The sequence below is a fragment of the Acomys russatus genome, chromosome 3 (assembly GCF_903995435.1).
Source record: "Acomys russatus chromosome 3, mAcoRus1.1, whole genome shotgun sequence".
Classification (NCBI taxonomy): domain Eukaryota; kingdom Metazoa; phylum Chordata; class Mammalia; order Rodentia; family Muridae; genus Acomys; species Acomys russatus.
In genome coordinates this window covers 33040488-33112152 of record NC_067139.1, presented here as the reverse complement: position 1 = coordinate 33112152, position 71665 = coordinate 33040488, and the positions used below count along the sequence as shown (strand labels likewise).

At 45.5% G+C, this 71665-nt stretch overlaps 2 protein-coding genes across 2 annotated transcripts; both read right to left on the bottom strand.

Moving 5' to 3' along the window:
- Positions 1 to 15783: 15783 nt before the first annotated feature.
- On the bottom strand, positions 15784 to 22809 carry LOC127187018 (NUT family member 2-like). The gene is made up of 7 exons (XM_051143277.1): positions 22752 to 22809; positions 20210 to 20918; positions 19160 to 19288; positions 18037 to 18176; positions 17407 to 17699; positions 16998 to 17114; positions 15784 to 16554 (listed from the first exon to the last, which is right to left on the bottom strand). The coding sequence occupies exons 1-7, from the start codon at positions 22807 to 22809 to the stop codon at positions 15784 to 15786; spliced, it is 2217 nt and encodes a 738-aa protein (XP_050999234.1).
- A 32626-nt stretch (positions 22810 to 55435) lies between these two features.
- On the bottom strand, positions 55436 to 70663 carry LOC127211329 (F-box/WD repeat-containing protein 12-like). Its single transcript, XM_051171153.1, has 10 exons — positions 70448 to 70663; positions 67174 to 67211; positions 62546 to 62706; positions 62022 to 62140; positions 59584 to 59793; positions 57936 to 58130; positions 57212 to 57425; positions 56668 to 56846; positions 56459 to 56586; positions 55436 to 55623 (listed from the first exon to the last, which is right to left on the bottom strand). The coding sequence occupies exons 1-10, from the start codon at positions 70535 to 70537 to the stop codon at positions 55515 to 55517; spliced, it is 1443 nt and encodes a 480-aa protein (XP_051027110.1). The 5' UTR covers positions 70538 to 70663; the 3' UTR covers positions 55436 to 55514.
- Positions 70664 to 71665: the final 1002 nt, after the last annotated feature.

Below are 71665 nucleotides of genomic sequence, written 5' to 3'. Positions count from 1 at the left end.
AAGGGCATTAGCAATGGGGGAAAATGAATTAGAGCAGATGAATATGATCTGAAAGCAACATATCCATGCATAGGAATGTTTTAATGTATAAACTACATTTTCAAAAAAGGAAAAGGAAACCAAATTAAGTAATGACATTTTTTAAAAAGATAAATGGAAGATATTGGTGAATAAGGATGAAAACATGAACACAAATCAAACCCAAAACAAAAACTAATAAATAAAATTTTAAAACCACTAATCCCAGTGTGCAAGAATGAGCCATTACCACAATTTTGAGCCAAATTTGAATCAAGCTTTAATTAAGTTCTGGCTAGGATTATAGACACTGGTCAGGTCCATTCCCGGGTTCCCAGACAATGGCCACGAGCTACGCTGGCCAGGTGCTTATAACGGCAAACCCACGAGGCTACATTCTTCCCACCTTCACCCAGTTGGAGACAAGCAAATGTCCTGATGTACTTCCTGCCTATGTACCTCCCCCTACGTGTGACCAAGCACAGCAGCCAGTGCGGTTGGGTCAACTAAACTTGCTTAGGAAAGTGAAAATATGTGGTTTGTTAATGCTATATGAATGACAGCCTCCAGCATCTCAGGAAGTATCCATCCTTGGGCAAGGAGCTTACAGGCTAGAGGCATTTTGTTTTGTGGATCTCTAAGGCACAGTAATTAAAGCATAAGGCATAACTTTGGCTCTCACATTCTCCCCTTGGGTTGTATCCCAAGTCAAATCCTTGACTCTGTGATGGGTACCTGCTTATATTGGGATTTATTCTTCATCAGATTAACGTACCCAGACAAGAATTATCATCTAGTTAAGGTGTCAATGATGCAAGTATCAACAGTAATTAGCAGAAACAGAAGGGTCAAAGGCCCTGCAGTGGCTGACATAAAGTTACTGCCTAGAAGGAGCCTAAAATGAAAATGAGACTGGACTCTTATTTCATCTCAGGTCCTCCCCCACATTTTATAGTATAGTTAAATTATTTCTAATGATTCCCAAATGGTTCATATAGAAATAGCAATTTTCTCTTAAAAGTGTACAATAACTGGGCTGACAAGATGGCTCAGTGGTGATGGGTGTCTGCTGCCAAGCCTGATGGTCCTCCTCCAGTTCCCAGAACCCACAAGGTAGAAGGAAACAACTGATCTTTTCAAGATACCTTCTGATATCAACCTATCTGCCATGGCATGCGTCCCACCCCACAGTAAATAATAAATGTAAAAAATAAAATGTAAAGCTTCAATACAAATAATATTAACATAGAAATGTATTTTTTAAAGTGTACAATAACCTCTCTGTTTTACATAGAGCAGATTGGGTGCCCTATCATATTATAGAACTATTTCAGCTAATGTTAGGGTCCAGAATGTGCTGAAGGAAAGACCCCAGACTCAAATAATATGCAAGCAGCAAAGAACATTTACTCTGCAAAAATCCAGCATGCTGGGGTCTTAGATACAATGTCAACCCCAAGGTGAGCTTGCAGGCTCTTTTTAAAGGCATTCAGGGGAACTCCAAGGGGGGTCAGGTAATCTTTAACATGATTGGAGCATTCAAACTAAAAAACACAGGCAAACTGAAAAAGTGCTGGCAAACTTAGTCAATGGTCATGAGTCAATCATAAGATTTCCAGACCTGCAGTAAATCATCCTTAAGCAATTAGACCAGCAGCAAGTCAACCTTAAGCAAACTTTTCTTCCTCTGGCCGGGTGGCTAGGCCATCTCTGATTGGCTGCCTATCTCTGCAGTATTCCCAGTAACAGCTGAGCTCATTTCTGAGGAATGAGGCCTTAGGCCTGTTCCAAACTAACAAGAAACTGAAGCCTGTCATGGAGTTGGCTAGACTTATTTAACCAGGCCTCCTCACTAATGAATCTTATCTTTTGATAAATCTGGGTCTATTTAGTTTTTAAGAAGTACATTTCCTGGTATCCTAATAGGTACTATATGTAGTCATTTTGTTCCCTATGCCAAGGAGTTTCCTTTTAACCAAACATTCTAGCTTATCAAGGACAAAGGGTGATATATTCTACTCAGAAACTACTTCCTGCTGAAACCAGGACATCATTTTCAGGGTCCAGGAAGGCTGGAACGTTAGTCAAAGGCTGGAAGGGAATCCAGGCAGTAGGACATTTTATCAGAAGCATCTGGTCAGCTGACCCAGCTGAGGAGCGGGGGCACAATCACAATGGCTAAACTGGCTCACATCAGCTTTCAGGAACTCCAGGAATCGCAGTCATTTGGAGCAGTTGTCATCAGCTGTTTCTTGGATGGTGCCAGTCAGCCAAATAGAAATCTGTTGAGGCAGATAAACTATGGACAGAAGTTAAAGTTTAGGAACTTAAAAGAAAATGTTGCGTTCAGAACTCTCAGGCCCATTACCTGGGTAGTGGGGGAGGGGAGGAGTCTCATGACGAGGGGAGATAGATCCTGAGGATGAAGGCGAAACGGTACATGAGATGCCGAGGAGAAGGCACAGCATAGGGGGAAAGAAGGCCAGGCTGTAAAGCCCTCTTAGGCTGCATAACCAATGACAGCTCTGGGGTCCTGACATTTTCTTAATATCAAAAATAGTATTACAGGGGGACTGGTACTGAGCTCAACTTGTCCAGTGAAAGCTGCTCCTCAACCACATAGCAGCTGGTAGTGCCTCCAGTAGAGGTGGCCACTGACGCATCCAGACTGGTGGGTCTGTAAGCCTTCTTTCCCAGGGTTGAGGGAAGGCATGTTGGTAGAAATTATCTCTTGCCCTTCTCTATCTAACCCCCCTCAGGGTTTATAACCTTGTTGAAAAATTTTACGGGCCACAGTAGGCGTGGGGGACACACACCATTGCTCTCTTCATAGATGGCACATCCTTCCCCATAAATCAATGGGCAAGGTAAGAATACCACATTGGTTAAAATTGCCCTCAGTGACTCTCATCTGTTTCCCAGGTGAGGGCTCTGTGCTTGTCCAGCCCTCGCAGCCCTGTGATGGCCTCCTGAGGGGCCAGGCCTTAGGCCAGGCACTGAAGCCTATCCCAGATACGTCAGCCCAGTACCCACTAGGCCCTGAAGCACTTTGCCCTCACTCTTTAGCTGCAACTCAGGCTGTTGTAGCCCCAACAATTATACTGAAAGGCAGCATTGGATGAACCCCAGAGTGAACCTCAGGCCCCCAAGGGAGCCCACACCCATGTGCACATACCCACAAGAGAGCCCACACCCATGTGCACATACCCACACAGGCACATACAAATAATCAAAAGCAGGAGACTTTCCAGATTGGCAGAACTTGGGGAAATTTGTCACTGGGAGACTCACCGTAAAAGAAAGGTTAGACAAGAAAATTTGCTCAACCATGTTCATAGCAGCCTTATTCATAATAGTCAGATCATGGAAACAGCCTAAGTGTCCCTCAGTAGAAGAATGGATAAAGAAACTGTGGTACATATACACTATGGAATACTACTCAGCTATCAAAAACAAGGAATTCCCGAAATTTGTGGATAAATGGATTGAGCTAGAAATTATCATAATGAGTGAGTTAACCCAGAAGCAGAAAGACTTAAATGGTATATACTCACATCTGCATACTAGCCCAAGGGGCATGTCCCACGAAAGCCTTCACTTACCAGGAAACTGGGACAGAGGGGAGGGCATCCTATTGGGACTCTAGATGAGAGAAGCATGGGAGAATGGCAAAGTAGAAGGATCCAGAGGGTCCTAGAAACCTACAAGCAGAACATTATGATAGGCAGATTTGGGCCCAGGAGTCCCGCTCAAACTAAGGCACCAGCCAAGGACAATACAGGCGGTAAACTTTAAACCCCTACCCAGATCTAGCCAATGGTCAGAACAGTCTCCACACTTGAGTGGAGAGTGGGATATGACTTTCTCACGCACTCTGGTGCCTCACATTTGATCATGTCCCCTGTAGGGGGAGACTTGGTGGCACTCAGAGGAAGGACAGCAGGTTACCGAGAAGAGACTTGATACCCTATGAGCATATACAGGGGGAGGTAATCCCCCTCAGGAACAGTCATAGGGGAGGGGAATAAGGGGAAAGGGGGAGGGAGGGAAGAATGGGAGGACACAAGGAATGGGGTAACCATTGAGATGTAACAAGAATAAATAATAAAAAATTTTTTAAAAAAAGAAAGAAATGTTAGATACAATTCTTGGAGAAGGAAAAAAAGGATAGAAGTCAGATACCCGAATCTCCATAAGAAAGGGAGGAACTTTCTCAAAGAAGAAAACAAAGAAATAGTCATTTAATTTTTTTCTGGCTCATAAGTCATCTAACAGATGGGGAGATTGCTCAGTCAGTACAGTGTTTGTTGTGCAAGCCTGATCGTCTGGGTTTGGTCCTCAGCACCATGTAAAAGCCTGGCATATGATGTGATCCCAGAGCAAATTCTGGGTCCCAGTGAGAGACTGACCGGACCTCAAAAATTAAGGCAAATGGCATTTATTTGGTACCTGGTGCTGTCTTCTAGCTTCTTCCTACATTTACACAGATGTGAACATGTACACAAAAAGAAAAGACATGAAGGAAATAAGGAAATCTAGCAGAGGTTGGGCACAGTGATAATTAACTGTGTACACGTGTGTACTGACACAAGGCCGCATGGCTGTTGGTGTAAGTGAGATGACAGAAAGAGGAACACTAGGAATGAGAAGGCGGGAGAAAGAAACTAGGGCACTTGCCACCAAGTGTAATGACCTCAGTTCTAACACCGTAACCCACACGGTGGAAGGAGGTTCCCACATGCATCCCTGACCCACACGTGGACAGTGCACATGTACACACAAAAACAGCACTAAAGCCGAGTACGGTGGTGCACGCCTTTAATCCCAGCACTCAGGAGGCAGAGGCAGGTGGATTGCTGGTGAGTTCGAGGCCAGCCTGGTCTACAAAGTGAGTCCAGGACATCCAGGGGGACACAAAGAGACTCTGTCTCAAAAAACCAAAAACCAAAAAAACAAACAACAAAAACCAAAACAAAAGAAAAAAAAACCAAACAAACAAACAAAAAAAAAAACAACACTAAATAAACACCAGTCCTATATGTTATTACTGGTAAATGCCAGCAACTGCTTGGAGGAGAAATTATACAAGTTCCCTTTTGCCCAGTAGTACTGTTGACTGAGCCTAGGGGAGGCAAGAGCTCTACCACCAAGATGTATCTCCCTCACCCCTTCCAGTTCCCCACACACTTTCCAGAGGACAGAAGCAGATATCTATCCTAACTCTATGAGGCCAGCATTACCCAAATACCAATACCAGACATTACAGGAACAGAAAATGACAGACTAGTGTCTCCTATGAACACAAATTCTACTCAACAAAAATATTAGTATACTGTCCAGATGTACTTGGGGCAAGCCTGTCACGGCAGGACCCAGGAGACAGGGCCAGGAGGACTCAAGATGAGTATGAGCTACATAGTGAATTCTGAGCCAGCCTGGGCTACACAGCAAGACGCAGACTTCCTGCATCTGCAGGCACTCGCCCTGCTTCCGGTGGCCTGGCTTCTGAGTCCTTGGCAGGGGTGTGTCCCAACCTCTGCCTGCCACAGAGCCCGTGGGCAGCTAGGCCCCCAGTGATGCCTGGAGAACCACCAAGTGCCAGGCAGGGCCAAGTAGGAGGGGAAGGGAGGGGAAGGAGGAAGAGAAGGAGGGAGAAGGGGAGGAGAAAGACATATATACAAATCAAAGATTATATACAATGTATTTACAAGGGGGTCTTAAAATCCAAATGGAATCTTGGATCAAGTAAGTGAAAAAGAAGTATCCCATATTCATGTATTAAAAAAAAAAAAAAAAAAAAAAAAAAAAAAAGCAGCCAGGTATGGTGGCGCACGCCTTTAATCTCAGCACTCTGGAGGCAGAGGCAGGCGGATCGCTATGAATTCGAGGCCAGCAAGTCTGCAAAATGAGTCCAGGACAGCCAAGCCTACACAGAGAATCCCTGTCTCAAAAACCCCTCCAAAACAAACAAACAAAAAACAAAAATAAACACACAAAAAACTTGTCAGCCAGGTGCGGTGGCACATACCTATAATCGCAGCACTCAGGAAGGTAGAGGAAGGCAGATCTCTGTGATTTTTGAGGCCAGGCTAGTCTACAAAGTGAGTCCCAGACACCAAAGGCTACACAGAAGACCCATCTCAAAGAAAAAAAAAAAAAGCAAAAAACCTTCTCAATATGTCAGTTTTTTCGAACTGGTCTATAGATTCAATGCCATGGAACAGCCTAGAAACACATTGAACAGCCTAGAAATACACTCATCTGAATCTAATGGATTAGCATTGGACAAGCAGTAAATACAACAAAGTTGCTTTTCAACACATCCTCACAGGAGAGTTAAAATTCAAATGTAACAAACAAAATAAAACCCCATAGAACCAAAACAAAATGAAACAAAAAATGAATATAGACAGTCATAAACCATCACAAAATATAAGTCAAAGTGGGTCACAGACGCTGAGTGCAGTGGCACACACCTTTAATCCCAGCACTCTGGAGGCAGAGGCAGGTCCATCTCTGTGAGTTCAAAGCCAGTCTGGTCTACAGGGAGAATTTAGGACAGCCATGGGTACACAGAGAAACCCTGTCTTTAAAAACCAAAAATAAAAAATAAAAAGTGGGTCACAGATTAAAATGTGAAATGAAAAACTAGAAATGTGTAGAGCATAGCATAGGAAAACACCTACATGACTTACAATAAGATATTTTTATTTAATATTTTTTATATTTCTCATCTATATCGGTGTTTTGCCTGCATGTATGTCTATGCGCTGCTTGCCTGGTGCCCACAAAGGCCAGAAGAGGATGTCACACAGCCTAGAACTGGATGTTATAGATAGTTGTGAGCCATCATGTGGGTGTTGGAAAAAACCCAAGTCCTCTGCAAGAACAGAAAGTGCTCTTAGCTGCTGAGTCAAGTCTTCAGCGAAATCACATACAAGATTTTAAAAGGAACAAAATTTTGACAAGGCACACTTCACTGAAATGCGAACCTTCTGGACTCCAGGTGCAGCTCAATGGTAGCCGGACACTGGAGTGGACTCAAGAGGCCTTGGGTTCAGTCTCTGCCACTGCTCTGTAAGGGACGGTGTCAGTAAGATGAGCCGCAGACTAGGGACCATGCTCTGTAAGGGATGGTGTCAGTAAGATGAGCCGCAGACTAGGGACCATGCTCTGTAAGGGACGGTGTCAGTAAGATGAGCCGCAGACTAGGGACCATCTGTGGGAGACAGACTTGATAAAGGAGCTGTATGTGAGATGTGCGAAGGATCCTGACAAAGGACAATTAGAAGACAGACCGTTTGATCTCAACCAACACCTGGCCAAACACAGAGATGGAATGTTGTTTTAGATGATACAGTATCAGGAAAGCATTAAAGTCACAGTCAGAGATGGCAGCAGCACACTGTGTGTGTGTGTGCCCGTGTGTGCCCGTGTGTGTGTGTGTGTGCCCGTGTGTGCCCGTGTGTGTGTGTGCCCGTATGTGCCCATGTGTGTGTGTGTGCCCGTGTGTGCGCGCGTGTGTGTGCCCGTGTGTGCCCATGTGTGCCCGTGTGTGCCCGTGTGTGTGTGTGTGTGTGTGTGTGTGTGCCCGTATGTGCCCATGTGTGTGTGTGCCCGTGTGTGCGCCTGTGTGTGCCCATGTGTGCCCGTGTGTGCCCGTGTGTGTGTGCCTGTGTGTGCCAGTGTGTGCCCGTGTGTGCCCGTGTGTGTGTGTGTGTGTGTGTGCGTGCGCGCACACACACACACAGGCCCAAATCACAGCAGTGACAAGACATGCCAAAACACGAAGCAACAGGACCTCTTGTGGGCTACTTGTGGGACCAAGAAGTAGCACAGGGACTGTGGGAACATTTTGGTGGTTTAAAACTGAACCTCACTCTTGCCCCCTAATGTTGCTCATTGGTTATTTTACACATACATTACACACCCCTCTCAGCCTAAGAACCTCACAACAAACAGTAAGGTTCCTGTCCTAGTGGAAGCAGGTGCAGGGTGTGGGGCTTGAGCTGGGTGGGGCTTCCTTGGCAGCACCTGGGATAGTGGGCCAGGGCAGGGCCTGTGAGGGGGTAGGGCCTTAGCCTGAGACAGGGTCTGTGTCTGGATGGACACGGATGGAGTGGCTGGTAGAATAAAGCTAGGGCTCTAGACATCTGACCGACCATCACCTTGTGTACATAGGCCCCGGGTCACAAGCTGGAGGTGCCTGTAGAGGGGCACAGTGAGTGACACAAATATGTATGGACACATGGCTTAGTGTAAGTCTGGATCTTAGGAGTTTGTTTCTATGCTTGATCAGAAACTAACAATCCTACGACCTCAGTGGCTTACCCTCTGCATTAAAAGTATGCACGACGCTGTGTTTTTATATTCAGTCAGCACTTCAGTCACATGTGTCCGCATTCTAGTGGCCAGAAAGCAGGGTTTGGGACTAGGAAGACCATGGCTTCAGGAGCAGCTGGGTGGGAGAGCTGTGCCCTGAAGGCTCCGGCAGTGAGCGTTTGAGGAGCCTTTTCCTCTTCTGCTCCTGATAAGTTAAATGCGGGGTGCAGGAGTGATGGTTGCTGCACTGGTTGACATTCGTCTACCGTTGGGAATCAGTCCCTCTGTAAGGTGTTTCAGGAACCCATGGGTGTTTTCAACCAAATGGAAAATGGAAGATGTGCTTCCATAGTTAAGAATTCTCCAGTGCTGTCTAGCCAGAATTTAAGGTGTATGCATGTGTAGTATGGGGTTTGCAACCCAGTGTTCTGTACTTCTTGTCATCTGTAACAATCTAGTGATTTTTTTTACAAAATTTTATTTATAAAAATGTGAGAGCAAACACTTCTGCTGGTCCCTGTGGGAGTTAACAGTTGACATTTAAGCCTGGATATTAATAAACTGTCTGCTTCCCAGTTCACAGATCTGTGTGTTTCACCAGGGCCAGGGCCACATGCCTGCATTTAGTGGCAGCGATTTTATTGACATGTATTAAAGTGTTACTGAGTATAAATTTTCATTTCCTGAGATAAATACACTTGCTTTTGTGCATATAGATGTGATTCTTTTTTGGACCCATTTGAGCTTGGAAACAGCAAGTGCAGAAAGCACATGTTAACTCAGACATGGTCCTGGGTGGGGCAGGTGGATGGGGCATTTTTAATTGCTGTTCTAGCTCATTGGTTGTTATGTCTGCTCCAAGTGTTTACTTCAGCCTTGTTTAACTTTGGTTAGGAGCTGTACATTTAGAAATCCATCCATTCTTTTCAGGTTTTCCAGTTAGAGAGAGGAGCAGAATGTTAGTTCACTCTCTGGCTGTGTCTACGTTATTTGCTATCTGTACACTACATGCACATAACTTAGAAATAGTTTTTTGAAGTTCAAGTGAGCAATTCAAAACAGCATTTTCTTAAATCAAACATTATGATTCTTAATCTAAAGACTTGGCATTTACATGCTGGCAGGGAAAAGTTAAAAGGTTGTTGTTGTTGAGAAAAACTTACAGTACCGCAGCTCATCTCAGAGCCCACACATGATAAGAGGCTGTGCCATGGAGAGCCACTGATCTCCTTCGTATCTTTTTAAATTTGCATTTTCTTTCACCTGTAATATTTTTAAGTTCATCTTTGCTCTGACACCTATCATTTGTTTCTTTCCCTTTCCTCCCTTCCCTCCATCCAACCATCGTTCCTATCTTTTTCTCTCCCCATACACCCCCCGTCTTAAAGTTTCTGGGGTTTTGGTTTTGTTAGCTTGCTTTTTTGTTGTTTTGTCTTGTTTCAACACAGGGTTTCCCTGTATAAATAGCCCTGCCTGTCTTGGAACTCACTCTGTAGACCAGGCTGGCCTTGAACTCACAAAGATCCTTCTGCCTCTTCTTCCCAAGCACTGGGATTAAGGTGTTCACCACTGCTGCCCAGCTCAGTTGTTTTACAAAGCTGTTTTGTTTTGTTTTGTGAGACAGGGTTACTCTGTGTAGCCTTGGTTGTCCTGACTCACTTTGTAGACCATGCTGGCCTCAAACTCACAAAGCTCACCCTGTCTCTGCCTCCCAGAGTGCTGGGATTACAGGTGTGCGCCACCATGCCCGAGAAGGAAAGCAAATGCACAGGAGGAGGGAGAGACAGAGAGTCTGAGAGTATGGACATGGGCGTCTCTGGAAAGAGCCCTGTGCTTCCTGTTGTTTTATGGCTGTAGCGCACTTGATTATGCCTACTTATCAAGTATGGGCATTTGTATTGTGTGCAGTTGGGGATATTATAAATTTCTTTGTCCTTCTGTATTTGAGATTTTATTATTTGTTTCAAAGATAAGACATTTAAATTTTTACACAGTCACACCCACTGAGAATCTGCAAAGCCCTGTGTGGCACTTCTTTTGTAAGGGTCACTCCAGCACCATCCAACTTTAAAGTCATGTGCTGTCTTTCCCAGAAGAGGATACAATGGGCCACTATTCTCAAAGACCTGTGATCATCTGTGTAAGTCCCACAGATTCATAGTTTTGTATCATGTGCACGTGTGCTCAGACCTTTCCCAGGACATTAACAGAACTAGAAAAGCTAGCATGGCAAAAGATGTTGGCATACACACAGTTCCTATAGGGCAGTTGTCAAGTAGGGGACTTTAGAGTGCACACAATTCTTAAAAAATATAGTGTGTGGGCCAGGGAGTTACCTGCACAGGTAAAGGGCCTGTTAAGCATGTTTGAGGACCTCAGTTTCACCCCCAGCCTTCATATAAAAGCTAAGTATGATCACTGTAGCCCTTGTGAGGGGAGTGGAGACAGGCAGATCCCCAGAGCACCCTGGGCAGGCAATCTAATCAACTGGTGAACACCAGGGCCAGTGAGAAATTTTGTATCAAGAGATAAAATAGATGACAATTGAGGAAGACATCTGTCACCAATCTCCAGTTTACACACACACACACACACACACACACACACACACACACACACACACACACACCAAAAGTGGAATGAAAAGTAGTTTAAAATATGTAAGACCTATTGAATGTGCTCCTGAGACTCCAAAGTGTATCATGGGGTATAGTGAGAAGTTCCCAGCCATGTGGATTCTACTATTTGGGGTCTGTGTTGAATCAGATCATGATGGGAGGGTGAGTGAAAACCAGCAATCCTGATCACTCCATGACAGCTCAGAATCAACCACAGCAGAGAGCTGCTGTCCCAAATCCCCCTTAAAGGCCACACCCCCAGTGACCTGACTTCTCTCACTAGGTCCACATAAAGTTTCCAGCCCTATTGAATATTGTCACAGGTACACAGACCTTTGGGGGACATTAGGGATCCAACTATAACCATCTATTATGGTTTCCTATTTCCTGGTGGTGTCTGATTCTTAAACCTTTATTTCATCCCAGTTCTGTCTCTGTGTCTTACTGTGTGCTTGAGAAAATTGATACTTATAATTCCTGACTGGTGTGTGAGGAGTAACCGGATACTGTGGAACTCTTTCCAAAAAGGTGGAAACTACCAAGGTGGTTTCCAAAGTGATTCCATAATGCGTTTGTAGCAGCAATGGGTGGAAGTTCACAGTTGGTGCCAGAATTTGGTATTGTCCCTGCTCTGGTCTGTGACCATTCTTATGTAGCCGTACCAGACATCTCACCTTGATATGGGTGTGAGAGGATATATCTATCCTACCAGGAAGGTTTCACACTTTTAGCCATTAAAAATTATGTTATCTCGGGCTGGAGAGATGGCTCAGAGGTTAAGAGCACTGCCTGCTCCTCCAGAGGTTCTGAGTTCACTTCCCAGCAACCACATGGTGGCTCACAACGATCTATAGTGAGATCAGATGCCCTCACTGTATACATAATAATAAGTAAATATTTTTTAAATTATGTTATCTCAAAGTTTCTTATTAAGCTGAGGATTTTTTAAAAATCCATCTATGTTGTAAGTCTCTGGGAAGCACTGATTCTGTTGCATAATTTTCATGAGCATATATGGTTACAGTGCCTGACTCATAGTTAATAAACTTAGACCACCTACGTTAAAGTGGTCACACTGTAACAGCTCGATTATTATCTACTATATTCACGTTCATTTTCTCTTGTTCTTTGTTCTTATTTTTGTTCTTTATATGGTTTTTATTTTGATAGTTTAAATTGAACATTTTATATTATCTATTTTCTCTCCTTCCTTGGCACGCCATGTTATAGTTCTTTTAGTGATTACCTTAAAATTTGGCAGTTTATATGTGCAATAATCCATGTCCACTTTCAAGCAGCACAATAGATATTGTTCAGATGTCTTATAAGACAAAGTATCTCCCAAGTCATTTCTGTTCTTCTCAGTAATGCATATACATATACACATATACACAAGCATATATACATACACACATGTACACATACATACACACACATACATACACACGCACTTATATACACATGTGTGTTGGCATAATGTTCTTGTGAACTGTGTGCAGTTTACCCTTGTTCATTCGAATGCTGATTTCTCTACCCCACTATCTGTTTTCAATCAGGACATTGCATTGTGGTGTTTATTCTAAATATTTCCTTTCTCTCATTTATGTACATGTCACCATTTGTTCTCTGTGTCACCAATAAAAGCCAACTAGCTAATGTTGAGCAATAGCAGAGAATAGGGTGGGACATTCTGGTCCAGTGAGGGGAGGAGAAAGAGCAGGAAGGAGGAGAGGGATACACGTGAAGAGGACCAGAAAGTGCCGGCATTTCCAGTGACATTCTCCATTATTGTTCCAGGCTTACAAACAGATCATTTATTTTACTGACCTTCTCAAAACCAACTTTAATTTGATTGATTTAATCTTTTAACTTTAAAGTTTTTGCTTCTACTCTATTGCCTTCTTCTCCATTTACTGGATTATCTTGTAGCATTTTTCTAATTTCACTACACGAACACCTTAATTTTGTTTTTAATTCTAAGACAGACAATAACCACCACTTATTTCCCTCTTACCAATGATTTACCTGAGTTATATTTTCACCCAGTTCTAATCTTTAATTTTCCTTGGATTTATCTTTTAACTCATGAACTATTTAGAAGCATGCACTTGAATTTCCATGTGTTTGCATAAACAGTCTTAGAATGTTCTTCTCCACAATGACCTTATATACTGAAGCTCACATGTTGACTATGCAGCAGAATGTGAAGGCTTATTGGTGCTCGGTATGTTCTCTGAGTACCAGTGGGGTAATGGGTAACAAGTCTTCTACACGTACGGAATGTCCTGAACCCATGACCCCAGATGCCAAAGGCTTGTTTTCTGGAAGCGCTCACAGAGGCTAAAGTACGGCATTTGCAGATACCCAATGTACAGTAAATTCTGAGACAGCACCCAGTGATTCCAGAAAACTAGCATCAGTACCCAGACAAAACAGTAGGATGGAAGGAAACGGGATGTTCTGGCATAGTCCTGTAATGACAGCACTGCACCCAGTGTCATGTGCTGTACTGCTTAGTGTTTTGTCAAATTGATGCAAGCCAGGGTCATCTGGGAAGACAAACCTCAACTGAGAAAATGCCTCCATCAGATTGGTCTGTAGGTAAGACTGTGGGGCATTTTCTTGATTAATGACAGACATGGGAGGGCTCAGAGCACTGTGGGCTGTGGCATCTCTGGACAGGTGGGTTATATGAAAGGCAGACTGAACTAGCAATGAGGAGCAAAGCAGTAAGCAGGATTCCTCTGTAGCCCGTGCCTCAGTTCCTGCCTCCAGTTTCCTGCCTTGGGTTCCTGCCCTGACTTCTGTGCATGATGAACCGTAGGCTGTAAGATGAAACAGACCCTTTCCGTATGAGTTGCTTTTGGTCATGGTGTTCACCGCAGGAATAAAGGAGACTAAACCACTTGGCTCATGTGCTTTCTGCTTTTAAAGTTCTCCTTCGGCACATCATGAAGAACCCAAATTCAGTGTCGTGCCAATGGCATGACTTTATCCTTCCACTTATACTTACTAGGAATTTTATTCCTGTTCTCATGTGGGAGACTCAGCTGTTGTTTAGTGACAGAGGTTTCATCCTCAGATACTTTACAAACACATTCAGTACATGTGCAAGGATATGATTGTCGAGGTAAATCAGACAACAGACACACATAGCATGGAAGGTGGAAAGGACCAAGATTGGGATCAGAAATGAACCACTGGTGCGCTGTCTTGAGCGTTGTTAAGTCATTAAATGTAATGATTAAATGAGGTCAAAGGACACAGGTTTTCACAGAAAGCACCTGCTGTGATGTCAGACCCAAGAATTCCGGAAATGGCTGAGAGTCTCAGGACAGATCCTGCATAGGTTGAAAGGGCTTAGGCAAACCCCATGAACTAGCCCAACAGCCAGGCCTAAGCCAAGTCCTCTCCTGCCATGAGCCTCCTCTGAGACCCAAGTCTAGCAATAGCCGAGGACTGACTTATGTGTGGACACAGTTGGTTAGCTGGTGTTGCAGCCAATTGACCATGATGGGGCAACCTGGCCAACAGCCCATGGACAAGGGCCTCTCACCAGTCCTCCCAGTACATGCAGGTCTGAGAAGCTTCCATCAACTATGAGTTAGAACGCATATGAAGCTACAGTATGGGCCTAGGGGAACAGGCATTTAAACTAGGCTACAAGGTGGTGATGGCATCTCAGGAGCAGTGCTTGGCTTCAGGGTGAATTCAAGGCCAATTTAGGAACAGCTTAGGAAGACTATCTCAAAAAAGGAGAAAAGGAGCCAGGCAAGGCAGCACACGCCTTTAATCTCAGCACTCTGGGAAGCAGAGTCAGGCAGATCTCTGTGAGTTTGAGACCAGCCTGGTCTACAAAGTGAGGGCAGCCAAGGCTACACAGAGAAACCCTGTCTTGAAAAACAAACAAACAGACAAACAAAGAGTAAAAGAGGCTAGGGAGATGGTTTGGTAGCGGGATGCTTGCCTAGCATAGAGGCCTTGTGTCCAGTCCCCAGTAAAAAAAAATTAAGAGAAGAACAAAAGAGAGTCCATTAGAACATGCCCCTCCTGTCACTGTTAGGGCGCATGGCATTTGCTGACATGTAAGATGGGAGTTGCTAACGGTGTCAACTGAACATTCCTCAGCTAGCTATTGGCCTTTTCTCAACCTAAATGGCAGGCCTTTTCCTCAAACCACCCACTCAGGAAGTCCTTAGCTGGATTAGCCTTGCCACCCATGTCTTTAGGGGAGCAGAAAAAGCTCCCTAAGAAAAATCCAATCTCTAGGCTAATCTTAGAAACTGGGTAATGGTCCATAAGGCCGAAGGCTGGTAATCAGCTCTCTAGCCAAAGGTTTTTTGAGGACACAGGTAATAACACCATGTTCTCAGTTGTTCCTGTGACCACTCAGGTGTTGTGAGAGGGCGAGGACTAGGATTCCAGGAGCCATCAGTCTGTGTTCTCCCGAGGTCAGTGAGTAAATCCAGAACACCCTAAAGAACGGCATGTCTAGGTCCCTGTTCCCCCAGTATCTCCTCATTCCATGGAATAGCACAGGTGTCAGAATGAAAGCAGTAGTCCTAACACCGTTTTCAATAAAACTACCTTTATTCACAGTAACTCACAAATTCCTAAAGTGCTTACACCCTCTCACTTCTTGCCCTTACCCTCATCCTATCTTTGTTTCCCAGCGCCTCTAACCTTCTAGATCCACCCTGAGCACCACCTGGATCAGTCCTGAGTGAGAAGGAGCTGTTTCTTTTCTTCTCTCATTGTTGGGGGAGTATGGGATAGAGGCAGGGTGAGATCTCTGCCCACTTTGAGGAAACAGCACGCAGGCAGCTCAGTGCCTCTTCTTCCTCTTCCTCTTCCGAATACCTAGTGGCTCATGCTTCCTCTTCTGAGGCTGCGAGAGGTGAGCCAGCTCCAGAGCTGTGAGTGGCCCTTCCAGCATCCCGTGATCAGGCCCCAAATTAGGCCTCTTAGCTAGAGGAACTAAGCTTCCAATGAAAGCTCGCTTCTTTGACTTGGCAATTGGAGATGGATCAGGACTGAGGCCCCTTATCTTTGGAGATAGTCTGGGGATACTGTCAGAGTCAGAGAGATCTGCATAGGGGCACAGTTGGTCGGATAGTTTCCATGGCATCAGTCTGTACTGGGAAGACAGGAGGAAGGACAGGCTAGGGAGCTCCTCCTTGTCCTCGATGCTTCTGCCCAGTGGCTCATGGGGCTCCTCAGTAGTAGAAGCACTTCTGAGGCTCTCTGCCCATCTGGACCCCAGGCCTTGGAGATGGGCTCCTCTGCTGTAGGGAATGACACTGTATCCGATGTCTACCAGTGAGGCTGAACCTTGGTGACCTAGGAGGACAGTGGCAGGCTTAGGTCCCCGTATTTCTTCTACATTGGTGGCTCCAGGATACTGCTGGCCTAAGGAAGCCATTTGTGAGGAACCAGTCAGTGCACTGGATCCTCTTTGAGAATTATGGTCATTGCTCTCTGCACCCTGGCAGACAGTCGGTACAGAAGCTCTGGCGGGTGTCTGAAGGGCACTGGGTTTTAGAAGTGTCCTCTCACCTCCTTTCTTCTTCAGTACCAGGAAGTGCTTCTCCAGCAGCTGCAGGAGGAAACAGGCACATCAGACACAACACAGGCTGGAGGGGCAGAGGGGGCAAAGCATTTGGGCAGAGGTAGCCAAGGAAATAGTCAACTGTCGAGTGTCAGAGACAGGCTCTTCTGGCTAACAATACTTGGTTCCTTGCAGCTATGCACTTCACCCCACCCACTTTGTAATTATGCCTGCATCCCCTTCTGCAGGAAGCCCAAGGCAGGATGCCTTGATTTCCTATAGGTCTTGGTGAGTCAAGGTCACGTGGATCTTATGAGCAGGGTTTTCTGTTTTCCTTATCCACTTGGTGTCCCTCAGTGCCCCCATTCCATCCGGGGCTTCTCCCTCCCCGGCCACGGTACCCAGTGTCTCTCTATAGCCTGCCTATCTGGTGGCTGGCTGCCTCTTGTCTATCTATTCCTCCTTCCCCACTGTTCACCTTCCCAGTCTACCTGGTCAACAGTGAGTTTTTCCTCATACTCCAGCTCCTTGGTTAGAGACAGTATGTCCATCTCTGGTTTGGATGATAGGATTTCTGCCACAAACTGGGGATTTATTATGGCCTCCACCTATAAACAGATGGTAAGGGACTTGAGTGCCAGGGGCAGGGAACCCTCCAAGCCAAGGGGACTCCATCTTGTCCTATATTGTTGACAAGTCATGGTGACAACCAACACACACACACACACACACACACACACACACACACACACACACACACACTAGAGAGGGAGAGGGGAGGAAAAAGAGGGGGAAGGAGAGGAACAGAGAGCTCTGCAAGTAGGGAAGCAGGCTTAGTTACAAGGATCAGGGTGCCAAACTCAGAATCTGGGCCACACCAGGATTGCAGATGCAGCTCACTTGCTCAACAAAGTGTTTCTGGGAGCACAGCTGGTCAATGTAGCTTAGGAGTCCTTCGTCTGAGTACATGTCATCTTCCTGCTCTGGCCCAATGTCCTCATCGTCCTCCTTCTCCTTGGGCTCGCCTATGAACGACCTCGAAAGGCCCTCCAACCAGTCCATGATATCAATGTACTCCTGCACAGCTTCGGATGGAATTTCAATGGGTTTCTCTGTCTTTTTAAAGTGCTGCTGTCTGAGTGCTGGGAGGTGGGCAGAGTCAAACTTGGTGATAGTCTTCCTGGACCTATACACTAGGAGACAGGAAATCACAGTGATACATGGGTGGGGTCTAGCTGCACCCCAGCCATGCTGTGCAGGGCATAGTTCAGGGCAACTGCAGTGGCCTAGCGTGAACCCAAACAATTTCTCTAAAGACCTATGAGAGAAGACCTTGTGCGAGGTGACATGTCTAGAATAGTCATGTGGGAGAACATTTGGAGCCACCGATATTTCAGGTCCTGATTACACGGTATTTGGATCATTGGAGAAATGATCATGGCTGCCCCATCCTGAAGGAAGAAGCCTACACATGGGACAAAAGTCTATTCTAACCTCTGCATACGAGACCTAAAGCTATGCGAGCCCTACCTTGTTTCTCAACCACCTCAGAGACCGGGGGCCTTGGATGATCTTGCCTTGGCGTGGTTGTAAGAACTTGGCGCTGGGCACTTCTCACCATCTCTGGCCTCGAATTTTCCATCTCTTCTGCACTCTCAAATTCTGTGAACCTACGGATTAGGGAGGCCAGGGACCAGCACAAGAGATTACTGAAGGGAATTGTGTTCACAGGGTCTTGGAATGACCTGGTACAGTCCCACGAAGTTGCTCTGGGGTTATCCTGTATCCTTTGATATTTGCAAGGAATCAAGCCAGTTTGAAATGTCCCAAGCAGGACTTTCATGTGACTCCTCCTTCAGGCCTATCTGGACCTTATCTAAAGGCACATAGAATACCTAATTGCCAAGACGGCCACAGATATGACTGATGGAGTACATCAGTGATCTTGGACCAGATTCAGAGATGCCGAAGCTGAGCCTGGGAGATCTGAAATGACCTGGGAGAAAAGGGCCCAGGAGATAGCAGGAGAAAGCAGAAGGGAGGATGAGAGGTGTAGCTACCTCCCTCTGAGAGCTGTTTGTTGGCTTGTGTGCATGAGGGGATCACATGGAGCAAAGACACAAAGACTGGGGACATGTTCTCAGAGTGTCTAAGGGGCTTCTTTCTCCCGCGCACCCTCTCTTGACTCTCACCCAATACATGAGAATCGCCTGAAGCAACTTTCTTGAGATACAGTGCTCTCCACTGTCAAAAGCAGTGGCTCACTGTCGGGCAGCTGGTATTAAGACTTGTGGAGCATGTTCCCTTTGCACAATCCACAGTGCTGGAGAAGACCCCATGGGGCTGGAATGGGCCACTTCTCCCACACTCAACAGAAAGGCAGGCATAGACTTATAACCAATGAGGTCAGAGCTGCTGGCACCATAATAACCCAGCACTCCAGGAAGTGAGAACAGCCTCCTGGACAGCAAAGATTACCACGGAGGGGCCTGGCTGTTGGGCAATCCTCCGGTGTGAGTAACAAACTAACGAGACCCAGTCTAGCTGTGCAGAACCCGCAACACATATACCCTTGCCAAGCCTCCTGGCTCACCAGACCCACCCATGTCTAAACAGCTCCCCACACACCCTCCTTTAAGACTCCCTCACTCACTTTTCTGCCATCTCAAAGAAGATCATCCGGTCATAGTTGCTTGTGCACTGCCATTCTTGCAGACCTCTCCACAGGCCCTCCTCCACATTCATGCTGGGCTTCCTCCGGGCCAGGGACCGAAGCACTGGGCTGTGATTCATTAGGGCCACTCAATCTAGAGATCAGCTTGCACTCTCATCCCAGCAGGCCTAGCCCAACCACAGCTATGGCCTGTACCAGTATAGCAGAGCCTTAGCCTCCAGGAAGCCCTAAGCCTGCAGCTATCAGGAGCACACAGATTTAGGTCTGTTTCCCTGCTGCTACTCGAGTTCTCCATAGATCACCGCGTGTGGATGAACAAATGGGGTTTAGGATCCCAACGTGAAAGTATGGGTGACAAAATAAAAGTAAAAGTCATAAGAAATGGGACCTTGCGTGGTAGCCAGGCTCAGGTCATGATGCAAGCCTCCCAAGATGGGCTATAGTGCTTTTCTGGGAAAAGGGGAAGAAACTCCCAAGTTCTCTTTTGGTCCAGTGAGACAGCCACGGAGATTTCATCCAAACTGGTTCCTCCAGGCCCTGTCTAGCTCTCTAGAACCATGGGAATATATTCTGTGTAGCTGGGCTGGCTGGCAAAATGCACAAAAAGAACTGGAATCTAGGTTAATGACTGGGGCAATAGTGCAAATGCCTGCTGAGGGTCAAAATGGAACAGAGACCAAAATTTTTTGTTTGTTTTTTTTTTTCCCAGTGCAAATCTAGTGCCTTTCTGGCCTAAGGGGAATTCCCCAGAACAGCAGGGTGAGAATACATGCACAGGTGTCTCTGAGGCCTGGCATTCTTCCCCTAAATGCTCAGGTTCATGCTAGAAGATAAACAGTTAAGGAGAGGAAATACCAAACGAAACCAAAGGCCCAGACCCAAACCCTAGCTCCTGGGACTTCAGGATCCCTGGTGTGGCGTTGCTGTTCTTTAGAATGTGGACCTGTAACTTCAGCATCTTCCTTGTCTACCCTCCCAGTCATGGCGCAAGAGCCCCAGGAGGACTTTCTAGCCACAGGTGGCACTCACATGAGGAAGCAGGAGAAAGCTGCCACATCGGGAGTCTGGGGCAGGTGCCTCTGGACCAGCGTCTTGATATGCTGCCAGCGCCGGAAGTTCCCATAGACGCTGTCTGGTTTGGACAAGTAGTTTTCTGAAGAGTTGGTCTGGACGCTGGCTGGGCCACTCTCTCCATATGCTGCTTTTGGAGGTGGTACTGAGTTCACTGGGGACCTGACAGAAACCAGCTGGACAGCTGGCTGGGTGGTGGGAGGGCGAGGCCCCAGAACCCATGTGCCTTCTTGGGGTTGGACAGCTGAAGCACTTCTGGCATTTATCAAGGTGTTTGCAGCAGATGTTGTCATGAAGAATGAAGCAGGGTGCCCCGTGCCCCCACCTTGGGTCCCAGGGACATTACAATTGAGAGGCACCTGAGTGAGGACAATGTTGGCATTCTGCACAGGCTGGACAGGCCTGCCTGGTGTCCCAACTTGTACAATGTTAAGAGGAACAGCTGCACCTAGGCCAGTGTTTCCATCTCCTGCCACCAAAGACATCCCAGGCAAGGCAGATAGCACTAAAGGATTCCTGGGAGAGATGCCTGCAGTCACAAGGGGTGCTGGGGGCTCCCAAAATAACTGAGGTGCTCGTTGAGGGGCAGGTGGGAGAACAGGCAGGGTTGCAAATGTAGGCACGGAGGCGCCAGGGATGACAGTCATGTTCTGTCCCAGTGAAGATGCTGCGAAGATAAAGAGGAGAGTGAATGGAAGAGGGAAAGGGCACAGGAAGGCGGCTCTCTGATCTTGGTGGTCAGTGGAAATTGGGGAGTCACAGGGAAGAGAAGAGTGTACAGTTCGCAGACATCCCTCAGTGAATTTCCTGCTGGGTTCATCCGGCTGAGCATTGTTCCAGCCAGAATCTTCCTCAGCATTGACCGGGGTTCCTGATTGCTATCTGTGGAGAGGAGCCCTCAGCTTCACCCACATCTGAGAGGCTCTCTCAGGAATCCCTGTCAGAAAACTCATCGGTATTCTAGCTCTCTCTCTAAAAATAGATCAGTTTGACTCTCCCTGGACCACTGTCCCAGGACTGATGCTCACAGTAGGCAAGGCACCATTGATGAGGACCAGTTTCTACACTTCATCTTAGCTAAAAAGCCAAGAAGCAATGAGGGCCAGTTTCTAGAAGGGCTCCTGTGAAGGTGGCAGGTTTCAGATAGTTTGGCCTCATTCCCTTCTGAGTGTTTCTTTCACAGCCTCCAAGGCCCCACCCCTCTCTAGTCCAGCACAACAAACCAAAAGCACCACTGAGTCATCTTCCAAGCCAGCACCCCGGAGTCCTGGAGGGGACCGTGTAGCATGCCCTACCCATGCTACTGCTCCCTCTCCTAACGCCTCCCACAGGCAACGCCTGGCAGTGGCTGTGGAAGGCTGTAAAGGGCCAGGAAATGGTGAGTGGAGAGCCTGATGGGAGGTTTTGGGGGGGGATTATCACAGCTACTGGCATTGCCACACCTGGCCATGAAATGAAAACCATGTGTGGTTCTTTTTGTGTGAGCTCCCAACAATACAAAGAAGTGATTGGGTGATGGGGACGATACAGTCCTGAGCCAGGTGTCAAGTGGGATGCAGTTATTTTAAGTTCATCGGGAACTTATGAGGACCCCATCAAAGAGAGCCAAGTTTAAAGGGCTGGCACATGATGGGCAGAACACATGTTCTAGGTCTGCTTAACGGTAACAGTAGACTATGTTCCAAGACAAAGGCTTCTCTCCACAGCCTCTGGAAAAGGAAATCAGCCACCTCACAGCCCACTAAAAACCAATGGCACCTTCCCCTTGTCATGTCAGCGTCAGGGAAGAGAGGCTTCCTGTCACAGTTAATGATGGCCTAGCGGAACTGCACCATAGTCCCCAGACAACACCTCTGAACTGATGTTTTAAAACGTAGGTCTAAGAAGTACCCATTTGTTAGCTGACATTCCCTAGCTGCCCTGTCTTTGTAGAATCAAAGACATCACCAACCTGATAAAGGAGAACACTCCCCTGCGTGAGGAGGACTCTGGATTGCCAGTTGATGGAATAACCTCCAGCCCCACAGAGAGGACCCCCATTGAGCTGTTTCCTGCCTAGCCATTTGCCTACACTGTCCTTCTAAGGTCCAGGGTGGCAGTTAAATTCCTGTCATCCATAATTTCATAAAGCAATTCCCAGCAGCCTGGAGAAACAACCCAGAGCTCAGGCGTTGCCCACACACCTTCTCTGGACCACCACAGTGAACCATGCCTCTACACCTATGAACTGTGCTCAGGAGACCTGCCTCCCATACAGGAAGAGCCAATCCAGATCTTGTCATCATTTCTCCTAATCCACTGTACTTCCTTGTGGCAACTTAGTACCACCATGAGCTCTGTTCATCCTGCTGTAAGCTTTGTCAGCCTCCCAGGTGAGATGTCCTTGCGCAAGTCCAGAGCTGTCTCCCCCTCCATTAGTCCAATCAATCATTGCTAGTTATCAAATTTAAATCTCTTGTGGCAGGGAGTCAGGCCCCAAACCCTCCCGCTCCAGGCTTACCTTCTGAAGCGATTCCTACAGGCTTGGGCAGTAGCCATGCCTGTCTGCTAGAGTCCATGGTGAGAAAATTCAGGTAAATCACACTGGGAGTCACCAATACGTGGCAGATGCTCAAGAGAGCCAGCCACACAGAGCTGAGAAGAGTTTGAAAGTAAACAGCTCCAGAATGTGATGTATAACATTCTGGAACGGGGGAGGGGCAGTGGTAAGACAGGGCTGGGGGAACATTCCGAGGGGGGCTCTGGCCCGGTGCGTAAGAACTTTGGGGTCAGTTCAAATGATGCATTCTTGTTGGAGGTGTTTGTGCGTGCTTGGTGTTTGCCTCTAGGTAAAATTTAAATTTTTTTCTTATATTCACATAACACTGGGGTCACTTGTGCCCTCTTTCTCCCACTTCAACTTCAGTAGACCCTGCTTGCTCACGAACATTATTTTTACAATGTTTACACTTACTCAGAACAAACTAGAACACATATTCAGACAAATACAGAAGATCTAAGTAGCAGAGGACATGGTGAAAATGTGACCTTGGGAGAAGTATGGATCATCTTGCCATGTGCATACCATTCTTTACAGAGCAATCCTTCTGTGTCCAACCGTCGTAGTGCTGGGGTACCCTGCAGCATGATAGTCTCATCCACCACCCCTTTCGCTAGACGCCTCGGCCCATGAAGGCATCATTCCTTATGTAGCCCACAGCACTCAAAGCTGAAATCGCTTTTCTTTGGAGCAGCAGAATTGAGTCCTTTTATCCCAAACAGACTTTTGACAACACAGAAATCTGGTCACTACCACAAAAACAAACGTGTAGGCATATGTGACAAATTGACCCTCCTGAGCCTCTCAATTGGAACAAGATTAAGTGTGAGAGACAGGAAGAGAGAAAGCATTCTCCTACCCCAACATGAAGAGGCTTAACATTCCCAGGGTCCTGATTTTCCAGGCACAGAAACCCACTACCCATGTGCATGTGCCCACCTTATACCTAGCTCCAATATGATCCTGGATTCACTAGCCATAGGCTTCCATCTTCTTGTTTTTTGTATGCTGGTGTCCTTGGAATCATGTTTCCAGGTTGCAGAGCATTCACCACAACTCATATTTGCATCTTGTAGTTTGATCTTTGCACTGACTAGAGATGCTGTCACAATGCACGTTGACAGGGGGCCCTCCGGGTAAAGGATGCAAGTGTCCTACACTGCGACCATTAGTCGTTTGCATTTTGCACATTTGAGAGATTTTGAGATGCATCTGATGCAAAGACACCAAGTTTTTAGTAGCATGAAATATTTGATACTTTATCATAAAGAGAACTTTGCTCCATTATAGGAGAATGTCTGTTCTGAGCATGAGTAAGGTGCTCCATGCTAGATACAATCTTGGAGGTTTGGCAAATTAAATATATATGTATATATATATTTGATTTGTGATATTTTCTGATGATGACACTGAGTCATAACTAAAGGAGCAGGAATGGTTGCAGCACACCTTTACAGAAAGCTTGTCTGGTTCCTATTTGATGTTGTGTGTCTCATTTGATCAGAGTCTTAGTGCTGGAAGACAGCAGTGTCATTCTGTGTTGTGACAAGAGGGTTGCTAGGACATGTTTGAGTGGGGACACGGACTGAGAATCGCAAGAGTGGTAGCAGAAGCTGCTGGGCAGGAGCCTCTTCCTGGTAGGAGTCAGTGGAGTTCCCGCTGTGCCAGAGGTTTGGGAAAGGAAGAGAGGTTTAGGAGGACCCAGCCTATCAAGCTAATAAAAGGAATTATGACAAATTTCACAGGAAATGTTCGTGAACCAATGTTTATTGGGAGAGCTCTCCTTGCGAAGTGGGAGATCTTAACACAGTGGGCAGTTTAGGAAGGACCTTAGAGGCAGAGTCTGAGTAAAGTAAGTCTCAGAGTGTCTCCTAGGCCTGATCCCCCACCCCCTAGAAGTGTTCTTTAATGTAGATTTCAGAAAGTATGGGAGAAGACATGCTGTTCTTTGACAGGTGCAAGGGAGCCAAATGTCATCCAAAGTATCGGGTCCACAAGGAGCCGTACCTCTTGAGCAGTTTTCGGTGAGGATGCTAAGTGCATGAGTGGAAGGTTTGTGATCCCTGTTTTTGAGGAGGGAGGGCTGCACGGGTTCAGTGGCACCTGTTCCACGTGCTTACTTTACTCTCCAGCAAAGCTCTATGCTTCACCTGAGAGCTCCTCTTTACGCATGCTACTGGAGTTCCAGCACGAGCTCCTTGTCTCCCGTGGCTCCCTGCATCCGTCCGTTGGGCACCAGCTCAGACACACAGGAGAGGGCGCGAGCACGCCAAGCCAGCGTGAGCACGCAGGACGCTGGAGCGAGCACGCCTCTTAACGTTTGTTGAATGTGGCGGCGGCGGCGCCCAGAGACCGTTACAGAGAAAGAGGTAACGGAAACTCAGGCCTAACTTTCTGAGTCGCCATAGTCGCTGCTCTTGGCTCTTAGTTCCTTGTATCTTGGAGGCAGTGTAGCCCTTGAGTGACTTTACTGCCCTCCTGAGGCCAGCCTGAAGCCTGGGAGTTTTTACACCACTAGCATTGGCAAGGCTTCTTTCCAACGTTCTGTAGGCTGCCTGGTTTTTGATGTGCCTGTTCGAGGTGGATGGGAAGAGTTAATAAATGAGGGGTGAACTTGGAAATTGTCCCCTACCTGTGTCCCCTACATTCTCTGGAAGCTTCCTAAGTGTTGGAAAGCATTACTCGGTTAAGCCAAGAAATGTCTCATGTTTTTGAAAATGGGTGAACTGCAAATATGAAATGTGTCTGTATAAGCAAAGATACCAGCTAGCCTCCATGTTGTAACTCCATTAGTTACCATTGATGTCACTGACTTTTCACAATTGCATAGCCAGCCTCTTAAATATAGCCTTGCATCTCCTTTTGGATATTAAGAATGGAAATAAGAAAAGCGTTATGGGAAAACCGAATGAGTAAAAGGAATTTACAACAGGCTATTTATTATTAAATTGTATTTGACTATTACGTAAGTGTGTTTGTGTGTGTGTGTGTGTGTGTGTGTGTGTAGAATATTGAGACTGTGAGAATGTGAAAAAGGGTGTTTTAATTTCGGAAGGCATGAGAATTGGGGGATGGTTGTTTTCATGTATAAATGTGGAGTGTTTGCTGACCTTTTGGGAAGTGTGGAACCTCAAAAAAGTATGTATTGCTCAGTGTATAATTTTTTTACATAAATTTTGAATAATGTATGAATTTGTAGCTTGAGATTATGAGTGGCGAGAATCTAGAGTATGTATCCTCGTGTGGATGATAGTGTTTGTTTAGATATTTGTAATTATGGTCTTTTGATAGTGTGTAGAATTTATTTTATTTAGACAATGTGCGATAACGAGCTCATAACCTTGGACTTGAGGCTGGGTGTTTGTAATTTGGGTTTGGGAATATCTTATCTTTGTTTTTACCCTTGAAATCTGCGATATTTTTGTATGCCATGCTGTCTGGAAGAAGTGTATTTGGGCAAGAAATACTTGCATATGGACAATATTAAGGAAATTATGCATATTTTATGAATGCAAAAGGAAGACTGTGGTTGGAAAGATGTAGTTTTATTTATATAGTTGGAATATCATGGGTGGTTACAGGATTTGTCTACTGTGTTATGTCACGCGACATCAGATGTATGGTTAGCTGAGGGCTGGTGGAACGGATATGTGTACCTGCAGTGTCAGGTTCATATGAGTCTACACTTGGAAGATGGAGGAGTGATTTCTTTTTGGATTTCCGAAGTGTGTCATCTCACCTATGCAGGTGGTGAGACTGTACACTTGGGGGCAGGTATTTGCACATTTGCAGTGTTATATAAAGTGTAATGTTGGAGGAGAGTTACATGGGCATGCAGTTTGTGCTTTCCTGTATGGCTTCTGGGTCGTTATGTTTTCTACATATGACCATATTTTTGTGTGAAGAATATTTAGGTGATGGTATGTTTACTAAAGGGTCATGGCACTTTGAATAAATGTTTTTCTGATACTCTATATTTGGTAAATAGGGAATAATTAGTATAATACAGTAAGTAAGCAAGCACGGGTGTGTCTCATGGATAGGTGAGATTGTACATTTGCATAGGCAATTGTGTAGTAACTATTGACAGCATTAGGGTGTGTCCTATGGTTATGTGATAGTATTGATGATATAGGAAATTATTTCTAGCAGCTAGAGGGAATTCTGCGTCAGCATGTGGTTTGTGTTTGTAATTTAAATGTTATGTTTACTTCTCTATGTCTTGGATTTAAGCTGGTTGTGTATATCTATCTGTGAGTACGTATTTGTTTATAGAAAAAGAGGTCATTTGCAATATTTAATAATTACGTCTACATTGCTGTTTTAAGACATCAAGACCAAGGAAAATGATACAAGAGAGAGTCCATTTGGGCTTACAGTTCCGGAAGGGTGAGAGTCCCTCGTGGAGGGGAAACATGGCAGGCATGGCAGCAGGAATTAGGAAGCCGAGCAGTCGCATCCTGAGCCACAAGCACAGTGCATAGAGACTAAACTGTAAATGGCGCAGAGCATCGAGACTCTTAAAGTCCACCTCCAGTGACATACTTCCTGCAGCAAGGCTGCTCCTCCTAATCCTCCCCAAACAAGTGCCACTGACCGGGGACCGTATGTTAAAACACCCAAGCCTATAGGGAACATTTTCAGTCAAACCACAGTGCACAAATGTGCATTAGGTCTGGTTGATGATGTTTCTAGTGAGCACTGGTATGTTTGGAGAACGAGCTCAGAAGCTTGTGTTTTATGGATACACAGCACATTGGCTACTGTGTTATAGTTGTGTATATTCAGGCACAGAAAATGTGTGTGTGTGTGTGTGTGTGTGTGTGTGTGTGTGTGTGTGTGTGTGACTTGTATGTATATAAGTTACTGTACAGAATGTAGTCACTATACAAGGAGCACACGCACGCATGCGTGGTTGTGCGTGTATTGGAATGTAGGTGCTGGTCTTTGCCTTCCACATTGTTTGAGCAGCAGGATCTTTCTGATGTTTTTCGGCTGACTGGACCACAAGCTTCTGCGCATTTCCCCATCTCTGCCCCCCATCTCCACATAGGAGAGCTGACATGTACCCTACTGCATACAGATTGATTTGGTTTCCCAGGGTTCTGACTAAGGTTCACCACCCTTGTGTAGCAAGAGCTGTACCCATCGAACCATCTCTCCAGCCCATGTTTAAGGCTTTCTTCATACCCAGAGGACCCTTCTGGAGGGTAGCGCATAGTGGAAAGGAACCAGGCGATCCCCAGTGTGCTGTTGAGGTAGAGTGAGAACCGGAAAGGGACGTATTTGAAGGTGCAGTCGAGGGTGGTACGCTTGCAAAAGAGATTGGTCTGATAAAGAATGCCCTTTGCTTTGCCCCGGGTAAAGATGCCGTGAGGGAACCTCAGGGACCAGCAACAGCCTTCCCATTAGAGGCTCGGGAGCTCGTGTTTGAGAAGAAAGCCCCTGCCTTTCCTACCCTGGTGAACCCTGCTTTCCCAGAGCTCCCCAGGGAATAGTTTTCCAGGAGTGCGTTGCTCTTACTTCACTATGATGGCCCTGGAGGCTTCTGTAGCTGTGGACCGAGTTTGCCTGGCTCCTGCTCACTCTGGTATCGGGGCTCATGATGCTGGTTCTACATGAATTACAGAAGAACTCCTGCAAGGCTCGGGCAGTGTCAAGAGTCCGTGTGAGCAGTCTCCGTGAGAAGCTGTGGTCAAGTCTCCAGGAAGATAGGCATGCCAGGAGCATAGACTGCCTGCTGAGAGCAGCAGCAAGCAGGGCCATCCCTAAGCACAGACCTGTGGGTTGAAGTGGACATGTCCATCACAGAAGCGCTGTTCATGGCCCTGGGAACCCAGATGGTGCCCCAAACACAGACTCTATTGTTTGTCCCACTGTATTTTTTATCTTACTCTGCTACAATCCTTCCTTGGTATTTTTCTTTTTCCTTCCCTTTGAAGTCAACTTTTTAAAACAGAATACCTTTGTACCTTTGGCATACATTTCTTTCTTTCTTCTTTCTCTTTCTTCTTTCTATTTGTTTCTTTTCTTTTTATTTTTTTCTTCCTTCCTCTCTTTCTTCTTTCCAGGTGTCACAGATAGTGCAACTCAAAGAGCTTAGACTCTGCAGCCACCTGAAAGAACCGCTAATTTGAGAGAGGGCATGATGGGAAGAAAATTTATTTCATTTAAGAAAAGCTCACTTATTACAAGATGAAAGACTAGCGAATGCCATCAATAGGACATTTATTTAGCATCTTTTGTGGGAATATTCTCACAGTCTCAATTGGTCAGTGTCTTGATTAGGAGTTTGTCCGGAGTCTCAAAGGAGACTTAAGCAATGCAAGAATTGTTAGAAATAGAGAGCCCCTGGAGAGAGATTAAACACATTCTGTACTTTTGGAATGGATGTGAACATTTGGGGCTTTTGATTGGGTCTTGTGTTTTGAATTGTGTTTCCTAAAGGCTCATGGTTGTTTTACAGACTTGGTCCCTAGCTAATGGCTCTATTGGGAGCTGGTGGAAACTAATTAGGGTGGAGCCCAGTGTACTTAAAGTAGGTCATTGGAGGCACGGCCTGGAAGAGCATATTAGGACCCATCCTTTTCTCTCTCTCCTTGTGGCCATGAAGTGAGGATGTTTCCTCTGCTCTATGTTTTTCCTGAGGACATTCTGCCACACCACTGTCAGAGATGCCACAGGACCAAGTAACCAGAGACTGCAGCCTGTAAAACTGTGAGCCAAAAGCAGTGTTTTCTGCTTTTAGGCTGTTTATCATAGGCCACAGAGATGGAAAGCTGGTAGTTCCCAACCGTCACACAGGAAGTCCAGTCCCTTCCAGAGGACAATGAAAGACATCAGTTTCAGGTTTGGTGGTCCACATCCTTTATTTGACTTCAATTATCCTTTCAAGTACAAATGCCTCCATAGTGCCCCATGACTAGAATGCAAGGATGCTCACAGCCTCTTGTGTGAGAGCATCCTAGAACCTGCTCAGTTGCAGATACAGGGTACGAGTAAAGGGAACTCAGGCAGACCATCCCTGGCTCAGCCCAGAGAAATGCTGTGGACAGTGGACTGTTTTATCAGCAAGAAGACAGTTGTCTATGTAGGCAATGCATAATAAATGTCCCATGTGGGGGGTCCCCCAGTGTCCCACAGTAACTTCATCCCAGAGCACTTATCTGAAGTGTTTTCTTTATTTTCAGCATTGGCTGGCAAATGTCTTCGAGTGCATCCTGGACCAGAAGGCAGCCTGAGGAACCTGTTCAGATTCCAGAGACCTGTGTCCCTGAGTAAGTATCTTAACTGCTCAGCCCAGCTTAGCTCTCTATAAAACAGAGTTCTATCTGTGCCTACTGTCCGGGCTTGTGAGTCAGTGTGTGTAAAGTGCCTGGGGCAGCGAGTGGCATCAATATGCAGTGGTGATAAGTGCTGTAGCTTCTAACTGCTCATCCATTGAGACTATGACTGTCCATTTGTCTAATATAGTCCCCACCCCCATCCACACTCAGTTGGATGCCTCGCTGCTCTTGCTCCTCAATCCCCAGCCTCGGTGTTTTATAGCAGTGGATGCTGGAAATCTGTGCCCTGTGCCAGATTAGGACCTCAGGCATGGGAGCAGACCAGTTCACTTTCCAACCCTGCCGAGCAGCCATCCTGTCGTCTCCATTTGGGAAACAAAGATGAAGACTATCTACAGCCATATGGATTTCTGGCCTTCCCACAGTTCAGATGAAATTGCCTGCTCCCCAGAGTCTACTCCTCAGTGGAGATGCAGCAAACGTGACTTGAGCTCCTCACTTGCCACATCCCTGTCTAGCCCATGTGTTTCAGTGTAGACTTCCACTACGGCTGTTGCCCTATGACCTACTTTGCCTAAGGTCTTCCTCCTTTTCTTCTGTCTTTGACAAGAGGACACACGAGACTGGCTGCTGAAGGATGTAGTACTGGGCAACGCAGTCCCCATCACGTGAGTGAGTTCAGAGTTGAGCAAGAGCATTTTTTTTTTTTCAGAGAAGCTCCTATAGTCCCTGACCCTCAGTCACTGATGGGAGTAAATGACCATTATGTGTTTTTCCACAGAGTTGCTGCAGTAGATAACTGGTATACCTGAAAATGAACACACACACACTTCATGCCAAGACTGCAGAACCCTTTTTGGCAGAATTTGGAAGGAATGGAAACAGTTTTATACAAAGCAATATACTCTGTTCGCTTCAGTTTCCTCCAAATTTCTTTTTGTGTCCCTTCTTGCTGCCTAGGCTATGTGTCCTTTTTTTTTTTTTTTTTTTTTTTTTTTTTTAAGATTTATTTATTTATTTATTATACAGTGTTGTGTCTGCATGTACACCTGCAGGCCAGAAGAGGTCATCAGATCACATTATAGATGGTTGTGAGCCACCACATGGTTGCTAGGAATTGAACTTAGGACCTCTGGGAGAGCAGTCAGTACTCTTAACCTCTAAGCCATCTCTCCAGCCCTAGGCTGTGTCTTAATTGCTGACTAAACATCTTTAAAAATTATATATGGTGCTGTATAGACACAGTACAGATGCCCTTCATTTACTGACTCCTCTTAAAGTGTGACACCTCCATGTAAAATGTGTGTGGAAAGCCAGTGATATGGGCAGCAAATAAAATCACCAAGGGAATGGACAGACAGATGACAGACAGACAGAAAGAATTTATTGAAATATAGTGCAAGAAAGCTGTAGGTAAGCCTCAGAGAGGGGACTATGTGGCTGAGCAGGGAGCAGGAGTCTTGTTGAGTTCTCTGATTGAGGAGGAAGTCCCTTGGTGTGACCTTATGGGATGTTTGAGTCCATAGCTGGGTAGATCAGCTGGCATCTCACTCTTATTAAGCAGCAGAGTCCACAGTGTGAGTTGGTTATCTTTAGACTGTCTGTTCTATCAGGCACCATTTGTCATTATGGGCTAACCTTAAGTTATTTGTGGAATACATCTTAAGTCACCAGGGAACTGGATTCCAAGTTGTCATGGCCTGATGATTAAAATATGGGGAAATCCACTCTAGGTAATGTGGCACATGCCTGTAATCCCAGCACTCAGGAGGCAGAGGCAGGTGGCTCTCTGTGAATTCCAGGCCAGCCTGGTCTACAAAGCAAGTCTAGGACAGCCAAGGGCTACACAGAAAAACTCTGTCTTAAAAACCAAACCAAACCAAACCAACCAACCAAACAAACAAAACATTTTAAAAAATGGAGAAATTATTTTCTTCTTTCTTTTAGCCCCCTTTGTCTGTATAATACTCAAAAAAGGCTGATCTTTGGAGAACACAAATAACCTAAGAGATTAAAATCCATTGTTTAAGACTGGTTAAATATGACTTAGTGAAGAAACCAAATATGATCTTATGTTGAATTCTTTAATCATGTCTCTGGAACAGGTTTTGGTTTGATTTTAAAGGTAAAATGGAGAGCATAATTTATCCAGAAAGTAGTCAGAATATGGGGGGATGGCTCACTCAGGAAAGTGCTTGCTGTGCAAATGCAGTGTAGTGGTTTGTAGTGAATGGCCCCCAAAGGCTCACGTGTTTGAATGCATAGTCATCAGGGAGTGGCGCCATTTGAAAGGATTAGGAGGTGTGGCCTTGTTGGAGGAAGTGTGTCACTGGGGGTGGGTTTTGAGGTTTCAAAAGCCCATGCCAAGCCCAGTGTCCCTCTCTCTGCCTATGGATCAGGATGTAGAGTTCATCTACTGCTCCATTGTCTACCTGCTGGCCACCATGCTCCCTGCCATGGTGACAGTGGACTAAACCTCTGAAACTGTAAACAAAAGCCATAAAGAAACAAAAAACAAAACAAAATAAAAGCCATAGAGGACGATACATAATACCAGTCTCTGGCCCAGAGAGAGAGAGAGAGAGAGGGAGAGAGAGAGAGAGAGAGAGGGAGGGAGAGAGAGAGAGAGAGAGAGAGAGAGAGAGAGAGAGAGAGAGAGAGAGAGAGAGAAGAAGAAGAAGAAGAAGAAGAAGGAGGAGGAGGAGGAGGAGGAGGAGGAGGAGGAGGAGGAGGGAGAGAGAGAGAATAGGCCCCCAAACGCCTTCATTTGATGCTCTGTTAGAGTTGAAATAGCTCATTGGGGCTGTCTGGGCTTAGATCTTTCCTCACCTTCTTTGTGACTGCTCTCATGTCCTGTCCTCTGTCCTTCATATCCAAATGTCATCTGTAGCTGACACCAAGTGCTGAAGTGGCTGGTGGCTGAGACTGTCTTCTTGTTAGCATGAAATCTAAGAAGGCAGTCCACTCCTGCTGCTTCCGCTCACCCTGATTCCATTGCTTCACTTCAGGCATGCTGAAGGTAGAAGAAAGATACCGCCTTGCATTTGGGGTTGCAGCACTTATGTGTGCCCAGGGTAGTTTGTCTTTGTGCAAAATGTTAGGGTTTATATGTATGAATCTAGTGGGCCTAATGAACCGTGTAAGGAAGCTTTAAAACTGTTACATGTGATAACAGTGTGGCGGGGTTTACCTATGTGATGGTTCATGTGAATATTCAGTTTTGGGGGGAATTTTATGTGTGTACATGGAAGAAGTAAGAATATGTGGTATATAAGTTGAACTCTAGTCAGATTGGCATGCATGAATTCATAGCTTATGTGGATTTCTTTTTTTGCACGTGTCCAAGGAAGCTGGCATGTCTCGTATGTCTTGCCAGCAAAGACAAGCAAAGGCCTGGGGTAAAAAAGTATTTACTAGAATTAATATAAACTTTAAAATATAGAATCTATACCACAGGCATAAGCAAAGTAGGCAAGCCACATCCATGAGAGAGAACAGGCTCTTTTGTAATAGTTAAGAGACAGAGCAGGTTAGTTTTACCTAACTATCCAGGAGCTCAGATTCTGTGATCTCCCTGCAGCTCATTACTGCATGCCCTGAAGGTCTGTGCCCTATGCCTCAGAACTGGGAAAGTAGGGGCCCTTGTAATGTGCTCTGTCTAGTACTGCAGGTAAGGCCTGGCATTCTGCACAGGTGTGCTGGAGAGGGGCCTCTGAGTTTGGATCTGGCAGTAAGATGGGGAGATTTAAAGTTTGAAAAGAGGGGACTTAGGAGCTCACCCAATCAGTAAGTTATTCAATGTGCAAGTGCAGCAATCTGAGTTTCATCCTTGGCACCCATTTAAAAGCCAGGTGTGGTGGTGCACACCTGTAATCTCAGCTCTGGGGAGGAGGAGGCAAGAGGATCTCTGCGCTGGCTGGCCAGGCATCCTAGCCTAAGACAGCAAGCCCCAGTGAGAGATCATGTCTGAAAAGCCAGGTAGATAGATCCTGAACAATGACAACCAAGGTTAATTTCTGGCCTCCACATATGTGTGTGCGTGCACACGCACACACAAACACACACACACACACACACACACACACACACATCTGCACACACAGAAACTAACTTCTTTCTGTAAGGGTTGGCTAAGGTGCCTTAAGCATTAGTTTTAGGGACTTTGGAGAAACCCCTGGTCCTAGCAACTGCATCATATGCTGGAGTGCATCCAGGGCTTGCTGACATATGGCGTCCCCTGGTAGCCTCATGAATACTCTGTAATGACCTTCCTTTTTGTAGAATGTACTCTGCTTAGAGTCCCACCTCTGAGGTCTCTGATTTTCTCATCAGGAGGATGAGCAAGTAGAACCTGAGAACCCTATTGGAGGTGCCCCCATCACATCCTGGTCCCCTGGGACCTAGCTGACTCGGGAGGATAACAGCTGAAATAATGACTATCTTCTTCACCCCGCACACTTGGTTCATGCCATAAGCATGGCTGTTTTGTTATGGCTCAGTCCTTTAAAGAAGCCCAAAGCCTGACAACTCAGTAGAAATAGAAAGGGAACTACCTTGATAAACTACAAAGCCCTGTTTCATTAAAATATATCTTTTTTAATTCAGCTTTTTAAATTTTTTTATTTATGTGCATTGGTGCTTTGCCTGCATATATGTCTGTGTGGGGTATCAGATCCCCTGGAACTGGACTTACAGGCATGTGTGAGCTGTCATGTGGGTGCTGGGAATTAAACCAGGGTCCTGTGGAAGAGCAACCAGTGTTCTTAACCACTCTCAAGCCCCTTTAAAATGCATCTTAACAGAAGTGTTTCCTTTCCATACCTGTAACTTTTTAGCTCTGTCTCAGCCTCTGGTTCCCCTGTCTACTTTGTCTACTTTACAAACTTCAAGATGTACTTTGCACTTCTACAAAGTCATAAAACCAGGACACAGGGCACTTCTGGAGGATGACAGTAAAGTTAAGTTGTCAGTTATCGGCCATATCACTAGCATTATAAATGGACTTTTAAATGATGTGTGTGTGCATAAACGTGCACTTGCATGTTAAGGCCAGAGGCTGCTTTCAGATGTTTCATCTAATGTGTTTGGCCTCTTTCTCTCACTCTACCTGGAGTTTGCCAGTTTGCTGGATTTGCTGTCCAGCAGCTCTGCAGGATCCTCCTGTTTCAGGAGGCCTCCAGGGTACTGGGATTATAAGTACCTGCTGCTGCACAGTGCTTTTTCACATGGGTACTGGGGGACAAACTTAGGTCCTCACATTTGCACAGAAATCACTTTATTTATCAAACCATGCCCCTGCCTAGTAACATTGTCTGTGTAGGCCAAGTAACTTGTGTCTCATAATTGTAACTAACTTTCTTTGGGGGGGAGGAGTCCTCACCATGTAGGCAGGTTAGCCTCCAAGTCATGATCTTCTTGATTTAATGTGGCTCTGAAAAAAGAGAAGCTACTTCTCTTTCTTTCTCTTTATTTTAACATTTTTAATGTATATTTTATTTATTATACTTTATTCACATTACATCCCAATTGTTATCCCCTCCCTCTTATCTTCCATTCCCACCCTCCCTCCCTCTTCTGCCTATTCCCCTCCCTTAGACCTCTGGTGGGGGCCCCTCCTACCGCATCTGTCTGGTGACAGTCTATTAGGTCTCATCAGGATCGCATGCAACCCTTTCCTCTGTATGCTCACTAGGCCATCTTGCCAAGGAGCAGTGACCATATCATGGGCACCAGAGTACATGCCAGAGGTTCAGCAGCAGTACCCCCTCCCCACCACGTGAGGAATAGGCAGTCCATTACTTACATCTGAACAGGGATCTTGGTTCTCTGCATGCATTGTCCTTGGCTCGTGTATGAGTTTGTGCAGGACCCCCCGTGTCCAGATCCACAGGCCTTGATGGTCTCCCTGTGGAGCTCCTGCTCTTCCTGCTACCCCCACTCTTCCCTACAATCCTCAGCACTCCGCCCAGAGTCCAGTCCCAGTATCTGTCCCAATCCTCTGCTGAGGGGAGATTCTCAGAGGATGTCTATGTCGGGCTAATATCAAGAGTGAGTATATACCACACATGTCTTTCCGGGTCTGGGCCACCTCACTCAGGATGATCATTTCTAGTTCCATTCATTTGCCTGCAAATTTCAAGATTTCCTTGTTTTTAATAGCTGAGTAGTATTCCATTACGTTAATGTACCACAGTTTCTTTATCCATTTTTTTGCTTGAGGGACATCTAGCTTGTTTCCAGATTATGGCTATTACAAATTAAGCTGCTATGAACATAGTTGAGCAAATGTCCTTGTTGTATGGTGGTGCATCTTTCAGGTATATGCCCAGGAGTGGGATGGCTGGGTCTTGAGGTAACATTATTCCCATTTTTCTGAGTAAGCGCCAGATTGATTTCCAAATTGACTGTATGAGTTTGTACTTCCATCAATGAAGGAGTGTTCCCCTTTCTCCACATCCTCGCTAACATGTGCTGTCACTTGAGTTTTTGATCTCAGCCATTCTGATAGGTGTAAGATGGAATCTCAGAGTCATTTTGATTTGCATTTCCCTGATGCAAATCAGGGGGCTTAAGTGTTTCTCAGGCATTCGATTTTCCTCTGTTGAGACTTCTGTTTAGTTCTGTACCCCATTTTTAATTGGGTTGTTTGGTTTGGTGGTGTTTAAGTTCTTGAGTTCTTTTTGTATTATGGATATTAGCCCTAGGTCAGAAGTAGGGTTGGTGAAGATCTCCCAGTATGAAGGCTGCCATTTTGTTCTGTTAATAGTGTTCTTTGCCTTACAGAAGCTTTTCAGTTTTAAGAGGTCCCATTTATTAATTATTGATCTTAGCACCTGAGCTGTTGGTGTTCTGTTCAGGAAGTTGTCTTGTGTGCCAACTAGTTCAAGGCTCTTCCCCACTTTTTCTTATAACAGACTTAGTGTGTCTGGTTCTATTCTGAGGTCTTTAATTCATTTGGATTTGAGTTTTGTGCAGGGTGATAAATGTGGATCTATTTGCATTTTCTACAGGTAGACATCCAGTTAGACCAGCACCATTTGTTGAAGATGCTTTTTTCAAAACCCTGTATGTCACACAATTTGAAAATCTAAATGAAATGGACAACTTTCTGATCGATTCCACTTACCAAAGCTGAGAAGGGACTGTCTCTTCACAGTGCCATCTTCTTTTCTTCTTGAATGTGAGTCTAGAGTTCAACCACCTTGGACCAGTGTCTCCATTTTCTTATTTAAAGACTAGTTCATAAGGCAAGGAGGAGCCATTACAGAGAATATCCTGTGACAATGACACCTCTTGGGAAAGAACCAGGAGAAAAGGCAAAGCAAACAAGAGTCATTTTGCCTCATCTTTCCCCCAAAGTCCCCAGTTCTTCACCTCACAGTCCATGAAAAAACCAACCGTAGAATTCTGTTCTGGATAGCTTTCTCACCTTTACATTTACAGATGAACACTTTCTGCCCACGCAGCCACATCCCCACTGTCAACCCTTTATTCCAGCTCCATGTGGTGTGGAGCACTGGCTTGTCTTGAATGGGGATGGAAGGTTGTGACCTGATAGGGTTTATGCGGGTCCAGGCAGGATTACCACGGTGGGATTTGACGCTTGAAGCTAGTTAACTGAAACCTTAGGGACCATTATTCTCCACCAGAGATGACTGTGGAAGGCCAGACAGCAAAAGGCAGATAAGAGGCACAGAGAAGTTCCAAACAGACATTGCTGTACTTGATATGTGCATGTGTGTGCCTATCCATGTGTGGGCATGTTCATGTTCAGGTATGTTGCATATTCATGTGTGATCAGATATATGTGCATGTGTGTGCATGTTCATCCATGTGCTGGTATGTGTGCACATCTGAAGGCAAGAAGGTGACTTTGAGTGTTACCTTTGGGAAAGCTTTCTACCTCCTTGCAACACAGTCTCCCGCTGGCCTGGAACTTACCCATTAGGGTAGACTGCCTGGCCTGCCAGCCCCTGGGTCCCCATCTCTTAATGCTACCTCGCTAGTGTTGGGGTGACAAGTGTACATCACCATGCCCAGCATTCTCACATGGGTGCTGGGGGTAGAATGCAGCTCCTCAGACTCACAAGGCAAATGCTTACTGACTAGGCCATCCCACCAGGACCACGTTCAGCATTCCTTATAGGCCTAGAATAGTGGTAACCAACCCCTTTGGCTTTTGTTTATCTGAAATTTCTATTACTCCTGAGTGATAGTTTTGTTAGATACAGCTTTTTGGTTGACTTTTTAAATTGTGTTAATTCTGCCATTGCACTACCTTCTCGACTATAAGACTTTTTGTTAAGTAATGTGCAGGATCTTTTGTATATCATTTTTTATCATCTGTACTGAATAAGCATAAACCTTTGGCACATGTGTTTATGTGTGATTGTGTGTGTTAATGTGTATGTGTTATGTGTATGAAATGGAATCTCAAAACAGCTTTAATTTGAGTTCCCTTGACTGCTAAGATGTTGTATAATTGGCCATGTGAATGCATGGGCGTGTGTGTGTGTGTGTGTGTGTGTGTGTGTGTGTGTGTGTGTGTGTGTGTGTACAAGGCAGATCCTAGTATGGAATAAGGTCTTGCCATTACACACATCCTCACCAATATGCATTGCCAGTTGTTTTCTTCTTATTTGATATTTTCATACATGTAAATAATGTGTTTTGACCATTTCAGCCTCATCTTCCTCTCTCTCTCTCTCTCTCTCTCTCTCTCTCTCTCTCTCTCTGCCTCTGTCTCTCTCTCCCCTTCCACTCTTCTTGAACTCCTTTACCCAGCAAGTCTCCCTCCTGCTTTTCATGATCTTTTTGTTTTGTTTTGTGGTTTACTGTTTAATTAGGGTTTCGTGAATGAGCATGGTTGTGTTTATTTACCTGAACAAGGGCAAGTTACCAGTGGCTACATCATGGAGAAAATGACCTCCCCTCCCCCAGCAGCCATTACTTGTTAATACCTTAGGAGGGGTGGAGCCTCATAATCTCTCCTCCTCTCTGTGATGGTAACAGAGCTGCCATAATCATGAATCTTGTTTTCTTGAATATAGCCAGTCTGACTAGGATGAAATCGAATCTCAAAGCAGGTTTAATTTGCATTCCCTTTACACACACACACACACACACACACACACACACACACACACACACACAAAGTTTTTGGCCATATATATTCTTTTTAAATATTTTTATTTATTCTTTGAGAATTTCATACAATATATTTTGGTCATATTATTTCTCTTCCCTTAACTCCATCCACCTAGATCTTCCTCACTTCCCTACCCATCCAACTTCATGCTTTTTCTCTCTTAAAAAATAAAAACAAAATCCACAAAAAAAGTGTAGTCCATTTTATGTTGGTCAACTACACCAGACCATGGACCTGTCCTGGAGTGTGGCTGACATACCCAGTGTCGCTTCATTGAAAAGAACCTGACTTCCTCCTGCCAGCAGCTTTCTGGCTAGAGGTGAACGCTGGCCCATGACTTCCCCTCCTCTGTGCAGCCCTTTGCACGCTGTCACCATCTCTGTGATGTCATAAGTGCACCGGCCCTGTTGTGTGTGGGAAACACTGTTTCCTCGAAGCTCTTTATTACTTTAGCTCTTACAGTCTTTCCTCCCTGTCTTTCACATAGCTCCCTGAAGACTGAGGGCAAGGATGGGAGAAAGCCATCCCATTTAGGGCTAAGTGCTCCATGATTTCTCACTCTCTGCATGCAGTCTAGTTGTAGGTTTCTATGTTAATGCACATCTACTGCAAAAAGCAGCTTCTCTGGTGAGTGGTTAAGCTCTGCTCTGTGGGGATAGTAATATGTCACTATGAGTTGTTTTATTGCTATGTTTATTTAACAGAATAATGTTAGTAGGTTTTACCCTAGGTCCATGACCTGTTTACCTAGTCTCAGGTTCTTGGTGTCACTAACTGTGTCAGGGTCCATCTCATGCAGCAGGCTTTAGTCTAATAGAAAAGTGGTTGATTAGTCTCCTAATATCCAGGCCACTGTTAGACCAATGAGCATATCTTATCTTGCAGACAGATCATGATTGTTGCTGGCAGGATTTGTATTCTTTTTTAATACAACTTTATTTTTTAATTCATCAGCTTCTTTGGTTAATTTGGCTTCTATATTGATTGGATGACTTGTGGTGTTTAGTTTTTGAAGTGCCTTATAAATTCTAGATCAAAATCTCAGAGGTGAAGTTACAGATGGATAGAAAGACAGGGAGGCTGGGAAAATATGGGCTTGCTCTACAAGCATGAGAACACCTGGATGATCCTCAGGACCCATGTAAAAAGTTGCATATGTTGAGATATGCCTGTAATTCCAGTACTTGGAGGGCACAGACAAGAGAACCCCTGACACTTGCTAGCTACCCAGATTGGCCTACTTGGCACGTTCCAGGCAAGTGAGTGACCCTGCCTCAAAACTGAAATGTTCCTCTGGCTTCCACACATGTGTATCTTCATAAACATGTGCACACAGACACAGACACACAGACACACAGACACAGACAGGCACATAGACACAGACAGACAGACAGACAGACAGACACACACACACACACACACACACACACACACACACACACATACACCAGTGCAAATTATGGGGATACAGGAAGGGAAAGGAATCTGTTACTCAGGACCTGGTTGAAGACTCTGGTCAGTTGAGAATCAGGAACCCCCAAAACAATGAACATTTAATTACACCCCTTATGTCTTCCCAGGGGCCAACTGCCATCTTCTAGGAACCTCAACCAGAAAGCTCCCTTATAACAAAAGAGCATTTCCTGCCCACGCTCGTCCCCCTCTGCTACCCTAGTCTAGTGGCTTCCAGCTTCATCTCCTGTCCAGAGCATCCTGCCCCAGTGACCTGAGGTCTCCAATCAGAAGGGATTTCCCATCTTCTGTTTCCTGCAGCCTCCAGCTTTATCAAGTTCTCTGGGCCTGTCCCTTGTCATCTCCAGGAACGCCACTGCTCTGCCTCTGTATGCAGACAACTGGCTTCCTTGCAGAGCCAGCCTCGTGACTGTCCATTGCCAGCCAGCCAACATAGTGAATAGCCTCTCACTATCTTAAATGCTTTTTAAAGTGTGGGGAGAAGTCCTTAGTAACCCTCTCAAATGTCAGTTAGGCCCATCAAAACAGCATATGTGTTTACTATCAAGATATATCAGTTTTTTGTTTCTTTGAGAAGACCCAGCCATGGTCTCCTGTGTGCCTCTCTTTCTTCAAGTGTCTCTGTCTCTGTCTCTCCCTCCATCCTCCATCCTCTTCCTCCCTCCTCTCTCTCTTTCCCTGCCCCCCTCAACACTCATGATTAAAACCTGTGTTTAAATCATCTTTTAATAAGCTGCAGTTGGCTACTCTGGTTGATCATAGACGCTGCTCTGTAGTGAAGGATCTGGCTTTGCCCACATTGCGGTTTCTGAGAGGTTAAAGGAGGCCTGACTGACGTGGGTGAGTCTTAGAGCTGTGCATCCATTCCTGCTGCGGCTCACAGTAGAACTACAGTTTGGTACTGACTGATAAGTACAGCCATGAATTCAACTGAGTCAGAAAAATCAGATTCATATTGATAGCTCCAATCCAAGTACAATAAATAGCCTTGCTACTGTCTTCATTTTAGCTCTTTCTGTAACAGAAATATGGACAATATGTAAAAATACATATTATATATGCATGTGTTTATGTTTACAAATGTATATAATATGTAAGCATAAATATATACAATATAATTATATATATAAATACATACATACATATGAGAATGGATCACTTTTGAAACTAAACCCAATTATTGGATCAGCCTTCTACTTTTTCTCCCCATATACACATACACATCCTGGCCCTGATTGTGAGCACCTAAGGCTCTTGCCATGTGATGTAAGTGGAAACATGAGGTGGCAGCAGGCATTTGGCAGCCAGCCCAGCATGTAAATATATTCATCTATGTTCCTAGAGTAAGGATGGCAGTCTCCTAGCTTAAAGCCTTCTCCTGAGTGCTGAATCTTAGAGCTCGGTTTAGGGACATCTTTGATGTCACTCGGCTCCAAGATTCCGTGAGGCTCTGTTTCCATGCCGCTCTGTAACAGAGACATTTATTTCCAGGCAGCCACCCTGCCCTACCTTGAGCCTTCTTGAGCTCCCTTGGCCCCAGTTACAAGGCAGGTGGAATGGGCGGCTTAATAAAGAAGACGCCCTTCAAAACTGAAGGAGACCCCACGTACATGCGGAAGACCCATGTGAACAACCTTGGAGAGGAAAAGAGGACCATGCTTCACATTCAGAAACTACAGAAAGCTCTGAGCATCCGCTTCAGGGAGATTGACAAAGAGAAAGCGGCACTGAAGAGGTTTCTGGTAAAACTTCACAGGACAACTGGTTATTTTCCTCGAAGGCAATTCTGGTGACCATTGGCACTGCAGGTGCAGGATTCATCTGTAAACTTAAAATCCAAAACCATCGAGTCTCCACTGTCTCCATATAACCAAAGGAAGCAGTAAAAAAAAGCAACCAGAACCCAGAAATAAGACTTTAACAGAGGACACAGATGGGACGCCTTTGAAAGAATCCACTGTCTCTCCAGCAACAGAATGAGCCTAGATTTCCCTGCGTGGTTCCATTTCTTTACAGCTCAAAGTGGTACCACACAGTGTGCACATATTTTTAACAAGCTTTCCTTGAGATGAAAATAAAGCTTAATTATCTCTTTCTTATGCTTGTCATAAAATACATACTATATTTGCCTGGATCCTGTTTTTTTCTCATTTGATACGATTTTAATGATGTTTCCATAGGTCCCGTAGTGTGAATAAGTAACAGTTGATGCCCGTGTTTAGATGGGTCTGTAAGAGGAGTTGTTTCAAAGCTACGTGTGCTGTCTGTGGCACTGCACGCAGAAGCCTCTTCAAGGCGGAGATGGCACAGACTTCTTCAGAGCACACATGTGAGTCATACTGCAGACGGTCTCCCCCTCGTGGCTGCAGCCCTCATGGCCCTCAATGCATTTTTCACCATTATTCCTGTCCCTGTGGCAGAGCTAGGGCTGATCCTACTTTTTTTGCTAAAATCTCATGATCTTAGCAAACTATCCTCTTTTGTTTTCTAAGGCTGTGATGTGAGGCTGGACCAAATCACTTTGAAGCTTTAAGTTCTTTGGCACTAAAGGTCTATGTCTCCATTTTGAAATTTTTTTTTTCAGAATACTAGAGAAAAGACATGGCTCTGTGTGTGTGTGTGTGTGTGTGTGTGTGTGTGTGTGTGTGTGTGATTTTTTTTCCATTTTTCTGTTTACACACTATACATACAGGGCAGGTACAATGGCCTAGGCTGAGGTGTACATGGGACAGGTCTAATTTTTTATACACAGAAGGCCTGTGTGTGTAACTCTAAGTATAGATAAAATAATATGACTCCTTATTGCTTTTTCAGATATCCTTCTGTGTTACTCTCCCTCTCGGCCATGTTCATCAAATGCTCTGGTCACAGTATCTAGGAAATAGAAAAAGCCGAAATGCTTTGAAAATAATGAATGGATAATGAAAATGTGGCATATATACACAATGGAATTCTATTCGGTGTAGAACAAAATGAATTCATGCTAATAGTTGAGACTGGCCCTCTCTTTGAACCTGCACCTCACCATTTCAGCTAGACTGTCTGGCCGGCCAGCCCCAGGGATCCCTAGGCTCCCCAACTTTGGGATTATAAGTATGTGCTACCACACACAGCAAAAGCTGTCTGCTGGAGATGAAGCTCAACGTCACGTCCTTGCATGACAAGCATTGGCCAACCTCTTCCCAGCTCCTTGAAAGAGCCGATTATTAATTCAGAAGATAGTTGTAATGTCTTCCCATGATATCATGTAAATTTCTCAGCCTATAACCCTGTAGGCACTTGTGTGTATGTGTAACGGCATGCTTGTCACAAACCTAGATGCCCTGCGTGTCTGTTCTTAGCTTGGATGGCTTTGTGAAGAGTCTCAACAGACAGGCGACGTTACTTTTGGTTTTCAGCTATGATGCCTGCTGCCTTAAATCTCAACCACCAGTGATGACACTGTGTCGGCCGTTGAAAGCATGGTCAAATATGGCATAGATGTATGTAATATAAACATAAATGTAATGTCAGTGTGAGGGTTTTGAGGTGGATCAAGGAAGAGAGAGGACTAGGTGTGATAGAATACAACATAGACATGGCACTTTGAAAGACTGTCAAAGAGAAGAATTTCCTCAGCATGGGGCCCCCGCACCGCAGATGGGAAATAGGCCAGGAGCAGGAGGAAAGTGGCGGCAGGGAGGGTCGAGTTCTTGGGTGAAGCAGGGATGAAGCATATATTACCTCAGGATGCTACAACAAAGTCACATGCCAAAGAGCTTAATAACTATGTATCCCTTCACTGAATGGGGGAGAGAGGTTAGACGTCAAGGTGTGGGGACAGCGGGTCTCTCCAAAGGGCTCCCTCCCCCCAGGGCCCTTATATCGTCAGTCCTAAGGAATGGGAATCCACACATTCATTTTAGGGAGGCACAGTTCAGCCAACCTGGATCAGAGTTTGGAAGAGCAGCCGCAACAGCAGCTTGATTTGCTAAAGCCCAAGGTTTATCTGTTGCGAGTAGATTAGCATACTCTAAAGAAATAGAAAATCTGTTTGCTTGGACTATAGTTAATTCAATAGGCTATGTGAATATTTTGGTTTAGTGTCAACCGATTTTAAGCTAAGAGCCTCAGCTTGTTAAGGTATACATAACATCTGGCAAATACCCAGGGGCCAGTGTACACTTATTTATGTATATATTATATGCATCTTATATCACATGTTATAATATAAGTTGTGAGTTATTTTCTGATGCTCAAGTTTAAAGCCAGTGATAAAGCATTTTGAAGACTTATTTTTCTAAAGGTAACAAGCCAGGATCTGTTTTGGTAGTGATGTTTTGTTTTTTATTTTTTGGGTTTGGGGTTTTTTATACTTTTATTATATTTCTTTTTTTACATATATATTTATATTATTACACACAAATAAAATAAACTACATACAGCATAACAAAACAATCAGGAATTATATAAATGTTACATTCATGGTGTTTTGGGTATTTGTATTTGGCAACCTTGAAGAAAACATCTTTCCTATGAGTCTAAAATTCTGAATGTAAATCAATATCTATCATATCTCTATCACCTTAGAACATCTGTCTAGACCTAAAAACATCTTAAGCCCTAAACAACTAAGCTTAATTGTTAGACAAAACTATCTAGTCTTCAACCCCATCAGACACTTGAGAAGGAATAGAATTAATTACCTAAGTAAACAGGAAGTGCAGGTCAGCTGCTTCCAAAATGGAAAAAAAAAAAAAATGACAGAGGCAGTTCGCTGCCTGAACAGTCCCCCAAAACTCTCTATAATGTTGGAGCATCATCTTCAGCCTTCTGGCCCAATATATCTGACAGACATATTTGTGAGGCAGGAACTATTGAGAACTTGCTTACCCTGTCTTGGCAGAGTTTGGCTGTTGACTGTGCCTGCATCCAAGCTTGCCCATTTTTAGACAGAATTCTGTCTGTGGCTGAAACAAGGACATTTTCCCCAGTGTGAAGCCATCTCCATAAGGCGGTTCTTTGATGCTCATCATCATCTTTGTGGTTGTAGCAGGGGTGGGGGTTGAGATAGGGTGTCACTTTGTAACCAGGCCGGCTTGTAACTGACTATATAGCCCAGGCTGGCCCCTAATCCGTGATAGTTCTCCCGACTTCCTGAAAATATATAAGCCACTATCCTGGACACACATCAGAACTTTAAGGCCTGTTCTTAGCCACTTGGTCTTCTTAGTAGGGGAAAGCCCAGAAAATATGATAAAAGGTTCTGATTTGACGCTGGGGCCCCTTGAAACATGCCTCTAGCTATTGGTAGGGCTTAGGGCAGGGACTAGATGGATGAGTCAGTGGTTGAGAGATCCTGTTCAGCTCCAAGCACCCATGCCAGCCAGCCTCCAGCCATCTGTAATTCCAGCTCCAGGGTTACGCTGACTGTGACCTACACAAGTACCCGTGCTTGCATGTATATACCCACATGCACTCGTGTACACACATACTCACCCCTAAGTATAATTAAAATACTGATAACAGCAATACATCTGCTTTCTAAAATCTTAGGACAGAACATAGCAAGATATGCCAACAGGTGTATGGCTTATCAGCAAACGCCAGCACCCATCATTTGAAACCACAAAGCCTGAAGGGCACTGAGGCTCCGTGCAAAGTCCCAGCCCTTACATGTGGCTATTTCCATGGCCATGGGTCTCAGCATTGTGTGGTTCACCACACTCGTGTTGTGCTTGCTGCCCTCCAAACAAGTGACCCCTCGGGCATGAAAGCAAGGTGCTGTTGGAGAAGCTGTGTTCGGTGGTGGGTTGGTTCTAGCGGGGTTTATGAGAGTGAGTTGTTAGAGTGGTGTTCTGCTTAATAAAAGACCACTGGCATTTCAAACCAAAATTGAATACAGAAACTAATGTCCAGGGTTAGACAGATGAAACCCTGAGGCCGCTTGATTCTCGGGACCCCTAGCCTGCCCTTGCCACCTGTATCCTCTGTGCTTCTGTAAAGGTAAATTCACAGGGCTGTGCAGTTCTAGGTGGTAGGTATCAGAGCACGTGATAGTACAGTGACACAAGCCTATGCTGTTGTCGGCCCCTGGGGCACCTGAGTTGGGTATGGGCTCAGCCTCTGTTGTCCGTATATTTGTGTGAGGTGTGTTCTCCATTTGTATCAGTATCACTGGTAAGGGAAGTATGGCCAGTGGAAAGCTATGCTGATGGCTAAGACTGGCTTGTCATGACGTGCTAAGCATTTGTATTTGGGTGTCACACTGGTAATGGCGTCTCTGTTGATCATGAGGTGCTAGAAGCATCAGTGTGTTTTTATGAGTATAGGATAGGATTTTGCAGATGGTCTCTGCATTTTCAAAAACCCAAAAAACCAAAAACCAAAAACAAACCAAAACAAAAGAAAGAAAAAAGTTAATTTAGTTGTATACCAAATTGGATCCTTAACCAAAAGGCATTCACATGTGGGCTCTTCATAGGGAAGACAACTTATTTAAAAACAAAAATGGAACTAGGCCATAATAAAAGCTGGCTGCTACAGTGTTAGCATGGTGGTTACCTTATGAGACTGTCTGTCCTCACAATCACGCACACAGCTGTGGTGCTCCAGGGGTGTCCCCCTTAGAGGATGCTGCTGTCACTGTACCAATGCTTTCCTTCCCAGGTCAGCCTTGCTGCTGGCCTTTGGATGACTGTCTATCTTCTGTGAGATGTGAGAATTGAAAAAAAAAAAAAGATCCCAGAGGGCTGGAGAGATGGCTCAGAGGTTAAGAGCACTGATTGCTCTTCTAGAGATCCCGAGTTCAATTCCCAGCAACCACATGGTGTCTCACAGCCATCTATGATGTACCCTGATGCCCTCTTCTGGCCTGAGGTGTACATGTAGACCACTGTATAAATAATCAATAAATCTTTTTTAAGAATACTTTTAAAAATCCCAGAAGAGGGGAATTTCCCATGGCTAAGAAAGGGTAGAGTAGAAACTGTGGTACATTTACACTATGGAATACTACTCAGCTATTAAAAATAAGGAATTTCCAAAATTTGTGGACAAATGGATTGAACTAGAAGCAGATCTAGCCAATGGACAGGACATTCTTCACAGTTGAGTGGAGAGTGGGGTCTGACTTTCACATAAACTCTAGTGCCCCATATTTGACCACGTCCCCTGGATGGGGAGGCCTGGTGGCACTCAGAGGAAGGATAGTGGGCTTCCAAGAAGAGACTTGATACCCTATGAGCATATACAGGGGGAGGAGGTCCCCCTCAGTCACAGTCATAGGGGAGGGGAGTAAAGGGAAAATGGGAGGGGGAGGAATAGGAGGATACAAGGGATGGGATAACAACTGAGATGTAATATGAATAAATCAATAAAATATATTTTTTTAATTAAAAAAAAGAAAAGGTAGAGTAACACAGTAGAGACTGGCATTGCAGGTCATGTGTGCCCAGCAGTGGGGAACTGGCTGCTCCCTAATAGTGTGGGAGTACTTGTCGAGCCTGAGACTGGATTGTTGTAATCTGAGTAGAGCAGGTACGAGAGTAGCCGCTGAGGATGCCTGGTCACATAGCATTGTCAGAGACCTGCTGGTCCTAGATGACGACACAGGGCCCCAGGAAGGCCAGCAGCTTTTCTGTGAGGAAGGAGGGAAAGGTGGAAAGGTCACATGGTTCCTTGGCTTTGGGAGGCAACATCTGAGCTCTCCATCCATGAAAATTGTAACTTGTTTCTAGCATGATTATTAGAAATTATAACATTGATGTTGGAGGTCCCTTTATTTATAGTAAACTTAAATATGGTACAGCCAAATCTTGCACATTATTTAGACAAAGAACTGTATTTTTTGAACTGACTCAATACTCTTTAAAAATCTCATTCCATTTTCTTTTGATAGTCTATTTTTCTTTTCCTTCCTACCTTCCTTCCTTTCTCTCTGTCTGTCTGTCTGTCTCTCTCTCTCTCTTTCTTTTTTTCTTTTTCTTTTCTTTTTTTTTTTTTTTGTAGTAATAGTAGTGTCTGGCAGTGTCCATTGTATCTGCTTTGTGGCTAAATATGAGCCTCGCTCTGACTCTGAAAGCTGCGTGCTGCAAGGACTATGCCATGGTTTTGAAGTGGTTTAAGGACATCTCCCAAAGGTGCATATGCTAGAACCTTGGTCTCCTGTATAGCAATGTTGAGGTGGTGACAACTTGCTGGGGCCTAGAAGAGAGGGGGTTGTAGTTAGAGGCCTGGCACTCCTGAATGGGCTAATGATCTTGAAGGAGTGGGGCAGATCTCAGGGGACTGGATTAGATCTCAAGAGAGCAGGCAGTTATGAAATTAATTCAGCTTTCTTGCTTGTTCTCATTTTTTCCCTCTAACCTATCCGCCATTCTGCACACTTTCACATCCTGCCACCAGAATCGTTAAGCCAAGTGAAGCATTCGTTTTTTATTTTTGTTTTTGTTTTCCTGTTGCTGTGACAAAACATTCTGGCAAAAGCAACCTAAGAGAGAAAAGATTTATTTAGCCCACAGCATCAGGATACAGCTCATCACTGCAGGGCAGTCAGGGTGGCAGGAAGGTGATACAGCTGGTTGTATTATGTGCCGAGTCAGGAGCAGATAGAAGCACATTAAAGCATGCACGCTTGCTGTACTCTTGATTTCTTCATTCTTCTTCAGTTTAGGGGATGAATCTACTAGTTCTGCCCACGAGCTTGCTAGTAGCAGCCCCCAAAGCCTTGTTGAAGGCCTTGTCCATCAGCTTGGCATTACACACAGTCCTTTAGAACAGACGACTCCAAGATCAGGACAATGGAATCCATTGATGTTCAGAATAACTGACAGCGATGGGATGGTAGAGTGAGACGGTGACTCCAAAACACTGACATTTGGATACAGCCTTCCAGTCTAGAATGTATACTAACAACTCGTGCTATGCCTTAGCAGCACATGAAGCTAAGCAAGTAAGGAGTGACCCTTTCCACTGCATCCAGTAAGTGGCCCTCTGCATACTTTCAATTACATCTGTGCAGCCTTGTACTCCTGGTGATTAAAGGTCCAAATTACTGGATATGGGAATTGTGACAATTCTTTCCGAACTCATAGCAAATGCCCTCATTTGAATGGAACCTGTAATTACTCCCTTCCTCCCCCTTACCCCCTCTCTCTGGTGTGTGTGTGTGTGTGTGTGTGTGTGTGTGTGTGTGTGTGTGTGTGTGTGTGTGTGTGTGTGTGTTTCCTGAGTTGGAGTTATGGCTATAAACAGCAAGAGGATGGCTAACACATGGTGGGAACGGGATGATAGGTTCCAGGAAGTAGGTACCTCACAGGGTGTCTGTAGCTGGCCTTTGCTACTTTGTGGGTTCTTTACCCCCCCCCCTTTATCCTCTACCCCTCTTTCACCCCCTATTACTAGATAGCAGAGAAAGAAGGCTGGAGGGGAGGGATCCCTGAGTCTGATTTCTTTCATTTTGTTTTTTCTTTGAGCACAACCACTAATAAACCTTACCCAACCCCCACGAATGACCAGCAACCATCCACCCACCCCCTCCCAGGGCCCTAGCATTTATATACCCTCTGAAAAGTTCTTAGAATGCCAAGCATCACACAATCACAGAAACTATCTGCAGCTGGCAAAACCACACTTGCACTAGAGCACGAGGCAGATTATAACCAGCTGCTTCAGACAGCCCAAAGCGGCCCTCATCCCTACACCTGGGGTTAAAACAAAAACATTCTTATCACTACAGGTGTCTCTAACTTTTACACCGAGCAGTGGCTCTTAGGGAGCAATGAACATAACCTCAGCTGGGGGGCTCAGACTCGAGGAAGGTCCAGGTCACCCCACAAAGCAACCACTCCAGATGGCTAGATTTCTGTCCACACTGATACCTGGAGCGAAGCGGCTCCTTATTTGTATACCTAACTCCCGTCTGTCAGCTTCTTTGGGAACTGAGTTGACAGCATGCCTTTTAGCCCTGTGGTCCCTTTGGTATATTAAAGACTCACATTTTGGCCAGGCTGTGTAAGCTGCTCACACCTGACACTCCAGCACTCAGGTGATGGAAGCCACAAGGTCCAGGAGGATGGAGAGTTCGAGAAAAACCTGGGTAGCGAGACTCCCATCTCAGATTTTAAGAACAGGGAGAAAAAAAAATGTTTTTCAAAGCAGGTGAAATTTGTTTTATTTTTCTGCTTGAGATATTATTAAGGTCTGAGATATTTCCAAGATTCCTGATTACCTGGAAGGTGATATTTACTTCTCACAGTTTAAGAGCAACAACAAAAAACAAAGCTTAACAGAAACAAGCTGGAAATCCTTAAACAACCTTTTCACTGACTGGCTAATGGTTCATGGTGTGCTTGACAGAGAATCAGTGCTATTATGACGGGAAGGCTAGTCATCCAAATTCCATGTAATGGGCTGACACAGGCCAGTCTTCTTAGGCAGGCTAAAAAACTGATCAAGATCAACCATGTGAGTGAGAGGCAAATGTGAGGAGCATAAGTACTAAGACAGAGCAACAGGAAGAGGATGGTCATGAATCTAGATCTAAGGAGGTAAATTGGCAATTGCCAACATGTGTATTCAGTACTTTCAACCTAACTGGTCCTTCCATTCTGGCTGTTCTATAATGAACAGTTGGATGGTTTTCAGTGATTCTGTCACTACTGGTGTCATTACTTTAATGACACTGCTCAACCTAAACTCATTTCCCTTTTAAAATTTTATTATAATTAATTTGGATTACATCCCAATTGTTATCCTCTGGCTTGTATCTATCTTCCCATTCCCACCCACCCTCCCTCTTCCACCCTATTCCCCTCCCCTAGACCTCTGACAGAAGAGGACCTCCTCCCCTACCATATGAGCACAGCCTATCAGGTCTCATCAGGATAGCCTGCTTCCCCTTCCTCCGTGTGCCCACCAGCCTCCCCACCATGGGGAAGTGATCAAATTGGGGGCACCAGAGTTCATGTCAGAGGCAGTCCCCACTCTCTCCACAACTGTGGAGAATGAGTTGTCCATTGGCTGTATCTGAACGGGGGTCTAGGTTTACTGCATGCATTCCCCTTGCTTTGTGCAGGCCCCCCTGGGTCCAGATCTGCCAGCCTTGATGGTCTCCTTGTGGGGCTCCTGAACCCTCTAGATCCTTCCATCTTCCCATTCGTCCATACCATTTCCAGCACTACAGCCAGAGCCCAGCAGCAAGTCCTAGAATCTATCCCAATCTCTAGGGAGAAATTTTATGCAATGCACGACATCTAACAAAATAAAGATCAAGTCTAAAGACCTCAGAGTCCAAATTTTCTTCACTTAACAGGTTGTTTGTTGTGTTTGTTAGGGTTTCTATTGCTACAGTGAAACAACACCACCAAAAAGCAAGTTGGGGAGAAAAGAGTTCATTCAAGTTTTACTTCCACATTGCTGTACACTATTGGAGGAAGTCAGGACAGGAACTCAAGCAGGGCAGGAACCTGGAGGCAGGAACTGAAGCATAGGCCATGGAGGGGTGCTTCTTACTGGCTTGCTCCCCATGGCTTGTTCAGCGTGGTTTCTTATAGAACCCAGGATCACCAGCCCAGGGATAACATCACCCATCATGGGCTGGACTCTCCTCCATCGATCACTAATTGAGAAAATGCCTTATAGCTGGATCTCACAGAGGCAGTTCCTCTCTGATGACTCTAGCTTATGTCAAGTTAACAGACAAAATCAGCCAGGATATTTGTGTTGATTGGTCTGTGGAGCCTTAAGGGGAGGGTGCTTCTAGCTTGCAGCATACGTGGTGAAGAAACAGTAGCTCCGTGGGTGATGTCACCCTTTGCTCCATACGACATCACTCTATGCCACGTTTTATTGAAAATCAGCAATCTAATTTGTATATTTTCTAGTTTGTTGTTCAGGTGAGCAACATGAAATTATTGTCCCCACAGTTCTAAAAGCATGCATTTGTATACAAAATACACCATGTATAATTAGGTCTTTTGATGTCATGATACCCAGTAAATAAAAGTGTGCTTCCTTTACAAGGTAAGAAGAATGGGGGAGGGGCACGGACTAGGGATTCTGCCATGGGTTATCCTTATCCCTGCTTTGAAGCCCAGTTCTAATTTAACTTTTTCCATCTGAGGAATTAAAATGTGCTAGCATGAGGGAGTATCTGATTTCATTCACTAGGGAAAAGTCTCTTCAGCTTTGTTTTTCACACACCACTCAAAACCTCACCTGCAGAGTGTCTAACTTTCTAAATCCTCATGTTTTGGGACCTATTCTGCTTTATGCTTAGACCCGTAGACTTAGATTTTTCAAAACCTACTTTATTTAGAATTCTTAAACACTTCAATCTCACTTCTAGCCCACCAACTAGAGGAAGAGGAGAAAGAAGGTTAATAGGAAAAAGGGGTTGTAGACCTGTTTAGACATAGTTCCTTGGGCTAATTCCACTCTGTGTTGTCAGGATGCCAGCAGTCCAGTCCAATAGCAAACACCCAACAGCAACACTGACCAATCTTTGTTTAATTATTAAGGCAGGCCTATCCCACTCTCTAACTCTTGTTTCTACAAATTGTCTTAACTAGTCGTAGCTCCACATGTATTTTAGAATCTTTTTTTTTCCTACATAAATATTATAGCAACCCTGTCAGTACTCTACCTGGGAACGTAAAACAATGGCTGATGCAGAAAGTCTTTGTTTCCTTTCTGTAGTTTCTATTGTTCCTGGGAAGAATAGAAAACTCCTCATCTTGTCTCGTTGGTAGTATACCGACTTTCATGTGTGGGTTCTTTTGCCACTGTTGCTGAGTTTGCCTTAGTAAGTCTAACAACTTTCTTAGGTTTCTAAAACACAGTATAGAAGAATGCAACATTTTAGAGCTTATTTATATTTAAAAGGTCCTGTATGTATTCCCACCTCCAGATAATATTTATAATGATAACATAATATTTATAATAAGAATACAAACTGTATAATAAGCTTATACAGTTCTTCAATTTTGTCTTTTTATAATACCAGGACTTGAACCCAGGGCCCCACAAATTAGGCAAGTGCTCTGCAGGACTCAGCAACATCCATCTCCAGTCTTCATTTTAATTTTTATTTTGAGGCAATCTAAGTTTCTCAGGGCTGGTTTAAACTCACTCAGTGGACGAGGGTGAACTTTCAAGATGGCAGAGGCCATGAGCCTGTCGTACTAGGACTGGCCCTGAGTTCGCAGGAGGAAGGCTCATCCAGCTCTACGTGCTTGTCTGGGGGCCTCTTGCCCCATCAGGTGCACTTGTGCCCACGGATGCCATGGAAGAAAGCTTCCGAATTTGGGTCTGGAGGATGCAAGAGTGCAGTGTGTTTTCCAGGGCTCTTCCCGGGGCCCAGAGCATCACAGCCAAGACCAGTGTTCCATACATTCAGCAAGATTATCTGGTCAGTCCTGATACCTGGACTTCCTGTTTCCAGAAAGACTTTCCTTACCAAGCTGGCTTGCAACTCCAGAGCAAGTTCCCTAAACCTATTTGTGTTCTGGGGTATGGCCACCAGGCCTGGCCTTGCATCTCCCAAGGAGGGAACTTAACAGGAATTTACCTGTCTCCCGAGGATGCTGCCTTTCAGAGGACCTGTAAATGGAACGTGCCCACGAGCCTCCAGCTAATCTGAACCTTCCCACGATCTTTGGCACATGACAGATATCTTCCTTGCTGGACCACAGGATTTGTGTCTGCTAGCTCCTCTTTCCTCTCCACCCCAATGCCCCACTGCCATCTAGGGATGGCTCAGTCCTGCTTACCCTCAATCTCAGGCCACAAGTCAAGTCTTAAAACATCACAGAGAAGTGTGGTAGCGCCAGGTGAGGACTCCCACTGACACTGCTTCAGGGCAGACACTCTTATGGCGTCATCTATGTCCCACATGGCCGTGGTCATTTATGGTATATACACTGTTGCTAAAGGCTTAATGTAGAAAACAGTGCATTCAAATATTAGACAGAGCTGTCTGGAGTTCCTGTTTTTATTCTTCAAAAATAAGGAGCTATTCCTCAAGACAGAAAAATCTTCATTATGTGAGTCTTAGTTGTGTGTGAGAGAAGCACGGACAGACATATGTGCACACACACAGCACTTTGAGTCTCCCTCCAGAGCATGTGGGAAGTGTTTTCAATGGAGGCGGCTGGACCCTGTTCAGTGGTAGTGGAGGACAGAGGCTGAGAGAGCAGGCCTGGCTGTCTCTTCCTGCCATGTGACCTTGCTCCATCCAAGTTCTCCAGCCTTCTCTTTGAAAGTGAGATGCTCTCTTGACGTCTGCCAAGTTCTATGGTTGGTTTCAATGGGGGGGACTGCCAGCACATTCTGCTTATAATTAAGAAGCCTAGTGGCACAGCCAGGGCTCCCATGCTGACCAATTCTAAACTGCCATCCTTATTCTGCTTGGTTGGTGCCCTTGAGTTTCTAAGATGGCCTCACAGAATTCATTTCAGTGACAGCAAAGCCTATATATGAATGTGTGTCTACAGCACCATACCGCACAGGCAGATGAAAGTATTTTAATTAGATTTTTTCATAATAAACAAAAACAACTCTTTTGCAATTCTGATGCTACAAGCAAGCAAACAGGTTGTCTTGGCACGGCCACAGACAGTCCCCTGCATCCGTGACTGAGAAGCCTTAGGCACAAACAGGCTGAAGATAGTACTTATTCTCCTTTGGTTTTCCCAGCAGGACAGTGAAATGCTAGACCACAGAAACTACTTTGCTGGCTCATTGTGAGAATATAGTTCTTTCCCTAGCTTTGACAAACAAATCTTTGGTAAGGAGTCTGTGTGCACACAAAGCAAGAGCCTCTTCAACTGGCAGAGCTTAGCTGAGCTGAACTTTGTAGCAATACGACCTGAGAATACTTGTGCCGGTGTGCCTGGCTTCCACCGCAGTGATGCTCACGCTGTCACTTTTCACGTGGGTAAATCCACTGCCAAGAAGAAGGACATGCCAGGCTTTAACCGTGGAGTGAAGGCAAAGGCTTAAGTAGAAAGGCTTCTATGTGAAGCTGGAGCCCACCCTGCACCTTCTCAACCCTATCCAGCCCACTACCATGACTGGAAAATACTATTACATTCTCCAGTGGAAAGGTCGTGTCAGGCACCTGCTGCCAGTGCTGCCTGAACCACAATGATCCTAGTGCTGTGAGAAACATCAGGGGGAAGGAGCCAGATGTGTCTTTCTTCATTATACCAAGTGCATCTCTTCCAGAATTTACAATGAATGCATCAGTGGTCAAAGGTAGCATGCCTGTAAGAGCTCCCAAGATGGACTGTTTTTCACAGGGTCTTTTCAAGGCCTAACACATCATGGTTTGGCCACCTGTTTTCTGTAGACTACGCATTAAACATCTAACTCTCTCATATACTTAATTTGCAAAGTGCAATTAATACCACCATGGCCCGGGTTGGTACAGTATAGGACACAGCATGCAGCACACAGCGAGAGACTGGAAATCCAGTCTGCGGCTTCTTGTTTGTTAGCAGGAAAAGAAATAGGATGTACACAGTGGCTCATCTTGAGACCCCTGCTAATGAGGCTGGACTTACAGATACACTTCCCAACAGTTCCTTTAGAGTCCTTCCTCTGAGAAGATGCAATTTGCACATCTGGTCTCAGCTGTTCAGGAGAACATGATGGGAGGACCATTTGATGCTGGAAGTTCGAGGCCAGCCTCGCATGGAACATGACAAGACTTGTTCGAAAAGAAAGAAAACCACTGCTTTCCCACTGTAAAGACACAGGGCAGCAGAGCAGCCCATTACCTGGCCCATCTGTGAGATCCTCCAAGCAAGTGATAGCAGCTCTTGAGGACAGGAGATGTGTTCTTCTTATTCCACACATAGACACGCAAGGACAGGTCTGATGCAGAGGTGATGACCCAGTTCAGATCCTTGAAATGAAGTCAAGTGAGGTATGGCTCTGGATTCCCAAGAGTAGAAAGCATGCCTCAGGCAGGAGGTGCTACACTCACCACCCACATAGATGTAATGGAACTCCGGTGGTCCTCAAATTGCATCAGCTGCATGCCGTGTATCGTCAACAGCAGCAGCTGCCCTGAGTTGAAGGTCAGCAGGATCAGCTGGGAGCCATGGCCCTGCATGAGCTTAGGAGGCACCATGGTCCGCAAGGGGAAGCTGGCCAGCTGTTGTGCTTGGGAGAATAAAAATGCACAGGTTGCTTCTCAAGCATGAATATACGATGATCTAGTTCAGTGGAACATGCACGGCTTTGCAGTTAGACAGTTCTGCCCCTGCTCCTAGGCCAATCATTCAGACTCCTAAAATCCAGTCCAGCAGCAACAAGATGCTGGGGTGCTGCCACCCACAGAGGAGGAGACCACGAGTGGGAAACTTACTTCTGAAGCCTGGGACTAAGCACTAGTACCAAGTACTAAGCACTCCACCACAGGGTACATGAGATCATACAGCCAAGGGAAGAGAAAATGTCCTAGAGGAAATGTGAGAAGCTTGGCCTGAAGCGCCACCTGCAGGCTGTGGCCAGCCCAGGGCTCTTACCCAGGATTCTCACTCTGTCCTTGGACTTGTCCGCCATTAACTCGAAGGTGGTGATAAGCGGACAGTGATGCTGCCCGTCATCTTGGTGCACCACTATCAGCCTGGCTGCCTCATCAGGAGCCCAGCAGACTCTGGAGCTCAGCTTGAGGGGCAAGGTGGTGGAGACAGGAGGTCCATCTTCTGATGGGTGGAGCAAGGACTGAGTGTAGAACACCTGGGGGCACATCTCTGCATGGTCACAGGGGACTAAGAGGCCTGAGAGCTCCCAAAGCCCTTTAGCCCCAAGCTGACTTCAGCCTCTGGCAGGACTGTCTGGACAGCTAGCTGCCCACACCCCACATTCTATGCTGGCCATAACAGAGCGGTCCAGGTCATTTTCACATCCCCCCCTCTAGGCTGTAGGCTGCAGCATCCGGTGTCTCCTGTACCCAATTACTATTCTCTAATGACATTTTCCCCTGGCTAGCAGGTCTCTTCCTATATTCTGCTAGGCCTTCTTTCTGTGAGCTGACTTTTAGTTTAGGTCCTGGCATTGAATAAAAGATTTCGCCTCTGTGCCTATGACCCAGGTCATGGTCAGGACTTTGTGACTGGCAGGGCATCCCTCCATACCACAGTGCAGGAGGCAGGGCAGGACCGCACCCCATGCATCATATACTCTCTTCCTCAGCATCTGCCCAGGCTCTAGCCACCTCCCACTGCATCAGGCTCCCCAGTCACTGACCTTTGGGCCTTGGTCTGGGTGTTGTGCATACATAGACTCAGACTCAGACTCAGACTTAGACATAGACACAAACACCCACTGTCGGTCAGGTGAGCATGTGAGGTTCACAAAGGTTTGAGGAAATGTGGTCACTTTGGAAACCACTTGCAGCTGAGGTACTGTCAGAGTATAGAGGTTCCCTTCAGCACAGGCTGCCTGCAACAGAAAGAAAAAAACAATGAGAAGATCCATCATTTTCTGATGAAGCTGTGTCCCACCTGCCAGTGGTGGCTACAACCCACAGCAATGTCGGTCTTCAGAGCAGAGCCCAGGTCTCCTGCAGGAGCTTGGCATGTGACCCTCCACTGCCCGTCCAGTCTAGGCAGAAGCAGCTTGCCTATGTGTTTTACATTTAAAATGTTTCCTCTCACTCTGATGGCAATTTAAAAAGTCAAAGAAGCCGGGCCTGTAATCCTAGTACTCGGGGAGGCAGAGGCAGGTGGATTTCTGTGTGTTCAAGACCAGCCAAGGCAACACAGAGAAACCCTGTCTCTGAGAAAAGGTAAAAAAACATTTACTAATTTGGGAAGGTCAGTTGTGAGTTCAAAGGTTACTACAATCACTGCTACAGTGCTTGCTCCTGCCTAAACCCTGTATCCATGTACATTCAAGCGTACATTCGAGGGGGGTGTCTAAAATTAGGATTGTTAGGTCAAAGGGCATGCGTATTTTAAATGTTTTACAAAATTGAAATAACCAGCAAACTCCAGAAACCAGTTTAAAGCACAACCCCACTTACCATGTAGAAAAATAAACATCTTAACACCTCTGGGTAAGGTGCCCAACTGGACTGGGCGGCCTACATGTGGCCAGGTGAAGGGGACGAGAGTCAGGATAGGAACAGCCACTATTCTAGACCCACAACAACAGCTGAGAAGTGCAGAGGAAGAGAAGTTGGGCACCAGAAAGACCAAAGGCCCCCATCCAGTCGAGGACCTACCTTACCCCCAAGACAAGATCACAACCCTCATGCCCAGCAGCAGGTTTGGGTGACAGTGTGATTTCCCCACTGGATAAGTTAGCACTGGCCAGAGCTCTCTCGTTTTTGTCACTGGATGACAGAGGGCAACATCCAGGCACTGTGGTGTCAGGGAACCTATTGAAAATGGTGCTAACATCGCTTCCCTGAAAGAGGAGAGGGAGCCCGAATTTAACCCCACTGCAACCCCAGGGTGAGAGCCTTTGAATGTAGCTGTGGAGACAACAGGGGAGACAGACACTGCCTACTGAAAAAGTTCAGTGTGGGCACTAAAGCACACGCGGGAGGGCAGCCCCCACTTGAAGGTCAGGAGCAGAGCACCTCATAAAACGCTGCTATGAATGAAAGAGTGAAGAAGACCACAGGCAGAAGGTCAACTCCAGCGCCAGTCAGCATACCAGAAAGCAAGGGCATGTGGCTACAAAGCCATAAAAGCTCTACACTGCAGGTTCCCACCACAGGAGAGGGAGGGTCCAGGGAAAGGTCAGTGCCACACATAGGTCTGAAGGGCAGAGGAACCTGCATTTCACATGGCTGGCAAAGACGAGGGATCCAGACTGCACCTACCACAGTGGCCTAGACCAAGAGCTGGTTAGGCCTGCAGGGGTCCTGAGAGCAGAGTCCACTCACCAGCAGGAAGGGCCCCTCTGGGTGGTCACAGGCCTCCATCGAAGAACAGTAGGTCGGTAAGCTGAAGGAGGCCACCTGAGCCCCTGTCTCTGCTTTCCACCCCATGATCAAGCCTTGTTTGTCCACTGTGACAACCAGCTGCAGCTGAGGAAAGGCCACCAAATTCACCAGAGGAGCAGGCTGCACAGGACTGCACCAGATCTCTGTGCCCTGGCAACAACAAAATTCACATAACTGATTGACAAAGGGGTCTGTTTCTTTCATAGATACAAATTATTTGCATCCATCAGCACAGGTTTACCAGGCTCCGCATAGGCACACATAGAGCCCACATGTCAGAGGGAGCTTCTAGATTAGGTTAACTGAGTGATACCATTTGATGAGCTGGGGTTCTGGACTGAATAAAAAGGAGAAAACCCTAGAACTCTGGCTCTCAGGGACCTGACACCCTCTTCTGACCTCCATGACCTCACAGACAAACACACACATGAACAGCAAACTTGCAAAAAGTGCTTACAGAGTCCTGTGTTTGGATGCGGATAGATGCAAATTACCATTGTGAAAACAAACCACAGAAACCTGGCATGACATCTCAGCGCTGCAACCCTAGTGACTAGGAGGAGAGGGCAGGAGGATTGCCTTAAGTTCTAAGCCAGAAAGAGCTACATGACAAGATCCAACCTGGTAACAAAAAGCCAGGGAAAAGGCCAAACTGTTAACACTGCTAATTTCAAGAAGTAGGAGAAAGGGATGGAGACTATTCATTTGAATTGACTAGTTGTTGTTGCTGCTGCTGCTGCTGGTGGTGTTATTTCTTTAAAGCAAAATGACTCATCCACCCCAATACTCGGAACTGAACCCTAAGCTTCACACACGCCAGGTGTGCTGTCCCATAAACTCCTAACCTGCCATTTTTGTTTTAGACACTGTGAGGGCAGAAAAACACACCAAGTGAACTGTGGGTAGCACGTGCCTGGAATGCCAACACTGGGAAAGTGGGAGAACCCCAAGTTTAAGGGCAGCCTGAGCTGCATGAGACCCTACAAAACACACGGAGGAGCCTTAAGGGCGCACGCTACATGGAAAGCACCCATTTAAAAAGGTGCAGAATGTGATTCTATTTGGGCTGCTGTAGCGAAAGGCCAAAGACCAAGGAGTTTGTGACGTATAGAAACAGATCTCCTCACATTCCTGGAGCTAAAAATGGCTACAATCAAGGCAGAGGCCAGTTTGGCTGTCTGGCGACGGTTCTCTTTCTGCATCTTTAGATGACACCACATGTTGGAAAAGGAAAGGGGTGCAAAGCCCTCAGCTAGAACCTTTCATGAAAGCGTTGTAGATCGCACCTCAGTCACCTCCAAAGAGCACACACAGAAACCATGCCGCTGGGAAGTAGTTCCAGTGTGACGAGACACCAGCTTTAACAGCTGAATCCTTAAGGAAGAAAATACAGCAAGATCTGCTCATGAATAGTATTAAGGAATACTATTATGGGAAGCCGGGGCAAATGGCAGGAAGGGCTGCTGACACTCTGAAGGTGTCCAATACTGGAAATAATAGCGTACACTGATGCAAGGTCTGTACATCAAGGCCTGCCTGCAAGCACACAGGCCATTGAGTAATTTTGTAATTTGGTTTAAAAAACAAATATTTAATGACATAAAGGATTACTGGAGTCTGCTACTCTCACTTGTTTACACATTGTCCGTGGCTCCTGTTGTATCACAGCAGCCACGGTGGGTAGTTTTGCCAGAGATTCTGGCCTACAAGAAGTTAACCTGCTTGTAATCTAGTTGCTTAATGGAAATGCTACTGGCCCGTACAGCATGGCAACCTCTTTCCTTTTGGCAACCACAGGTAGCCCAACCTTCAAGTCTTCTTTTTTTAATTATTTATTTAATCATTTGTGGTGTGTGTGTGTGTGTGTGTGTGTGTCTGTGTGTGTGTGTGTCTGTGTAGGTGCTTCAAAGTGAGATCCTATGTAAAACCACTCCAAAGTCTTCAGTTTTTGATCTGCAACAGTTACAACAAAGTTCAAAATTCTAGGCAAGCTGCCCAGGTTGGCACACCCACATAGGCTAAACGCTGCCATCTTGCAAAAGCTCCTGGTGGCAACATGAGTTCCAGCATGGAGGATCATGACTACAGTGGCTGCAGTGAATGTGAGGAATGACAAGGCAACTGTCACCCCAGGAACAGGCCACACAAGGCCCCCCAGCAAAGTCTGGTTCCAAGAGGAAGCCGAGCGTGTGTCACCCAAGATAGGCTACACTCAAGTTTCAAAAGTCCCCACCGCTTGTGATCAGAATGTCCTACTAGGTGACAGCTGACAGCAGGGCTCAGATTTCTCAGGCTGTAAAATGGGGTACCTACTTTGCATTAAGATAGTCAAACCAAAGACACAGTAGGGATCCTTCCCGCCCCAGGGGGCAGCTCACCTCATGCAGCTCCCAGGCACGCACAGTACAGTCTGAAGACACAGTGCAAACCACGGACCTTGTCCTAGCATCAAAGCCGTACTCGTGGGGGGAGACGTAGGCCAGCTGATTTATCTTGCCTGAAAGAGAGCACAGGCATGGATGGACTCAGATCTGACACAACTCTTCTTTGCCAGTTTCAGGAACACAATGAGTGCTTGCTCAGGGGATGCGAAAGAGACAGGGAGTCGCCTACAACCACCCAGCTGTGGGGAGCACTCTGGAGAGCAGAGCCTGCTTGTCACTACAGAGGCTTGGCTTGTCCTATTGTAGTTTTTCAGTCTACTCTGAAAAGGAAATAAGAACTCATTCTTTCCTCCCATGACGTAACCACAAATGACACAGCATCCAACAAGACCCGCATTCATCAAGTAGCTCCTGCCGTTAGCTCAGCCATTAGCTAAGATGCCAAATGCCCTGAGATTTGATCAGAAAGAGGGTGGGCAGTGGGAGTGGACATGGCTACTACACTCTGCAGCTCATACCTGTGTGCCCAGACATAGCTTTGCAGATGAAGTCCTCTGGCCGCCCGGATTCCATGCGGGACTCCAACTCAGACCGGCAGAAATAGTACTGCTTCCACGTCTGTGTGCCCACGATCACTGGGAAGGCTTTGTAGTGGGGCCAGCGCCTCAGACTCAGCTTTCTGAACCACAAAAGCATAAGCTTAGGTAGCACACAGCAGGGGAACTGGCTTTGGCTTCTGGCCTCATCTCTTTCTGGCTTTTGAAACTGAATAACTCACTGTCCTAACCAGGCCTCGACTTCTCCTCTGTCACACAAGGGCAGTGCTATCAGTAAACAGGTGGGGACATGTCAACCATGCCTGTTTTTTATAGGGCAAACTGCCCTTCGTGCAGCCCTATAGAGAAGCTGCTCACCACCGCCTTACTCTTGGGGACACAGACATGAAAGAACCGGGATCCAAGATGCGGCTTTGTGTTAAACCGCCCACTTGCTTTTGCAGTTCTGTCAATCCTTCCTGTGGTTTGGTGCTTGTTTCCAGGAGCATTATCCGTAGACTCAACTATTTATCATCATGTGACACACTTCTTCAGCTGTCTGATCTCAGAGTCTACTCCATCTGATGTCACCAGTCATGTGGCTTTTTTCATTACTGTTTGCATGTATATCTTCTTCCACATTCTTACTGTCAACACACTCCTACACCCTTTACTCCAAAATGTGTCTCAGAGATGGGACATAGCTCAGTCGTAGAGTGCTTGCCAAGCATGCACAGTGGTACTGGATTTGATCTCCAAATCTTGTAACAAAAAAAATCAAAGAAACTAAATGTATCCCGTGCATATACCATTGAGTCAACCATTTTTCTTTGCCAGTTCTGTGGATCTTTGCCTTTTCGTTAATGCTCTCTTGTCTTAAGCCTTTCCCCCTTATGTTGTGAGACTTTTGGAATTTTGGCTTCTTTTAAAAACACAGAAATAGTTTAAGACTGTTTTTGTTTTAATCCCAGGTGTGGGGACGTTGGCCTGCTTCACAGCAGAAGACTATGATTTGCCTCATGCTCTGACAGGAGTGTGATTTTGCCAGCTGCAGATAGTTTCTCCAACTATGTGACATTTGCAATCTGGGAACTTTTTAGAGGTTGTATGAATGCTAGAGCCTACAGCCCAGAGAGGTGGGGTGGGCTTTTGGTTGTTGTGGACCACAATTTGTTAAGTAGTTGTGCACAAAGATGAAACAGGAATTAGAAATTAGATCTCCTGATGGCAAAGATCAAATTTCCCCCAAGGAACTCTTTTATACCCCTAATCAGCAGGAAGTATTCTAATGATAATGTCACACCCTTTCTGACCCCTGACTTTATTCAGGGATCTCTTTCCTTTGCTCTCAACTCTTTTTTTTTTTTTTTTATTTTTTTAGTTTTACATATACATTTATATTATACACACACACACACACACACACACACACACACATACACACACTAAACTACATACAGCAAGAAGAACCACAAAACAAGCAGAAATTATATGATACATTCATAATGTTTTGAGTATTTGTATTTGGCAACCTTGAAGAAAATATCTTTCCTATCTTAGTGAGTCTAAAATTCTAAGTGTAAATCAATTATCTATCAATCTCATCTCTATCACCTTAAAATATCTATCTAGACCTAAAAACATCTTAACCCCTAAACAACTAAACTTAATTGTCAGACCAAACTATCTGGTCTTCAACCCCATCAGAGACTTGAGAAGGAATAAAATTAATGATCCGAGTGAACAGGAAGTGCAAGTTAGCTCTCTCTTATATCTAGTGTTAGGGAGTTGAAAGGGTAGAAGAAAAGGGATGGAGAAGGGTGGAAGAAAGAAGACCCCACAAAGTAACAAAAGTCAGGCTACACCTCTGTATTTCATTATTATCATCTTTTGTATTAAGTATGGTCTAATGTACTGTTTCAATTTCTTTCTCATTTCCCTCCATATTTCTAGTTACTTATTAGTGGTTGTCTTAAGAATTATAACTTAAGATTTTTATATATGGAGGTATATTTTTGATTAATACAATCAATTTTCAGTAGTATATAAAACATTTACTCAAACATGTCTATTTGTCCTACCTCCTTTATTATTTGTCATAAACTACATCTTTTTACATTTTACATTAAGAATTTTTTTAAGCTAGTGTAAAGGTGCACACTTGTCATCTTAGCCTCTGGGAGACTGAGGCAAGACAATTGCTGGGCCTGAGCCATCTTGGGCTGTATACAAAGACTTTGTCTTAACAAAGGAAAAAGTAGGCAGGGCCAGGTGGTGCAGGCCTTTAATCCCAGCACTCAGGGAGACAGAAGCAGGAGGATTGCTGTGAGGCCAGCGCAGTCTACAAAGTGAGTCCAGGACGGTTAGGCTACACAGAGAAATCCTGTCTCTAAAAACAAAACAAACAAACAAGAAAGCATGTGTGCTGTGATATGTTGGGTTAGACCCCAGCTGGAGAGAAGAGAGCAGGAGGGCAGGGAGTGGCCTGTGCTTCCTGCTTTTATGCAACAGGAGAAAAGGTTACAGAAAGCATCTATGCTACTTTGAAACCATGTTTCTACATAGTTTCTTTTACCTTTACTGTTTTCCACACTGTTTCTTCATGTGGATTCAAGCTACTATGTGGCGTTCTACAAGAGCTGAGTGGATGCAGAGCAGAAGTCTGACTGGGGAGGCCTTTCTGAGGGCGGCTTTCAGAACTGGCCTGTACCAGAGCTAACACAGAATCCTCTGCGGCTACCCAGCATTGGTCGTTTGAGGAAGAGGGGAATGCGATCAGATGGAAAGAAGCCATTCACAGCCTATAGTCGAACACCAATACTACAAAGTGTTTCTTCTCCTACCTTACATACCCATTGTACTGGCTGGTTTTGTGTGACAACTTGACACAAGCTAGAGTCATCAGAGAGGAAGTAGACTCAATTGAGGAAATGCCTCCATGAGATCCAGCTGGAAGGCATCTTCTCAATCAGTGATCAATGGGGGAGGGCCCAGCCCACTGTGGGTGGTGTTATCCTTGGGCTGGTGGTCCTGTGTTCTGTACGAAGGCAGGCTGAGAAAGCCATGGGAAGCCAGCTAGTGAGCAGCACCCTCCATGGCCTCTGCATCAGCTCCTGCCTCCAGGATGCTGCCTGGTTTAAGTTCCTGTCCTGGCTTCCTCCATGATGAACAGCAATGGAGCAGTGTAAGCTAAATAACCCTTTCTGATCATGGTGTTTCCTTACAGCAACAGAGACCCTAATTAAAGCACCATTGCACACCCATGTGTCACACTCAGTATGTAGCTCTCTAGTGTGTGGCACATAGGACACCAGTGCCCACATGAGATAGAGGCCCATGTGCTCTCTTGAGTCTTTCGTGCACTGGGAGCCTCAGACAGAGAGGGCTGCAGAATGCCTGCATAGGACTGACAACTATCAACATTGAAAAATCATGATGTTACACCAAAGAAAGAAAGAAGGAGAGAGAGAGAGAGAGAGAGAGAGAGAGAGAGAGAGAACAATGCAGTTACAAGGTTTGTGATATTCCAAGGAAGTAGGTGATGTGAAAGGAATTTTCTTGGAACTTCTCAGGAATAGTATTTCAGGGCAAGCTGTACCCTAGCTTATAAGGCACAATATAAGGAAAGACTCAGATTGGGACTGGTGTCTCAACCCTTTAAGTGCAGCGGCACCGGTCAGTTCATCCATTCAGACAAGTTCTTTGAGCCATATACTTAGGTAAAAGACCTACCATTACCTAAATTACCCACAATTCCTAAAAGCCAGTCCTTCAAAGAGCTGATAAAAGAATGGATTTCAATAAAAGTCTGCTTCAAAACTGACTGTTAGATTTGTTTTTACTAATCAACATTAGTTTAAAGGCTAATAAAAAGCAACATCAGATCAGTGCTCTATGAAACTGAAAACTGAGTATACTAAGAGAACCTTGAAATGACTAAGGATTCCAGGACATCACAGTATCCTAAATAAAAGCAAAGGCTCCCTCCAGCTTTCAAAGACACTTCACGTGTGACCAGTTGTTTTCCATTAGGGTGACTAAATTCTAACTCCCAACTGACCCTCAAGGCTGCCTACCCTGCATTCAGAGATTAATAGAGGACCTGTCACTGCCCCTCCCACAAAGGCTATTTTATCTTAGCATAAAATAAAAGGATAACAGGTTTCAAAGAGGGATAAATTAGAGGGATTTAGCAAATTTAATGCTAACAGTGCACTGCTGTACTGTTGAAAGAAATCTGAGTTAGGCATAGTAGCACTTGCTTGCAATTCTAGCACTCAGGAAGGTTAGGCAGAAAGATCACAAGTTCAAGGCTATCCTGTGCCTTGGCTATCCTGGCTATACAATGGTTCCTTTTTTTTTTTTTTTTTTTTAAGTAATTTAAATATACTGACAGAAACCACAGGAAATGAATCTGGCCGACTGAGTTTGGCAATCCTGCTGATACAAAGTCTCACAGTATTATGCATAGAGGACTTTCCTCATGGTACGGTTCAGGGATATAACCATTTCACTGTCCTCAGTGAGGCAAAAGTGCTGACAGCACTCGGAAACCACTTCCATTGAGCACCTCTCCTTTTCAGGCCCAGTCTTGGCTCTTCTTCACTCACCTCCACAGGTCATTGGTCATTGACACCTCATTCCACACCTAAAATAAGGAGCAGAAAAGCCAGTATCTGGTCAGTCAGTACCTACTTAGCACCATCGCCTGCCAAACCAGCGCAGCACTCAACACAGAAAAACACACAATTTAAAACCATCAAATAGACCAGTCAGAAGAACAGATGGGAGCCTTAGCATAATTGTCCTCAGAGAGGCTTCAGCCAGCAACTGATTGGAAAAGATGCAGAGATCCATGGCCAAACATTAGGCAGAACTCAGGGAACCCTTCAGAAGAGGAGGAAGGATTGGAGGAAGCAGAGGGGTCAAGGGCACCACAAGCACATGGCCCACAGAACAACCAAGCAGGGCTGACAGGGGATCCCTGACACTGAACCAACAATCAGGGAGCCTGTCTGGGTCTGACCTAGGTCCTCTGTATATGTGTTTTAGTTGTGTAGCTTGGTGTTCCTATGGGACTCCTAACAGCAGGAGCTGGGACAGTCTCTGACTCTTTTGCCTGTTTAGAGGATCCTTTTCCTCCTACTGGGTCACTTGATCCAGCTCTGATATGTGTCTAATCTTACTGTGACTTGTCATGCCGTACTTTAGTGGACATCCCTGGGAGGCCTGCTCTTTTCTGAAGGGAAATGAAGGAGGAATGGCTCTGGGGGAGAAGAGAGGCGGGGAGAGGGGCTGGGAGCAAAGGAGGAAGGAGAAACTACAGTCAGAGTGTCATAGATGAGAGAAGAATAAATAGATAACAAAGCCAAACCAAACCAAGTACCATCAAATAATGAAAAACTCAAGGGGTTGGTGAGTCAGGCCCAGGCACTCAGAGAAACAATGGTTAATCGAAGACTGGATAGTTGTTCTAAAGCAGTGTAGGGAAGTACAGTGGACATGCAAATGACTCATAAACAGGGAAAGATAGCTGAGTAATTCACCTCAATTAAAGCAGGAGAAAAGAAAGAAAAAGTCTTTTTACTCCAGTAATAATGTGATTTTGCAAACTCAAACCAAGCAAAGACCTAAGCATCTTCCCAGTTCAATGCCACCTGGGACCTCAGGGCTCAAGAGAGAAGGTAATGTGTGGCCTGTCCTGCAGAATAAATGCTAGCCACCTTCAAGGACCCTTCTGCTAGATTCACAGAGATTACTGACCTCATTTAACTTATGGGTAGATTATATAACCACGAAAAGTTGGTGGTACCAAAGAGCAGAAAGAACCTCTCTTTCAAACTCTGGCACTAAATTGTCCCAGCCTACATATGCAAAACCAGCTGGGGACTCCACTCAAGCCCCGCACGTGACCAGCATCACCTTAGACAAATCACTGGGTAATACTCAAGTTTCTTTATGAGTAAACATGGGAATGGAACTTAGTCATTTACTACATATACTTAAAATTACCCTTGGAGAATTGGAACTGTGTGGTACTCTCTTGGCTGAGAAGAGCCTGGGTGAGGTGAGACACCCCCTGCCCCAGCCCCCTTTTCTTCCTCCCTGCCAGAGACGGTGTCCTGGAAACTGGGCCCCTTCGCCTGTGTTCTGCTCTTAGAGTTAGCATTGGATCACATCAGTTCCACACAGTAAACCTCATTCACCCAGGTGTTTCACACACTCTACCAGGTCCTTAGCAGGCTGTGGCACCTGGAGTAGATCCTGGTTTTGTCATTTTCAATGAGGCCCAAGACTGCAGGTTAGATGCGGCATGGGAGAAAAATGGGAGACGAGACTGTAAAAAATACTTAAAAAAAAAAAAAAAAAAGATGAAAGTGGCCTCATGTGTAACGTGTTAAATTAATGAACCTATTTCTAGAGGTGGGTATCATCTACTTGCTGAGTATGTGATTGTGTTGAGCCCACCAGGCACACAATTTTTGAGCCAAAGTCGAAGCAAACTTTACCTAATACTGGCCAGGATGATGGACACTGCCCAGGTCCACACCTGGGATTCCCAGAGTACGGCTGCAGATTACATGAGTCAGGGGCTTATAAAAGCAAAACCCACAAGGCTACATACTTCCCAGTCTAATCAGGGGCAAGCATACACCCCTGACAGACTTCCTGCCTGTGTACTTTCCGCCTATGCACGGTCAAAGTCGTCCTTTGTAGGTGGGGCAGGTGGCTTCTTATCTCACATCAACAACAGCCCCCAGCATTCCAAGAACTTGTCTGTCCTTGGGCAAGTGGGGCTTACAGGTTAGGATTTTTTTTTTTTTTTTTTTTTTTTTTTTTGTCTACAGATCTTCTTAGCACAGTAAGTTAAACTTAAAACATAACACTAGGCATCACACTTGATAAACCAAAATGTTAAACTGCTGCTGTAGCCAGACTGTTCAGTCATGGCCTCTATTTTCTCTCCAGAGTGTGGCAAGGACAAAGTGTAGTGTTTCTTACAAACTGTTACAATGTGAGTTAAGTTCTCAAGCTCACAAAGTTTTGGCAACAGATGCAGAGGAAAGAGATACAAGCCCCAAGAAGGATCATTACAGTGCAGCAAAGCGAAGAAGTGGCTAGGGATGCTGATCAAACCACAGCAGCATTAAAAACCAACAGCAGCAAAAGCAAAGGTCCCTCTGCTGGTAGAGTGCAGAACTACAAAAGAAAACACAAAATTAGGTGTTGCCTCATGTACACACCACTGGATGTCAACTGAGGTCCTTCCCTGAAGCCTGGACGGTGAGTGGCAAACTTGCACTTTGAAGATTTTGGCAAAATTGGCAAGATTGAAATGAATAGTATTGGTATCTTTTCTGTGGGTAAAAGTTTTAAAACTGAACAGATTTGAAACTACAAATCTAAGTTCTCTGTTCAAGCAAGATGCGCCTAACTCTTTGAATACTGATTTACTTAATGAAAAGACACTAAAATTCAAGGCATGCACTGGGTTCTTGGAATAGACATTAAAGACGGATTTTAGCGTCTTTTATGTCACAGGGATGAACAGGCAGGATAAACAAGTACCTTACACTAATACTGCCTTACTTGCACTGTACTGAATCCTTGAGGAAGCGCACAGCTGGCTGGATAGATTGTAGGGCAGATGACAACCATGACAGGGCGTGGTCAAGAAGGCAAACAGGAAGGGCGACCCCACCCAAGGCCGCCCGCCAAGCGAGCAGATGGCAAAGCCAATTCCTGGAGGGGATGTCTTGGCTGCTCCGCGTCCCCAGCCCACCTCCACTCCCCTCCGCCTCGACCCCCGCTCTCCCCCTCCCGCCTCCCCGCCCAGCACTCTCCCGGAGAGCGGCGGTGGGGCGACTCCTCTCGAGACCTCACCTTGTTCACTTGCGCGGCGCTCAGCAGGTCTCTGATTTCAAGAAAGGAGAAGACGTACAGCAGCTCTTGACAGCCAAGCTGAGGCTCCATCCTGCCGGTAGCGCCGCAGCCCTGCTGTGTCCGCTTCCGCCAGGGTTAAATAAGCCCGCCCAACCTGAAGAATTTGTGTCCTTTACTTCCGCTCTGGGGCTTGCCTTTCCCTGCAGATCAGCCCGGCGAGAAGCTGACTTTCCGTCTGATCCTGCTCTGCCCTGTCCAACACTGACATCTGAATGCCCCTGATCTTCACTTTGTTTTTTTCTGCCTCTCTCCTTAGAATCAGCCTTGGTCCTTTCCCGGTCCTGGCTTTGATGGACCAAAGTAACTTCAATTTGCTTAACATTTTCATTTCTGTATTTGGGTGACCTACTCTTGAACTCCGGATCTAGGCAACCCATAAAGATACAGTTGGCAATTAGCTGGAAAATAAGAAAGTACTAAAAGATCAGACACCCCTCCCCCACCCCCCGGATTTCTCAAGAGTTATTCCTTAAAAGTTAATCATTTATGGGTTGATACCAGACTAGTACCAGATAAATATCAATTAGTTCAAGAAATAATAGGATGCTGCGAAAAGTAGAAACCCGTTTACTTGCTTTGTCGGTTACTACAATCTATAGAAAGCTCTTTCTGCTTGTACTCGGGACTCACACCTGATCCACTGTGTCCGTGATAGGGTGGGTCCAGCTTAAGCTGAGCAAGCAATAAAGGAGACCCTTGTGTGATTGCATCCGAACTGGCACTACAGCTTCAGTCTCCGCCCCGATTATGGTTACCATCAACCATGGCAATGCATATACATTTGGTCTTTTCCAGAACCGGGCTGTGCCATAGGACAAAGAGTAGGAAGCACACAGCTTCTGTTGGAATCAATTGCTTTCTCTACAGTTTACCGCAATTTATAGCTGCTGTTAAAACTATAAGGATCCGAGAATCGCTAAGACCCCAGACTCAAGTAGTATGCAAGAACAAAGAGCATTTATTCTACAGAAAATACCTGCATGCAGAGTTCACCACCTTAGGAAACAGCAACCCTAAGGGGAGCTCCCAGGCTCCTTTTCAATCCAGAAAGGCACAGTCACACACAGATGGCCCGTCTTAAGACTGCTCCACATTCTTGTGGCACTCTCCTAAGTTGCCTTTTTCCCTGATTGGTTGTCCCTGGGGGGGGGGGGTCTG

Coding starts and splice junctions, on each gene's coding strand:
- LOC127187018 (XM_051143277.1), bottom strand. CDS start 22,809: ATGGACTCTAGCAGACAGGCATGGCTACTGCCCAAGCCTGTAGGAATC. Junction 17,700..18,036: donor TGAGGTGGTTGAGAAACAAG/GTAGGGCTCGCA, acceptor CCTGTCTCCTAG/TGTATAGGTCCAGGAAGACT. Junction 16,555..16,997: donor AAAAACTCACTGTTGACCAG/GTAGACTGGGAA, acceptor TTCCTCCTGCAG/CTGCTGGAGAAGCACTTCCT.
- LOC127211329 (XM_051171153.1), bottom strand. CDS start 70,537: ATGGAGCCTCAGCTTGGCTGTCAAGAGCTGCTGTACGTCTTCTCCTTT. Junction 67,212..70,447: donor GCGCCGCGCAAGTGAACAAG/GTGAGGTCTCGA, acceptor TCCTTATTTTAG/GTGTGGAATGAGGTGTCAAT. Junction 59,794..62,021: donor GTGCCTGGGAGCTGCATGAG/GTGAGCTGCCCC, acceptor TGTTGTTGCCAG/GGCACAGAGATCTGGTGCAG.